The following is a 72,089-nucleotide window of genomic DNA, read 5'->3' as shown; positions in this document are numbered from 1 at the left end:
ACTTCCCAAACAATAACTCTTGGGGATTGCGATAAACAAGTACTTTTACTTTGAGTTTTTAAGATTATTTTGATGCCATTTTAGTAATAATAATAATTGGTTAAATGTATATAGCGCCTTTCAAGAGACCCAAGGCCGCTTTACACGGTGAACAAACAAACAAACAAAAGGGGCCAAATAATAAAGTAAAAAAAAATTAAATAAATAGCTGTAGGAGTGGAAGCAGGCGGACTGTGATGGGTTTGGGATTGAGTATTTTTACAAATAAGTATTGCTAATTTTACTTAAGTATAACATCTGAGTACTTCTTCCACCACTGCTCAACACATGCACACATTATACCACCATCGTGTGATTTCCATGCTCCTGGGGCCGTGCTTTCAAGCCTCAGTGGCTGTAATTGAGTCCAATCATGGAAGGAGAGCCCCACTTCGACATGAATCAGTCCATGACATTGTGGAAAGTGTGTTGGTTGGCTGAATAGACGGCTGTTTTCAGGGACACCGGGGGGGTTGTAACGGGCTCAGAGCGCTCGCTGTCCGTCTAGACGGCTGGTTGGGAAACACATGACCCAGTCAGAGTCTGCCGGGTCGCCTCAGCGCTGATCTGTGCTCCAGATTCACATGTGGAGCGATTTGTCAACTTGAGTGAGATCCATTTAGAAAAGAGGAAACATTTTCCGCAGAGTGCTCCAGCAATCAATGGCATTCATACAAAGGAGTGCAAACAAACTACTAAAAACCATATGTTGCTGTTGTTTTTACAACTAGGGACTTATTGGTAATGATTTGACTTTAATTTGTTTTACTTCTCATCCAATTACAATCCTAGCCCTTACCCAGAACATGTTCATTCAAACTCAATTATCTTAAGTACTTATTTGCAAGAGTAAACACAGTCAGCATGAGCTCTGTAAAAGTCATCCACTACAGTTATTCAGAACGTTGTTTTAACTCCCTTGTTTTTCTTATAAGAGATATTTGACACGATTTAGATACAAAATCCCACCTGGGGGGCTATTCATTGTTGTCAGCCAGTTGTCAGAGCCACTCTCAATGTGTCATTTCCTTGATTGAATGTTGGTATCCATGCTGAGAGAAAGGTCCACATTCATCTTTCTTTTTCTGATCAATATTGAATATATGAGCCAAAAACTTGACGTTGCTTCGTAACTTTTTGTTCTGCTCATAGGTTTTCTGTCAAGGGACTTTATTTGACTTTGAGAGAACAGGTGCACTTCCCCTTTAAAACATCTTTGTGGATATTCCTGTACTTACTCCTTCTGTAAAGTAAGTCAGTTTCAAAAAGGGGAATGTTTACTTGTAAATCAACTGTATTAACGTTATGTACATTTTCATTTGGAGTACATGTGTCTTCTGCCAAAGTACAGTTGAGTACCATCTAACTTGTTGAGTTGATGCCACAGAAAGTTAAAGATTTAGGTTTTGTACTACAAAGGTTTACTTTCTCATGAATTATTTGCAAAGGACCCTAAGTGATAAAACTAATAAAGATGTTTATGTTTTGCCGCTCTGAATACATTTTGTTTATCTGGAAAATCAACATTGGCCTGCTAGTCAATTCTTCCTAACCTAACTACGAACCATCCTGAAGTACAACATCAGTTATGTTTTATCATAACTGCTGTCATAATGCTAAAAAAGCCCCCCAAAAAACGACATAAGAGTCAAATAAATGGTAGTATGGTAGGGTTAAGAGTGGTTTTAAATAAGCACTGGTAACACACTTGAAAAATAAATCTGATCTAATATCTAAATACATTTCGTGCCAAGAGATTTCGCGAGAAGGAGCCATGGATCTCTTCCTGTCGTCTTTGAAACTGTCACGATCACAGGTACAGATCAGAACCCAATAGCACGACTCAGATACAACCAGTGTAGCAATGTTCAGTTTATTCAGGTCGGGGACAGGCAGGATCAAAACCAGGAAATCCGTCAGACAGGCAACCAAAACCAGACAGGGAGCAGGCAGGACTCGAGATCCGTAAACAGGCAGGCAGGGATCAAAAACCGGGCAGGACAACAATCTAGGCTAGAGCACAACACTCACTGGAGAGCTTGGCGGAAACGACAAGACAATCTGGCAAAGGACAAGTGATAGTGAGGTGGTATAAACACTGTGGAGTGATGAGGGAATGAGTAACAGGTGAGGGGAAGGGCTGGGGAGACCAGGTGAGGGAAGTGAGCTGATTACAAGGGCCTGGAGGAAGGCGGGATCTGAAATGACAGGAGAGTTTAGATGAGCCACCAAACAAACAATAATAGAAATGTCTAACTTGTGACAGAAACAGCATTTTTACTAAATGAATAGTTAACGCTGTTGTCTGTAAAGCTCTCTTGATGCCTTGAGGAAGTTATGCAGCCGATAAAACTGTAGACAAGAGACACGCTGAGTTCTGCCGATCAAGCCTGAATGTGTCCTGACGATTACCTAACGCACAAAGAATGGCTGCGAGGCTCACAACCGGTGCCTAGAGAAAGCTATTGATACGTCTCACCTTTATCAGAGCAATACGACACTGTCAAAGTGATCACAGCTGGCAAAGTCCAAGATTTTCCTCAAGGATAAACCCTCTATTGTCTCAGATAACTCGTTTTTGTTCTGCCTATTCAGAGGTCAGAGGTCAAACCCAGCCTTCACCCCAGAGAGCTTTCAAATACTTTCTTCACCTCTCAAGAATGAAAGCTATGCAAGAGGAAGCGAACGTTAACCATCACAGCCCTGACAGCTGATGCAGAGCAGGTTTGTGCACATGTACAGACACCAGCTCCTCATATGTAAGACACTTTGTAAACACGAAAGGCATGCTGCGAAATGGGCTCGAGGAAAAAACAAAACCTGTAGATTCAGTTAAATCAACCTTAAATAAATGAATTAGGTTGTTTTGTGTTGAGTTCGTAAAGATTATAATAAATATGTGAAACATTTATTTTGAAACATGTCATTTGTTTTGTTTGAAGGGGCCTATTCTTCAAATGTTCATATTTGTATGTTGTGCCTCTATTGTGACATGTCTCCATAATTAATGTTCAAAGCGCTCTTTATTTTTCATACAATGTGTTGGAGCGCTAGCCAATAGCAGCGCGAAGGATATATAGTGACTATGTTCAGGAAGTAAATGAAGGAGTCCAATGGAGTCGTGTCAAGCAGGTGGGGACTGTGTGGGTGTAACTTGGGGATTTTAGCATTTACAGACCATTTCCATGCACAGAAACCTATATGACACTACAGGAAAGAGACATCTCAAAAAGCACAATAGGGCCTCTTTAATAAAGTTCTCAAAGGGTCAATTTTTTGCATTCCTAGGGGTATGACAGGAGTTTTTAAGTTTGCATTTAAACAGTTTTACCATTCTGAATTTATAAAAACATCCATCCAAAAGTCACACTGACATTGACTCCTAGCTGTCAAGAAAAGATGAACGACAACATCCACTTTCTCTGTGCTTGTTGTAGGTCAGAGTTCGAGCATCCTTGTTAACTTTCCTTTCTTTTGGCCTTTGTTTTCCTGATATTTTTTGTATGGAAGGAAAGACCAGAGTGCAATAACAACATTCCCGTGAAGACATTCTTTCAACAAGTATCGACCGGCACACCAAAAACCACACAGACAGAGTCAGACCCAGACGCTGACTTTTTAAGGGAAGCTGTGTTGAAACAAGCCGATCATTTTGATGGGATCACATCCTCAACATTTAATTGTAATTATGAGAAATGAAAACTCATGTTGTGAAGGACATGAACCACGAAGATGTCTAAAATAATTACACCATGTTTCCCTCATGGGTTGAGGGTGAGTGAGTTTAATCTATGTCTTCTTATCTGTGGCTACATTTCTCTTTATATGTTTACAAATGTTTGCTGAATGAATAATGTATGTTTACTTTGACTCATTGTATGTTAGTTTCCTGCAGCTATCCATCAAAGGACTCTCCATGGAAATGTTCCCTCACTCAATCGGGAGAAGTGTTGATTTTGGCACTTCTAAAAGGAGGTCAAAGGTCAGACGTCAAATGGTGAAAGTCGGGCGAGGGCTGAGATCAGACGTTACCATTCGCTCGTGGAAGTTGTGAGAGAGTGTGAAAGGATGAAGGAAAGTTTGTCTTTCCTCTTCCGATTGTGCTCCAGTCAGGAGAAGAACAAATAGATGATCAAATCGAAGGATGGATGTATTTGTGAGTAATGAAAGCAAGAAGGGTGTAACTGATACTTCCACATAATGCTAACTTTATCTAACCCTGAAGTACAATTTCCAAAGTAAGCATTACAACAGTGTACATATACTTACATTTCCAGTTGGTATCTCTTATAAAAGTAAAATGTTATCGTATTTCTAAAAGCTTCAATGTATCCTTATCCTTACTGCAGTGAGTGAAATCTGAATATACAGATTCACAGATAATGTGTGACAAATCAGGGACTTAAGGTTCACTTTATTCAACCCAGAATAATTAGTACAATTTCCACAGAACAATTTCAACAGCAAGCATTACAACAGTGTACATATACTTAGTATCCAGTTGGTATTGTATATAAAAGTAAAATGTTATCGTATTTCTTAAGACCTTCACTGTATCCTTACAGCAGTTAATGAGATATAACTGTAGAGACCCACTGATAATGTGTGAAAAATCAGGTGCCAAGATTTGATGGTGCCTGAAGGAAAAAAACAACCTTTGCCAAGGAGCCACTGTAAAAAAAAAAAGGTTAGTGCATTGCCTATTTACTGCTTCAAATGTTTTCAGGAACATATTTTAATGAACAGTTCAGCTGTTAAAGGAAAAAGTTTGTGGTCCGGTTGCCATGCTGGAATGTCAACAAGTAGACCTTCAAAAACATAATCACGTAATCACTGCACCGGTCTATTTGCTTCGTTTTTAAGAACCAGAGGTTGCTTTCTGTTACAAATTAATCGTTTTCTGTAACTAAATTGAAGTTAGTGGCTTAGACTTTTCTTTTTGTCGCTGCTTTTAATTGAACTATTCATATCTTAGACTGCACTGTAACTTTGATCCATGTATTTTTTTCTTTTAATGTTTCTTTTATTATCTTTTCTTTTTAATGACTGATTTTAAATGCCATTTTCTTAATCTCTTTCATTTTTTGTAAAGCACTTTGAATTGCCTTGTGTTGAAAAGTGCTATATAAATAAACTTGCCTTGCCTTGCCTTGCTTATTCAATGGCATTTTTGCATTTGTACGCTCACAGATTTCATGGTCTGTGAAGTCCAAAATATTAAGGCCCGGACACACCAAGCCGATTTTGGCCGACGATGAGCGTCGACACGCCCTACTCAGATTGGTGTGTCCGGCACCGTCGTGTCTTTTCAGCCGTGCCGATGCCTTTTCGGCCGAAAACCGGTCGGCCAAAGGCAGTCGGCAAAATAAATCACTCTGATTGGCTGTTCAGCTAGCGAATCAGTGCGAGAGAAGAGAAACGGAAGTGAGGGACCCAAACAAACGATTAAGAAGGCAAATCTGAGATTTCATTTAACTCCAGCTCTCGACTCAGGTTCAGGAAAGCCCCGTGAGCTTCTCGCTGTAGAGTGAACATGGAACGCACACGCTAATTGTTGTTTGTATGTATCACGCAGTCTGTCTTCCGGTTGTTGCCTCTTTTGAATGAAGTCGAATACACACTACCGCCGCCTGCTGGTAAGGAGAGTTATTGCCACTCACGCATGCGCAGTGCGTACGTGCTTCTTGGCCGTCGGCTGAAGTCTTTGCGGTGTGTTCCAGTGCGACACATGGCCAAGACGCAGAGACGCGAGGCGACGCAACAGTCGGGTCCGTCTGTGTCAGTTCTTTGTTGTCAGATTGGTGTGTCCGGGCCTTAAGAGAGAGAGAGCTATAAATAAACTGAACTGTCCGAAAGAGGCATAAAATGCAGATTTAACCAAACTTGTTTACAAAGCTCGTCATTGGCCTTAAGGTTTGGTATGTTTTGTTCTTATTGTTTAAGCTAAGGTAAGGGGCTAGGGACTGAATAAGGGAAACACATTGGTCCCCAAGGACTCTTTTTGGACCCTGAGTCTGTAATAAAGTTTTCATTCATTCATTCATGGCAAGACAACATTGTATTTGTGTGTGTGTGTGTGTGTGTGTGTGTGTGTGTGTGTGTGTGTGTGTGTGTGTGTGTGTGTGTGTGTGTGAGTCCTGGCTCCAGGAGGGTGGAATGAGCTCCCCATTGACATCAGGACGGCAGATAGCTTGCACATCTTCCGGCGCAAACTGAAAACTAATCTCTTTCGACTCCACTTCGAGCGATAGAACTATTAACGAAGCACTTTTATACTAATAAAGGACTGGCTTACCTAAAGCCAGTTGAGTAGCACTTGAAATGTTTGGCTCTATGAAACCTGATGTACTTATATGATTCTGTTTTCTTCAAGGTTGTGTCTTCCTGGTTGAATGTACTTATTGTAAGTCGCTTTGGATAAAAGCGTCAGCTAAATGCAATGTAGTGTGTGTGTGTGTGTGTGTGTGTGTGTGTGTGTGTGTGTGTGTGTGTGTGTGTGTGTGTGTGTGTGTGTGTGTGTGTGTGTGTGTGTGTGTGTGTGTGTGTGTGTGGTACAAGGACGACATACAGAAAAAGGAGAGTAAAACCAGAGGAGGGGAGTTACAGAGCAATGATCTAGGACAGATCTGTAAATATCACTCTCTCATTACCACACGTCCTGATGCGCGCGCACACTCACTCACTCACTCACTCATTCTACAGATACTGTAAGTAAAACAGCTTGGACTCGGACCAGATGCAGCTATTCACTGATCTGTGGGAGGGTTGATGGGCACGTAAAGGGAGAGAGTGTGTATGTGTGTGTTCCTGCATTTGTCTATAGTGTAAATCTAACCTAATCTATAAACTGAGTTTGTTAGTTTAGGTCCAAACCAGAGCTTGACGATCTCTGGTCTGCTTTCACATGTTGTTTACTACAGTTTCCATTGGTGGTACGTTCACTTCCTTATCTGTAATAACTGTTTACTACTGTTGGCAGGAGATGTTGTGATGCCCATTCTTTCAAACATAGGCAAAACAACCAGCCAGGTAATAATGAAAGAAGCAGCACTGTCTGTACTAGCAGCAAAGAAGAGAACAACAAGTCTGCCTCTTCCACTACACACCAGGACAGGTGTTTTGTCTACTCATACACACCTGTGAAGCACATGACCTTTTGTTTTAACAATGCCATGAATTACACTAATAATTTAGTTATGACATGAACATGACGATTTGTATCCCTATTATGATTTACTGTAACTTACCACCTACTTAAAGGTGGGGTAGGTCATTTTGGAGAAACCAGCTCGAGTGCGCTAGAATTTGAAAATACACAACCGGAAAAAATCTGCCACTTCCTCACAGAGCCCCTCCCCCAACACACACGAACGCGCACATGACCAATGAGGGCACGAGATAAGTTTGTGCCCAGATGGAAGGCTGACAGGCAGGTAGGCCATCCAGTTACTTTAGCCGGGCCGGCTCAGATGATTGGTCGTGCTTTTTACAGCGCCACGGCTTCCACAGATGATATTTCGTTATGGATTTTTTCTCAAAGCACTTTAGATATTCATTGCTATCGGGATGTTAAGAGCATTCCATGGAATATAACAAAAAGTGTATTTCGAGCCGGTTTCTCAAACTTACCTACCCCACCGTTAAGGTGTAGGTTAAAGGTACTTAAAAGGTTCTTTATTGAGTTCAATCACAGTTTGGTGCAAATATACTACCCTAAATAGTTTTTGAAATAACATTGATGATAACATATTTTCTAATTTCAAACAATCATTATTCTGACTGTCTTCATGCTAGGGTTTAATCTTTTACTGATAATATGGTATTTAAGGACAACTTCAGGTCAGAAAAATCCCTTTTTTAATGAGATTATAAGATCTGCAAATTCTCAAAGATGTCATGATAGCTTGCAGTACACGCAGGCACTAGCTAGTTAGCTGGCTTGCTGGCAATTATTTGAAAGCTAGCTTAGTTGCTAACCAAACAATCAATTAGCACAGTTCATTTAAGAACATTAACTTCTGTCTCAAGCCTGACTGCAGGCCATGTTGCACCTGTGTTGCAGAGCAGGGTTGTATTAAAACGGCAATAATATAACAACAGGATGAATTACCGTTGCCTCAAAGGAAAGCACCGTGAAGATGGTTTGCTATTGGTCAACGGTGCAAATCCAATTGTCAACAAAGGAGTTCGCCAATGAAAATGCAAAAGCTGTGCAGGGATTAACTTTGCTCACGTATTGGAATCCACTGAATTCAACAGGTTTATTAAAGTTAATAGTTTTTGTCACGGAAAGCAGATCAAGAAGACCGGAAAATACCTTTTACTTTAGGCTCGGTTCAGACGAGGCAAAACAGAACAGGATTTCTTAATAGACCAAACACAAGAATCTGACAATGACAAGGAGAACATCAGGTGGTTGTAAGGCTGATGGTAAACAGGTGAAACTTAAAAGACCAAAAAAGGCGGGAACACAGACATGACACAGATTGAAAAACAAAACGAAATTAAGCAGGAAATAGTATGAATTCTGCTGTTATCAATGCTGGTGAAACTAAATGTTACGTTTGCTCAGCTTGAGGATTCATGTTCTAGATACCAATGTGAATAGACTTCTTGGAAGACGTTCAGAAAGAGCATGCCAAGTATTTAGGCAAACCACTTTCAGATGAGACTTTGGCTGCCATTCTGAGAGCTTTTTCGCAGCCTTGTTTCTGGCGAGATGGTCTGAATAGGAATTTAAAAAGAAATGCAGCAACTTAAAGGTCACCTATTATGCAAAATCCTCTTCTTCATGTCTCTTCTACATCAACATGTGTCCCCTCTTCTTCATGTCTCTTCTACATCAACATGTGTCCCCTCTTCTTCATGTCTCTTCTACATCAACATGTGTCCCCTCTTCTCCATGTCTCTTCTATATCAACATGTGTCCCCTCTTCTTCATGTCTCTTCTACATCAACATGTGTCCCCTCTTCTTCATGTCTCTTCTACATCAACATGTGTCCCCTCTTCTTCATGTCTCTTCTACATCAACATGTGTCCCCTCTTCTCCATGTCTCTTCTATATCAACATGTGTCCCCTCTTCTTCATGTCTCTTCTAAATCAACATGTGTCCCCTCTTCTTCATGTCTCTTCTACATCAACATGTGTCCCCTCTTCTTCATGTCTCTTCTACATCAACATGTGTCCCCTCTGTGGAAAGAGACTCTGAAAGTTTCAGGAACAAAGATTCTCTCTCTTTTTGATCCATTTCTATAAAAAACTGTCTGAAAATGAGCTGATCAGATTGTGGCCACCTAATGATGTCACAACGATTGTTTGTCTTGTGTAACCATTAGCCAATCAGCAACCAAGGTACCCCCCCCCCCGCCCCTTATCACCTGAATCTCCTCCGAGAGCACCATTGTGTTCTTTTTAACCAAATCCCTCTCAGAGGGGCGTGGGGAGGGGCTCCTTATTTTCATCTAATGGCCCTGACACACCAAGCAGTCACCAGAGAACTCGCTGACGCCGACTGTTGCGTCACCATGTTCTCCTGCGTCTTGGCCATGTGTCGCACTGGAACCAAGCCCCCTGGAAGTGTGCCGGACTCAGATGAAAATATTCGTGCTGGCCAAACGGCGGTACTACACTTCCGTTTGGTTGCCAGGCCCGGAAACACTTTTTCCCATTGACTTACATGGGGAAAGAGTGGTCTGTAAATCGTTGGATCATTTTTTTTCTAAATAAACTACCCAGTATGAACACTTGTATAGCCCTTATTAAAAACATTCGTTCCTCAAGTTGTAAAAATGTGCTAATAACGTTATTCTGAGAGTTATTTTCCTCGGCATTATGAACGCGCATCTAACCCACGGGACCGCGCTGCCCGGCACCTTCATGTTACGTGTTCAGCATGGAGGGTGGGGGCTGGAGCTATTGGAGCTACAACGAGCCGTTAAAGGCAGAGTGAAATTCAGTGAATACCATAGGTGAATACACGTAGTTTACAGAGATGCTGTATGAGAAACCAATGTGAGTTGCGTTTATCTTTACCCATGGATGCACAATAAGAACGGACCCATATCGTCTTACTGCCATCCCACGGAGCTGTAATAATGGATATATTGCACATGTTTGCTGTAATTCATTATTACATGGGCTGTATGATTAAATCTTGTACCGTAAATGTTGTATTCAATAAAGTTAATATTACCGACGTTAGATTAACATCCCTGTAGCTTCTTATTGCACTGTATATATATATATATATATATATATATATATATATATGTATATATATATATATATATATACATATATATATATATATATATATATATAGTGCAATAATTATTTCATGCTAAATGAAGCTCTGTTGCTTGGATATCACTAGATCCTGTTACAGCGTAATATAAGTGCATAACGATTGATGTGTACATTAGCATAATTACTAGCTAGCCGCTAATCGTTAATATCAAATCCATCATAATAACAAATCATTACCATGCTGTCATGAACGCGCGGTGCTGTTACGTGTACGGAAATTGACTTGATGTGAACGAGCATTTTGGTTAAAGTTGCGCATGCTCTATGAGCGCACATACGGGTACTTCTCAGGCATGCTGGGTAATCTGTGACGTTTCGCTCTCTCAAAAGTTGGGCCATTTTATCCATAGATATATAAACACTAGATGACTCACCCGCGCTGCTGGCCAATGGAGACCGACGTTGCCACATGGCGGCCATCTTGCCACAGGCAGCTCGCTCATTCATAACATTATGTCTATGGTGCACTATTGAAATAATCGTAGATTGCTCTATTTTCAACCAATTTTCAAACGGTTTGGTTCGTTATAAACATCAAAGATGTAGTTATGATACTGCATACTTATAATTATAATCATTAACTTTTTTTTTCAACATGTCTTGTTGTCTCCTGTATCATCATAGCCATGATAATAACGTTTATAATAAACGAAACCGTTTGTAAATCAGTCAAGATTTCAGCGAGTTAAGAGTATTTTTGTGCAGATCACTCACCTTACAACAGCTGTAGCAGTAGTTGTTGACTGTGGCAAGATGGCCGCCGGTGAGCTACGCTGGCGACTCCCCCTTGAGCCATCTAGTGTTTATATATATCTATGATTTTAGATATCTCATAGGAATGATGAATGAGGCCCCGCCTCCCACGCTGTATCCAGTTCTTATTATACATCCATGACTGGAACACACCGCAAAGACTTCAGCCGAGCACGTACGAACTGCGCATGCGTGAGTGGCAATAACTCTCCTTACCAGCAGGCGGCGGTAGTGTGTATTCGTCATTCAAAAGAGGCAACAACTGGAAGACAGAGAAGAAGAACAGACTACGTGATATAAACAAACAACAAATAGCGTGTGCGTTCCATTTTCACTCTCGTCCATCGAAAACATGTTTCGTGCGGTACTGGAGCTATCAGCCATTGGAGTGTTGCTTGTGGAAGACATTCTCAAGCAACCGTTTCGCTTCTCATGCACTGTTTCGCTAGCTGAACACCAATCAGAGTGATGTATTTGTCCGACTGCCTGTGGCCGACGCACGGCCGATTCAACATGTTGAATCGGCCGTGCGTCACCCAATAAGGTGTGTCACGGCCGACGGTGCGGGACACACCAAATTGAGTTTGGGCGACAGGACACGCTTCGTCGTCCGACTAACGAAAACGGCCGATTTCGGCCTGGTGTGTCAGGGCCATAAAGTAAAAGACCGAGAATCAGCACTTTGGAAACAGGGCTGAAACAGAGGGGATTATGGGATGCTGCAATGATCTGTTTGGTGTTTCAGCCAATCAGAGACAGGCTCTGTATATATCTGAGAGCTACAGTATAATATATTGATGAAAAACAGTATGATAGAGGAATGGTAATGACAGATGTATCGTCCATTTACCGTCCATCACCCCAACCTCTAGACCTTAAAGGGAGTATTCAGGGACCCCACCCTCTATCTTCTTCTTCTCCTCCTCCACCTCCCTGCCTCTGTTCTCCTGTGTGAAAGTGTATCAAAACAAGCCTAGATCCTCACAGGGAGAAAAAAATACATGAGTGAGTATAAAAAAAGAATCAGCAGTCAATTCTTATGACCATACAAGGCAGCCTCGCATTCCTGCCTGGACATTTACAGGCCTCTTAAACTCGCTCGCCAAAACTCTAGGGAGGGATTCTTATCTAGCTGCAGTAGAAGAGACATGTATTCATCCTCTTTCAACTGTAATGGAAGGAGTTATGGGAGTATGGTGGAAGGAGGGATGAGTGTATGTAAAAGGATAATGGGAAGAAATCAGGGGGGGAGAGAAATGTATGAGAGTGTCAGTATGGAATGAGAAGTTTCCTCTTGACTCTGATTATTATTGGATTCAGTAGAAACATGCTGTGCTGTAGATGAAATGAATCTTATTTTGTGTGAATAAAAACGACTGTCTCTAGAGTCTGCAGACTACCCACAACTTCTGCTAACGGCAAGGGTCCACACAAGGGGAGTTTGGCATAAAGAGGGATTTAGAAAGGATTTGAACACATAAAAAGTGATTAAACTGGCATTACAGAATATTTATTAGGTGTTTGTCCTACCCATAAAGTTTGATATCATCAAGATTTATCTTAAGGGGCCCTATTATGTTTTTTTGTTTTTTCCCTGTAGTGTGTTATATAGGTTTTTGTGCATGTAAATTCTCCATTGGACTCCTTTGTTTACTTCCGGAACACAGTGACATCACTATATAACACTCACTTCTATTGGCTAGAGCTCCATCACATTGTACGTGATAGACTAAGTGGTTGACCAATCACAACAGAGCAGCCAGCTAACCAATCAGAGCAGACTGGGCTCTGGTTTCAGACAGAGGGTGAAAAGAGGTGCTGCAGCACAGGCAGTATGAGGAAAATAAAGAGCTTTTTGAACATTAACGCATGGAGACATGTAGAGACACTAGATACTGATATACACCTGAACATCAGCAGGAGAGGACTCTTTAAAGTAGAGACACTACATACTGATATACACCTGAACATCAGCAGGAGAGGACTCTTTAAAGTAGAGACACTACATACTGATATACACCTGAACAGCAGCAGGAGAGGACTCTTTAAAGTAGAGACACTACATACTGATATACACCTGAACATCAGCAGGAGAGGACTCTTTAAAGTAGAGACAATACATACTGATATCCACCTGAACATCAGCAGGAGAGGACTCTTTAAAGTAGAGACACTATACTGATATACACCTGAACATCAGCAGGAGAGGACTCTTTAAAGTAGAGACACGACATACTGATATACACCTGAACATCAGCAGGAGAGGACTCTTTAAAGTAGAGACACTACATACTGATATACACCTGAACATCAGCAGGAGAGGACTCTTTAAAGTAGATACACTACATACTAATACACCTGAACATCAGCAGGAGAGCACTCTTTAAAGTAGAGACACTACATACTGATATACACCTGAACATCAGCAGGAGAGGACTCTTTAAAGTAGAGATACTACATACTGATATACACCTGAACAGCAGCAGGAGAGGACTCTTTAAAGTAGAGACACTACATACTGATATACACCTGAACATCAGCAGGAGAGGACTCTTTAAAGTAGAGACAATACATACTGATATCCACCTGAACATCAGCAGGAGAGGACTCTTTAAGTAGAGACACTACATACTGATATCACCTGAAACATCAGCAGGAGAGGACTCTTTAAAGTAGAGACACTACAATACTGATATACACCTGAACATCAGCAGGAGAGGACTCTTTAAAGTAGAGACACTACATACTGATATACAACCTGAACATCAGCAGGAGAGGCACTCTTTAAAGTAGAGACACTACATACTGATATACACCTGAACATCAGCAGGAGAGCACTCTTTAAAGTAGAGACACTACATACTGATATACACCTGAACATCAGCAGGAGAGGACTCTTTAAAGTAGAGACACTACATACTGATATACACCTGAACATCAGCAGGAGAGGACTCTTTAAAGTAGAGACACTACATACTGATATACACCTGAACATCAGCAGGAGAGGACTCTTTAAAGTAGAGACACTACATACTGATATACACCTGAACATCAATCAGAGAGGACTCTTTTAAAGTAGAGACACGACATACTGATATACACCTGAACATCAGCAGGAGAGGACTCTTTAAAGTAGGAGACACTACATACTGATATACACCTGAACATCAGCAGGAGAGGACTCTTTAAAGTAGAGACACTACATACTGATATACACCTGAACATCAGCAGGAGAGGACTCTTTAAGTAGACACTACATACTGATATATACCTGAACATCAGCAGGAGAGGACTCTTTAAGTAGAGACACTACATACTGATATACACCTGAACATCAGCAGGAGAGGACTCTTTAAAGTAGAGACACTACATACTGATATACACCTGAACATCAGCAGGAGAGGACTCTTTAAAGTAGAGACACTACATACTGATATACACCCTGAACATCAGCAGGAGAGGACTCTTTAAAGTAGAGACACTACATACTGATATACACCTGAACATCAGCAGGAGAGGACTCTTTAAAGTAGAGACACTACATACTGATATACACCTGAACATCAGCAGGAGAGGACTCTTTAAAGTAGAGACACTACATACTGATATACACCTGAACATCAGCAGGAGAGGACTCTTTAAAGTAGAGACACTACATACTGATATACACCTGAACATCAGCAGGAGAGGACTCCCTGATCAAAGCATCATCATAATATTTCTTATATTTAAAACCAGCATATACTTCTGCACCTTCCATTAAAATAACTTGTTTATATTAATCAACAGGGACCTCATTTTTCTGTGCGTGTTTTAGTTATCGGCTTTTTTTGTAATGATGTCAAAAAAGTTATGATTTCATATATCCATGTCAGTAGGTTAATTTGTGTTAGCTTAGAGAAAGACATTGGTATGTCTGCTGAAACTCCCCCACACACCTCTTCAGTATCACTGCTGTTCCATGTCATGAGTTAAGATTAGTGTGTGTGTGTGTGTGTGTGTGTGTGTGTGTGTGTGTGTGTGTGTGTGTGTGTGTGTGTGTGTGTGTGTGGGTGTATGATTTTTCCATTGCTCTGTTCTGCTCTGCCTGGCACAGCAGTGGAATCCCCTCATTAGAAACAGATGTAAAAAAAAGACAGCCGGTGATACTGACACACACACACACACACACACACACACACACACACACACACACACACACACACACACACACACACACACACACACACACACACACAGGCATGTATGCACCCACCGTAAGCTTCTTGATGAAACACACACAGTCACGCACATGCTTACTTCTGACCATACATGTCTACTTACACCTCGTCTCATTATTATGTGTGTGTGACATCTCTTTCACTTTCCTGCTGCACCTGTTGTTGGAAGACACATCATTCCTTGTTGCACCCTTCTCAGTAAATGTATATATTTTTCTCTAAAAACCCCTTAGCTGCCTCTAGTTCTAGCATTTATGTAAATGTGAAATTGAGAATGTGTTTCACTCAACAACTAATCAATGTATACTATATTCACTATATGCTTTAGTTTTACTATTAAGTTAAATTCGAGCCTTCTTATTACACTTGCTGACCAGCTAGTTAACAGCGCCGCTTCTAGACATTTTTGTTCAGTATGAATTCAACGTGCACAAAAGAAACATAGTTGGTGTTTGTTTTAGAAATAGCATTTGTGTCAATGACTCTTCTTCTTCTTCTTTCGTGTAACGTCAGAGGTCCAACTGGGTGTCGTGTAGCCATGCCCGTATCTCTGGTCCTGAGTCGAAGAGGCTGGCTTCCGAGGGTGGTCTATATAAAGGGCAGGTGGTGAATATGTGTTCGGCAGTCTGTTCAGGGTCACCGCACTCGCACTGTCTGCCTGGCCCCACTTCTTCATTGATGTTTTGAAGCGACCGACCCCAGTTTGAGGCGGTTTAGTGTGGTCCATTGCCGGCGTGGTAGGTCGTCTCCTCCTATGGCGCCATCTCCTGGGTCCCAGATGTAGCGATGGATGCGGGAGGACCCGGCTATCTCCCACTCCTGCTTCCAAGCATCCGCCAACCATGCATCTCTGGAGAGGTCCTCAGAGGTGGAATTGAGAATCTCTTGTGCTGCCTTGTTGTAGGGGAGGCGGGACTTGAGCCTAGAGCTGCTGCTGTCGTTGTAGTGTTATGCAGGATGTGCCAGTCATGGGCTTTCCTGGCCAGGGCGAGGGTAGCAGCCTCCCCAGCTATTCCCGCGAGGACTGGCAAGAGGGACACAGGGGTAGGCTTCAGGCATCCAGTTATAATCCGGAGGGCGTTGTTGATGACCACGTCAACCTTACTTGCGTGAGGGCTGCTGCTCCAGCCTGGGACGCAGTATTCCGCTGCAGAGAAGACCAGGGCTTGGGTCGATAATCGCAGCGTCTTAGCGCAGGCTCCCCAGGTTGTTCCAGCGAGGCGGCGGATCAGCGCGACCCTTGATGTTACCTTGGCTTTGACTTCTTCAAGGTGTTGTCTAAGGTTGTTGACAGTGTGAGATCCAGACGCACACCGAGGTACTTTGGGGCTTGCTGGACCTCCGGACGTTTGTTATTGACGCACACCTCAAGTTCCCTCCTAGCTTCTCTGGTATTCCGCTGCTACTGTCTTTCCGATATTGAGCTGTCGACGCCACCTTTGAAAGGATGCTACCAGGGTGCCCATGTCGTCGTTCAATGACTCGCTAACGATCATATCAATTACATTATTGAAGAAAAATCTAAACAAATTCCTTTTAACTTTGCCCCAAAAATACCCATGAACATAAATGCAAATGAGGTGAAAACATTTGTGTTGGTCTCTTGGTGGCAGCAAAATCAATTGTTAACACAACAGATACAGCAGTGGCGAACCGTGTCTATCACAACTGGAGCTTCTGTAGACACACACACCCCCCGCCGGCCCGCCCCCCCCTCCGCGGCATTATAATGTCCGTCTTTTCACTGAATTGTCGTCTTGAAAAGGGTACAACAATTCCGCAACAACTTCACCTGTTGCACTTTCCATTTCCACGTTAAAAACAATAAAACGGCATGAATTGCTTCGTCGCACTCATCTAGAGATCCTCTGTCTCGAGCCAGTTAACTAGCGGGCCTTCTAGAGTACCCTGGAACCGAGGGGAACTCTGAAAGAATACGCCCATTGGCTACAAATCAATATATGATTGGTTGATCAAACTGTCAGTCCAAACGTACGCTCTCATTCGGTGCAACGGCCAGGGCATCCTATCAAGGATGTAGAATACCTGGTTGAAGGATATTCTACCCGGAGTCCCAGAACAAGATCTGATTGGTTGCTTTCTTTTCTAACACAACACCACTGAAATGCGTAGTGCATGGTCCGAGAAGGACAAACAAATCAACGTAACACTGTAATATTACAGATCAACAACACGGATACCATTCTCATTTATTCATTTTATTAAAAAAAATTACATTTTATTTATATAATTAAATGGATTTTTTGTTTGTTTTATCTGAGTGTTCCAGGGTATTCTCTGAATACCTTGAAGGCCCTGACGGTTCGCCACTGAGATACAGTATTATCACCTTTTAATAATAAGGTGCACTTGTAAGCAAACTGTTGCTTACTTTACCACATCGGCATGTGTATTACAGTTGCAGGTAATGGTGAAACCGAAACAGCGTAATAGTCGTGGCTGAAAGAAAGCTATTGTTCATGAAAAGGAAAATAGAGGAAATAAGGAACACGGCATGTTCAGACATGTTAAATGGTCATTCTGACATTTTATGTGGAATTAATTAACTTGGATGCGGGAGGGCCCGGCTATCTCCCACTCCTGCTTCCAAGCATCCGCCAACCATGCATCTCTGGAGAGGTCCTCAGAGGTGGAATTGAGAATCTCTTGTGCTGCCTATTCTGCGTTAATTGCTCAAATCAGACCATTAAGTTAAAGACTAGCTCACAAAACCTCACTGTTGCATCTTAAAGAATATGAGTACATTTGATCAGTACTTAAAGTTTTAAGTAATAAGTAATGCAATTGTTTTGTCCTTGCTTGTGAGATTTTCATTTCTGTCTTGCACACTCCTCGGTTTACTTATTGTAGATCCTTATGCAACAAAAACAAAACGTTTAGAACAACCAAATAAAGCGATGTTTATATATGGGTCACATATATAAACATTAAGTTGCTCAATTAAACTTGACACTATGTTAGTGGACAAAAAGGATACTAAATGTGTGAATGGTTTGAATGACTCATGCACTTAGAGTAATGATGCATTCGGGGCCGGATACTAACCCCTTTGTTCTCTAAATGCTGTTGTTGTTATCCAAGGGTTGATTACACATTCCTCAACGATACTTTTTCCAAACAACCTGGAAGACACACTGTTACAGTTGTGGAAAAAATATTCATAATGCTCTACAATTAAAGCCTTTAAAACATCATTTTGTTGCGTGCCCTGTAATCCAGACACCTCGTAGTATCACCATCATCATCATGCCATCTTTCATACTGTAACCTTGAGCGGTGCGCTAAGTGCCTCTGTGAGAATTCAGCTGCAGATTTTTCCAGCATTGAAAAGAGGAAGAGTGTGGTTGACAATGGCAGGAAAGGGAAACTTGTAAAGAGAAGTGTGTTGGTAGCCAAGATGTTAGCGGTGAGGACAGTGCAGTGGAAATCATTTGCACAAAGGCTTATTCTAGATTACATAAAACATTTGGATGCCATGCAAATATACTGCAAATGAAGCTAGTAGTAGTACTTTTATTATGTCTTATTATATCCATGATTCTTTGTTGCTGTAATTATGCTGTTTCGGCAGGTATCATTTCCTTAATTTGAATATAAATCTAGATTACAATCTTCAAAATACTGGGTAAAATGCATTCATATGACTTTATTAGAAGGACAAGACCCATCAGCTATGTCAACATCCTCAACATGTTATAATTATTTCTACAGTGACCTGTTCAACTCTCTCTTTCCAGGATCACTTTAACTGTGCTTTACAAGTAGAAGTTCTGACTAAACTTCTTTACTCAAGTCAAAGTAAAGAGGCTTTGAAATGTACTTCAGTAAAAAGTACCCATAACTAGCAGCTGTTTTAAAGAGTACCTGACCTCCCTTTATATTAATAGAACAATAATGTCATTGTTAGCTAATGAATGTTTCCATGCTGAACAACGGCAACATGACAACGTTTCCATTGGTCCCTCTTCTTTAGAGAAGACCAGGAAATGATGGATACACGGATCGTGTTCAAATCAATAGGCACGCAATGACTCTAAAGAATAATGATCACGCCACAAAACACACATTCAGACTAAAGGAACCAGCTGTTTGGAAAATGAGAGAAGTAGAAAGTACAAGTATTTGAGTTCAACATGAGAGAAGTAGAAAGTACAGGTATTTGAGTTCAACATGTAAGAAGCAGAAAGTACAGGTATTTGTGTTCAACATGTAAGAAGTAGAAAGTACAGGTATTTGAGTTCAACATGTAAGAAGTAGAAAGTACAGGTATTTGTGTTCAACATGTAAGAAGTAGAAAGTACAGGTATTTGTGTTCAACATGTAAGAAGTAGAAAGTACAGGTATTTGTGTTCAACATGTAAGAAGGAGAAAGTACAGGTATTTGTGTTCAAAATGTAAGAAGTAGAAAGTACAGGTATTTGTGTTCAACATGTAAGAAGTAGAAAGTACAGGTATTTGGGTTCAAAATGTAAAAAGTAGAAAGTACAGGTATTTGTGTTCAACATGTAAGAAGTAGAAAGTACAGGTATTTGTGTTCAACATGTGAGAAGTAGAAAGTACAGGTATTTGTGTTCAACATGTAAGAAGTAGAAAGTACAGGTATTTGTGTTCAACATGTAAGAAGTAGAAAGTACAGGTATTTGTGTTCAACATGTAAGAAGTAGAAAGTACAGGTATTTGGGTTCAACATGTAAGAAGTAGAAAGTACAGGTATTTGTGTTCAACATGTAAGAAGTAGAAAGTACAGGTATTTGTGTTCAACATGTAAGAAGTAGGAAGTACAGATATTTGTGTTCAACATGTAAGAAGTAGAAAGTACAGGTATTTGTGTTCAACATGTAAGAAGTAGAAAGTACAGGTATTTGGGTTCAACATGTAAGAAGTAGAAAGTACAGGTATTTGTGTTCAACATGTAAGAAGTAGAAAGTACAGGTATTTGTGTTCAACATGTAAGAAGTAGAAAGTACAGGTATTTGTGTTCAACATGTAAGAAGTAGAAAGTACAGGTGTTTGGGTTCAACATGTAAGAAGTAGAAAGTACAGGTATTTGTGTTCAACATGTAAGAAGTAGAAAGTACAGGTATTTGAGTTCAACATGTAAGAAGTAGAAAGTACAGGTATTTGAGTTCAACATGTAAGAAGTAGAAAGTACAGGTGTTTGGGTTCAACATGTAAGAAGTAGAAAGTACAGGTATTTGGGTTCAACATGTAAGAAGTAGAAAGTACAGGTATTTGTGTTCAACATGTAAGAAGTAGAAAGTACAGGTATTTGAGTTCAACATGTGAGAAGTAGAAAGTACAGGTATTTGAGTTCAACATGTAAGAAGTAGAAAGTACAGGTGTTTGGGTTCAACATGTAAGAAGTAGAAAGTACAGGTATTTGTGTTCAACATGTAAGAAGTAGAAAGTACAGGTATTTGTGTTCAACATGTAAGAAGTAGAAAGTACAGGTATTTGTGTTCAACATGTAAGAAGTAGAAAGTACAGGTATTTGGGTTCAACATGTAAGAAGTAGAAAGTACAGGTATTTGTGTTCAACATGTAAGAAGTAGAAAGTACAGGTATTTGGGTTCAAAATGTAAGAAGTCAAAGTAAAAAGTCGTCAGAAAAATAATAGGCTCATAGGGGGAGGGGGGGGGGCAGGAGCTCCAACAAGGCGTGTAGGACAGAGAGTGAATACACATAATTTACAGAGATGCTGGATGAGAAACCATGATGAGTTTGGAACATTGAACAATGTAAATCTATTCTAGTAGACCTCAACAATGGAATTATGATTAGTAGAAATGGCCATGACATGGGACCTTTAAGTACAGTAACGAAGTATTTGTACTCCACTACTTCCATCCTCTGCTTGACTTGATGGATGGCTAACCTTATCTCAACATGAGATAGTCCTGCGTTAGGGGTTTGATTCCGTGTGGTAAAAACAATGCAAGGTGGTCTGTATTCATATTTCAGATGACTCTAAACGTGGCTTGTACTGCCAGGATGTTTAACTGAAGCAAATATTGCCACCTGTGAGACGGAGTCATTGACTGGTGAACTTATCACGAACTGCAAACAGTAACCAGGAGACGTAGAGTCAACATGACGAAGGTTCAAGTCAATAAAATACTGCTCTACCCAGAGAGAGTGCAACACACTTTTACAAGCAACACAAGGCGTTTTTGCAAAACAGACTAATGCAAAGATAGAAGGAGTACTATAACTTTTCCTCAAGTACAAGTAAAATTACTTTGATACAAGTAACTAGTGATAGTAGTGATAGTGATTTTGCTTTCCTACAGACCAAGGGTGTCCAAACTACGGCCCGTGGGCCAGATGTGGCCCGCCCACCATTTTGAATCGGCACTCAGCTAATTAAAAAAGTATAATGAAATATGGCTCATAAATGAAACTTGTGCTTGTTATGATGTACTTCTTAAATATATATATACAAATATATTAGAGTATTCATGTGTTAATAAGACCACTTTCCAAATAAATTCAGTCAATTAAAATTGAAAACATTTTCTAACAAATCTGAGTTGATGAGAAAAAGCCCAATAACTTATTTACATAACGAGCCTTAAATATACCCTTCCTTTTTTCTCTTATTATAAGCAATCTGAGGCTCCTGTTTTAAGAAATTAGCTGCCAACAAAATTAATTAAACCGTATGGAGAGAGAGAGAGAGCTGTGGTGTAGGCTGTTCTTTTCAAGTATCAAGCATACGTTTTGTACATTTGATTGATTTTGCTTTTGATATCTTAACTGATATGGCAATATACCTCACCTCTAGTGAGGGGCCCAGCCCTTCGTATATTTGTCTGTGTTTGGCCTTCGGAGGAAAAAGTTTGGACACCCCTGCTATTGACGCCTCTCTGCTGCCTGTGAATATATGACTACAATTCAAAACTAATACAATAATTATATTTATGTTTATGGAAACTTTGGTGGGTGCAGCAAGCATTTTTAAGCCATTGCAGCTAAATGTCTCCTTATCTCAGCTTTGCCTTTATCAACATTTGGTAAATGGGTACAGATTGTAATCTCCAAACTGGGATCACAATGTTCTGTTGGCTCAGGGTTATTTCAGTCTGAAGAAGAAAGGGAAAATCTGGATGCCATGTGATCCAAACCAACAGATCTCTGGCCCCTCTCTGGCCCCTGTGTTTGGGAGAGATCAGGGACGCAAACGTTACCCAAGGAAGATGTGAACGCAGAAAGTAAGTAATGGTGATGAAGGGGGAAAGAAGTGAGTACAATGAAATGATGTAATTCAAATCAAAGCTCTTCTGTAATGACCAGACCATGTTAGGGTTAGGGTTTGGAAAGAAATGAAGATGAAAAGGACAGATGCAAGGAATGAATATACAAAGGATGGTGAAGGATTTCAAAGGGAGAAAATGGAGAGTGAATTGCAGACAAAGAAGAAATGCAGGAAAGGAACATTTCAACTGGAGGATTTGGACGAAGACTAAACTTGTGGTATAAATGGTGGATTTACCACTTTAGTAAGACACTAAATCTTGATTGGCAGTTCTTTGACGAGTCCTTGGTGAGACTTGAAGAAAGACTGTGAATTCTGATGTTGCATTACAAATGTCTTTGAGACATAAACCAAGACTTTCTGCGGGACGAAATCAGTTACACCTGGGTGGGTTAAAGAGACAGACTCAAACTTGTGACACACACACACACACATTACATGTTTGACACTTTTATCCAAAGTGACTTACATACTCAATACTGTTTGCAATCCCCACAGGAGCAATTTGGGGTGAAGAGACTCAGGGACACAACGACATGCTGACTGCAGAGGGGTTTGAACCTGTGACCCCTTAATCCCAACACCAAGGGTCTATCCACTGCGCCACACGCCTCCACACACACCCACACACACCCACACCCCACACACACACACACACACACACACACACACACACACCACACACACACACACACACACACACACACACACACACACACACACACACACACACACACACACACACACACACACACACACACACACACACACACCCACACACACACACCCACACACACACACACACACACACACACACACACACACACACACACACACACACTCACACACACACACCTTTCTGACTGTCTCGTAGAACATGATCGCTCCTGTTGGCTGGATCACAGTCTGTAATACCAGGCCTTCTCTATAATGACATTCCATACAAATGAATTGCTCCTGCTCACCCCCTCTCTGCAGGAATGTGGGTGGTGAGTTATCGAGAGCTGGCATTCGTACCAGTTGTGTTGAGATGCCTGTTGTGGCTGAAGATTTCATCGCCATGCGACAGGATTTCAGCCTACAGTAGGTCTGCGTTTAACCAGGGTTAATGGATCCTAAGGAACGAGACACATCTGGAAAATGATTAACATTTTTAATCTAAACAATAACGTTTCTTATGAGAAGGTTAATATTTGGAGTTCGTCCTTAATACATATAATACTCAAAGACGAAGGGCTGAATGTTGAATGAAGATCTTTCAATGTGTTCTGTACATTCTGGAGTGCATCACAGTCTGACTGAAAGCTACTTCACTTCAATTTCTCTGTCCTTGCATACCTGAATCAACTTTTTTCATTTAATCCGACATCATAGTGATTTGATAAAAGAAAAGAAACTCCCTTCCACTTTTCTCTTTGCATGCCTGAACTGATCTAAGATGTTTCTTATGTCAAAGTTATGTTACCAAGGTGCTCTGACTCTCTGTCTCTGTTCTTTAATCCCTCTAGTAGCTGAAGCATATTCTTAAATTAAGTGTAATAACTGGTTTTGATTCAGCAGCCTGGACTTGATCTGAAGAATGTGAGGTGAGATCATCTTCAGGTGTTTGCACCTTGCCAAAAAACGGTTTGAAAACAGTTTGAAGACATTTCTGTAAAGCTTAAATCTCCCCTTTGTGAAGCTTGGCAATGTTTGTTTTGAATGTGGAATGTGCTCACTGCTCCTAGTGGCCGTTTGTTAAAAAACACCCACTATGTTTTCAACCCTCCGGGCCAAAGGTAGCAGCCATAGATGAGAGTAACAAATGCGTCACTTCCGGGCAAAAATAACGTCTCCGCCCACTTTTGGGGGAAAACAAAGCTGTCAGTTGAACGGCGGTCAATACAAATTCTGAAGTTTTTGCCAATCCGATCAGAAATTTAAGAAAACCGGAGATTTTTGGATCTTCAAAGAGCCCGATTCCAATGGCCAGACAGGCAAACAATTGCATTAAGCCATTAGAAATCGACGATCGGGCTCGATATATGGTTAAATATAGCAGTAGGCTATCCATTTTCATAGATGAGAGTAACATCGACGTCACTTTACGGCCCCGCCCACTTTTGGGGGAAACAACGCTGTCATTTGAATGGCGATCGAGCCTGAAGCCACAGAGCTCTTCTATTACTGTCCTTTCTTCTTAGAGGAAGTACAGAAACACTGAACTCTGGATTATTTTTAATGTTTGAGGTGCAATAAACGACACAGCAGCTTTTTGGCATGATACAACTATTAAGTTCCGCCTCGCTCATGAGAGTAACAGCTGGAGAAATTACAGCCTCGCCTACTGATTTTAATTTAACCATATATCAAGACCGATTGTCGATTAACAATGATCAAATGTAATTGTTTGCCTGTCTGACCATCGTAATCGAGCTCTTTGAAGATCCAAAAATCGACGGTTTTCAAAAAATGTTGATTGGATTGGCAAAAACTTCAGAATTTGTATTGACCGCCGTTCAAATGACAGCGTTGTTTTCCCCCAAAAGTGGGCGGGGCCGTAATTTTTGCCCGGAAGTGACGTAGGTGTTACTCTCATCTATGAGACAATTTGTTTGGCGCACCATATGAGGCAAAGAAGCCGCAATAGAAAACTATGACAACTTCTTTGGCAAGAACCGAAAAGATGATATAAGGCATGGAACCTTTACTTGCGCAGAAGCAAACTGAAGAAAAAAAGTGTTTTCCTCTTAAAGGTCCCATGTCATGGTCATTTCCACTGATCATAATTCCATTGTTGAGGTCTACTAGAATAGATTTATATTGTGCAATTTTCCAAAATCACATTGTTTCTCAGAGCATCTCAGTAAACTACGTGTATTCACTGAATTTCACTCTCTGCCTTTAACGGCTCGTTGTAGCTCCAATAGCTCCAGCCCCCACCCTCCCTGTGAGCACAGTGTGCTCTGATTGGTTGGGAGCTCCGTGGAGGTGTGGTTTCCTTGTTTAGCGATACACAGCGAAACACAGCCAAACTCACCCTGAGCACACACAAAGTCACAGCCGAAGTAAAAACAATAAGTGTGGCTTGATATTGAGTAAGAAAAGGGTTGATAAACGCTGTGAGAATGGGTCCGCGATCCCAACTGTCTGTTATCAGCCTGCAGCCAGGGAGGAGAGATCAGCAGAGCTGCCTGCACTGAGTGTGTGAGGAAGTCCGTGGATTGGTCAATTTGGACCAATCAGCGGGGGCTTAACGTAACGGCTCTGCGGACGTAACGTAATGGCTCCACGGATTGGTCCATTTGGTTCCGGGTAACGCATGACATCATGAGTTACTCGGAAGAATCAATGGAAAGTGACGTATCTCCAACGAGGCGTTTTGGGGAGGTATTTTCTGTGTTGGGGTTTTACTCGCTACAGGGTGTACTTTGAGGGTTTTGACTCTGCAGACCGTTTACATGCAGCAAAACCTTCATAACACACAAGGGGACGGGTAATAACCGGAAAAGCATGACATGGGACCTTTAAGAAATACAGCTGAAGCGCTTGAAGACACACTCAACAACTTCTCTGGCAGTATTACTCTTTTATGATAAGCATATTGAGATATGATTCCAAGTAATACTCACCCTATAGCCTCTACCGTAACAGCCCGTCCATGCGGCGGCGTGCGTTGAAGCTTCAACGCTTCTGCCCATTCACTTTGAATGGGGTGACGTCACGCTTTGCCGAACTGCATTGTGGTTCCGTCGCTTCGCTTTGCTCGCTTTAAAAGTAGAGCAATGTTCTACTTTTGAAGCTATGGCAGAAGCGTCAGCCAATCAAATCATATGCCAGTACAAGCTCTAGCCAATCAAACCGCGTGCTTGTGTGTCCGGGGCGGGACATTCATGTGATTGGTTGTTGGTCGAGTTTCAGACACGCCCACCGGCAAGCTTCAACGCACGCCGCCATGTGGACGCTGCGTAAAAATGTGTATGAACAGTTTTTAGACACTAAACATGTGATTGGTCAATCAGCAATCTTTGTTACAGGACAAAATGGTACAATTCAAAGATTGGCATATTGAACTTTTTAAAATACATAAGTGTATGAATATAAAACAGTTTCTGTTCCGAAGCTGATCAACAGTAAATTGTGTTGCAATCCCGGCATACGATCATGAAACTTCTCCGGTGTGATCAGTCTCTGTTTGATGTGGTGTCTCCGCAGAGATTACTGTATCTTAAAGCAATTGAAACAGAAAACTCAAATAATCAATTACTAAATCGCATCTTGATTTAATCTCTCATATCTCTTCGTGTGATTCTGACTCACTGGAAACAGTTTGCATTGATGCTGCACTACTGTACATTCATGCATTCATGACTTGGAATTATGTCGTGGATTTGTATGGTTTATGAGGTTTCTAAAGAACCCTATAAAGACTCTATTGGACCTGTTTTTAGGCAACTATACTCATAGAATGTACTTATGTTAAAATAGTTGCAGGAATGGCTCTGTGAACAGCAAAGCATGGGATAACCCAAAGAGCAACAACTGCAAACCACACTGCAAAACATCCTAAATTGTATTTAGGGAACAGGCGAACATTTTATACAAAATGTAAGAAAGTAAGACTGGTCAAGTTATAGTTCGTAACCAAGGCATTTTTGCAAAAATCTTCACTGTTTTGGGTGTCCGTAAAACATGCTTAAAAACACTAAAAACGGATAGCCCTTCTTTGGCTACTTTGGGTGCTACCAACCTCCTTCACTTGGTACAAATATATCCTAGTAGAATCACCCAACATAACAGCATGGCAACATCACATGACTCAGTAAGACGCATTTGCGCTAAATGTGAACTCATTTCAAGTCTTATCCCATGGAAGTCTTTGAAGGGGTCGAAATCTACTGTAAACTCTACATTGCGATTGTTCTTGAAAATCTTGTAACAGCCATTTGCAACCAGAATGCGAGGTCTCTTGAATTAGGTTGCACGATGAAGAACATTGGCAAATGGTCTAGCTTTTCATATTTCAATGACATCTGTAAAACAATGTAAGTCATTATTCTTGGAATTTGTTTTTGCCTGGAACCCAAACAGTACCATGTAGGTGGAGCGAACTGCGTCAGACATCATTGACTTTCCCACAGTATGACTGGCATCATGTTCTCCTTTTCTTAACTACTTAAGTACCAAGGAGTTACTCATGTCCAATACAATTGCTGTAGTAACTCTACAGACTGTGGAAAGCGGAGCATGCTGCTGTTGCCCATCCTCCATTATCTGCTACACATCAGCCTCCCCCCGCAGTACCAGAACAACCATCAATCATTTTTGTAGTATTGGTGAGGTAAACCACAAGCCAATCAACACCTCAGCATCTCAGCTGCATTTTTCCGTTAGTAAGCATGGAGCTAAGGAGCAAAACAAGCTCCACTTTACTGAGCAGACGGTGGAATGTGTGCTGGAGTCGAGGCAGGACTCATGTAGACTTTACCACGATGCAAATTCAAGAGGGATGAATCACAATGCAACTCCTGCATGAAACAAATCACATGCAAATTCCAACAAGCACACAATACTACAGGAAGGCCTCACCCTTCTGCTTCCACAGTCTCAAACTCTGTTCTCATGTGGGATAACAGTTTGTGTATTAAAAACAAAAGCTCTAATTCTTAGATCTCTTTAGAACATTTGGTAAAACAATACATTTCCGACATGTACACATTTGAAAAAAGGCCAGAGGTGGATGTTTTAAAGGTCACCGATTATGCAAAATCCATCTTTCCATGTCTCTTCTACATCAACATGTGTCCCCTCTTCTTCATGTCTCTTCTTCATCAACATGTGTCCCCTCTTCTCCATGTCTCTTCTACATCAACATGTGTCCCCTCTTCTTCATGTCTCTTCTACATCAACATGTTTCCCCTCTTCTTCATGTCTCTTCTACATCAACATGTGTCCCCTCTTCTTCATGTCTCTTCTACGTCAACATGTGTCCCCTCTTCTTCATGTCTCTTCTTCATCAACATGTGTCCCCTCTTCTCCATGTCTCTTCTACATCAACATGTGTCCCCTCTTCTTCATGTCTCTTCTACATCAACATGTTTCCCCTCTTCTTCATGTCTCTTCTACATCAACATGTGTCCCCTCTTCTTCATGTCTCTTCTACGTCAACATGTGTCCCCTCTTCTTCATGTCTCTTCTACATCAACATGTGTCCCCTCTTCTTCATGTCTCTTCTACATCAACATGTGTCCCCTCTTCTTCATGTCTCTTCTACATCAACATGTGTCCCCTCTGTGGAAAGAGACTCTGAAAGTTTCAGGAACAAAGATTCTCTCTCTTTTTGATCCATTTCTATAAAAACCTGTCTGAAAATGAGCTGATCAGATTTTAGCCACTTTATGATGTCATAACGATTGTTTGTCTTGTGTAACCATTAGCCAATCAGCAACCAAGGTAAACCCCCCCCCCCGACAGAGAATCAGCACTTTGGAAACAGGGCTGAAACAGAGGGGATTATGGGTAATGCTGCAATGATCTGTTTGGTGTTTCAGCCAATCAGAGACAGGCTCTGTATATATCTGAGAGCTATAATATATTGATGAAAAACAGTATCATAGGGGACCTTTAAAGGAGGTTATGATCCTGGAGCTGGTCGGGCGATTAGGTCACCTCATGTTTGGGGAGTTGTGCTTCACAGTTGGGGGAAATAGCAGCACAGAATTGGGCCAGCTGCCATTTAAGACAATAGGGCTTCTCAGAGATGGAGCTTCCTTGAATTGTGCAGTGTTTCCACTCAGCGAATGAACATACAAACCCCACAGAGGTGGTTTTTCCATCATGGCCGACCTGCTGTATAGTTCCCATCAGAGGGTAACGGCTAACACGTCAGAGAGCACTCACCCTGAAGTGTACTCATAATAACAAGTGAAGGGATTCTTGGATGAGAAAGTCTTTTACCTACAGGATCTCCTGCCTGTCAGCCTTCCATCTGTGCACAAACTTATCTCGTGCCCTCATTGGTCATGTGCGCGTTCGTGTGTGTTGGAGGAGGGGCTCTGTAAGGAAGTGGCAGATTTTTTCAGGCTGTGTATTTTCAAATTCTAGCGCACTCGAGCTGGTTTCTCCAAAATTACCTACCCCATTTTTCCTGTTAAGCCCCAATGTCCCCGGCGGACTTTTTTTTTTTACAACACTGTGTCTCAGGGGATCTTAATATTTAAGAACCTATTAATGTGTTATACCAGATTAACTGGAATAATCTCAGCTAACTGACGATACAAACCATTTTTACCAAAACAAAACACAAGTCTCATAAGAAGCATCTAAATGACCCCTGAGCGAAAAATGCTAACGCACTTTGGCACAGAACTCAAGATAAAAGATACCCTTATTACTTATCGTAGCTGCACATACAGGATATCCGATTAAAGCTGAGGTTCCACAGATTATTTAGGTATATAGTATCATCACTGAGTGATCCGAACTTGCGACAGGGGAAGCAAACACAGACATCACAACACGTACCTTTACGGAGCTTTTACGGGAGATCGTCTCACCGTAGCTGTCAATCTGATCAAAAGACGTGTTCAATGGCATTAAAACGAGAAAAAACGCGGCTCAATCGGTTAATCCATAGGTTGATAATGTTTCTGGGTAATACTTTTTTTAATTTATAATCCATAATTCAATTTTTATGTAAAAATTGGAGAGTAAAAGTTAGCTGCTAATGGTAGCCACCAGAGTTATCGCAGCTTCCAGTCTTGGCTATGCGGCAGTCTCACACACACACACACATTACCAAATAAGGAGTATGTGGGAGTTCCCCTCGATTCCATTGGCTCTGACGGTTAGAAAGAGATGTCAATCAGCAAAATCGAGCAAGGGGGGCCAGAGATAGGTCAAATCCACCCAAATGACCCCAGAAGTGGATTTTTTTTGCTAAATCTCTCTAAAAAGATCAAATTTCACTTGTTTTGCATCAATCTTGATACAGGGTACTTATTATATGTTGTAGTTTGGATTCCTAAAGCTTTTAGTCTACTATCCCATCATTCACGGGTGGTTTTCACTATAAGTAATCTTTTTTTTTTGGACGGACACAATCATTTACATTTTTTTACTGTGTTCAATCTGAATTTACTTTAAAATAAAAACATCTATATTGATTCGGACACTTCTACATCCAACTCACAGGTGTAATCTTGCTTTGAGAAAAAAGATTATTAATTTAACCCTTTTAGAAGGGAAGATATGGTCATTTGTTCTGGGAATGTCATTTTCGAGCCTGAAACCTGAAAAACAGGCTCGGGGCTTTTAAGATAAATCTTGATGATACCAAACTGTATGGGTATGACAAACACCTTATACATATTCCAACTGATAATTAAAGCCTAACTGAAATGCATATTTAAACACTTTGTATGTGTTCTGTCTACATCCCTCTTTATGCCAAACTGCCTTTGTGTGAATGCAGGTTAGCTGGCCTGCTCTGTTGTGATTGGTCTACCGCTTAGAGATGTCCCGCCCCTTAGCCTATCACTTACAATAAAAAAGGGAATTACGTTTATTAGTAGTGGCATTTTAAATGTTCAGTGTGATTGGCATCTATAGGCACAAGTCTTGCATCATTCTCTGTTACTGAACAAAACAGTAATGGCCTGTTCACCAAACCATTGATTCAACAGTGTTTGTAAGGGAAACCTCTTATTTCTCAATGACCTGAATAAAGGCTCTTCACATCCACACAGGTGTTGTTGGTTACACTGATTACATCCCAGCTCAGGCTGAAGCATGATGGGGAAATACATGATGTCATCACAAACACAGATGTGGGGAAAGCACAGGTGTAATTACTAACATGACCACTGGCTGTATTCACCTTAAGGTCAGTCTGTTCCAGTGCGTTGCATGATGTAATGGTTCACTGGGATGAGTTAATGTTATTAGCTTCACCTGTGCTTTTTCCACTATGTCAAATAGGGGGATCACCTGTTTCCTTGGTACACTGCTGCTGAAATTAATCCAATCTCCACTGTAGCTGCACTTGAAAGTGTACAAATAAAAATAAAAAGTACCATCAGTCACAACTTTGGCAGCACCAAATCGGAGTAATAATGTAGATATTTTACATTTTAGCATTTTCCTCCATTCTTTTATGTCTTTTTCTTTATATCTCTACATATAACATATAAGTATATTGTTTGTTGCACTGTTGGATGATAATTTGAATTGTCATTACTCTGTAGCTATTGTGCATATGATAAAAGAAAACTAAAGTATGTTCATAAAAAGTATGTGTGTAAAATATTAGACCGAATTAGACACAGAAAAGCGTTTTGAGTGCAGTTTTCCTTGGCATTTTTATACAGAAACAGTGGAGCTTGGATTTGGTGATCTTTCATATTACTTAAGTTGCTAATCTTTACTGGCTCCATCAGGCAGAGTTCCCTATACAGACACCACGAGGTGTTTTCTGCAGCTGTTTGTTACAGGTGCAGAAAACACTGAGTGGCAGAGTTGGGAAAAGTAGTCAGATCTTGTACTTGAGTAAAAGTAGAAGTACCAGAGTGTAGGAATACTCTGTTACAGTAAAAGTCCTGCATTCAAAATATGACTCAAGTAAAAGTACAAAGTGTTTGCATCAAAATATAGTGAAAGTAGCGACAGTAAAAGTAGTCGTTGTGCAGATTGATCCATTTCAGAATAATATATATGATATGTTTTATAATGATTGATCATGAAAGTGTTCTCAAAGCTGGTAAAGGTGCAGCTAGTTTGAATGACTTTGTATACTGCAGGGTAGCTTGTGGATTTACTCCAGGTGGAACTAAAGTCTGATTCAAAGGGGACCTATCATGCAATGCACTTGTTGATGTCTTTTATACATAAAGATGTGTCCCCGGTGTGTCGGGGAACTCACGCAGCGTCAGAAAATAAAACCCTCTCTCTTTTCTCTAAAAACGGGGAACAACGGAGCTGATCCAGATTTGCGTCCGATATGACGTAATATCTGAAATGTGGACTCACGGCCCAATCAGAAACGTTGCTATCAGAAACAATGCCCGACTGTTTTGGACGTAATATGGTCGGTGTTTACATTAGCATCGCTAACACTCAGAGCTAACCTGTACTGGAGAGCATGTGTGTGAAGAAGCAGGAAGTAAAAAGGAACTCACCTTGTGGTATAACCAGCAAGAGAGAAAGCCTTTGAGCTCCAAACTGTTTCAGAGAGAATCCTTGATAATCCATGATATGGCGTTTCATCACGGCAGCATTTAGTTTAGACAGTAGCTGCCGGGTCCCGCATGAGCTCAGACCCTCCTTTTTAAAGCTTTATACCCAAATCAGCACTTTTGAAACAGGAAGTGAAATAGAGGGATATGAGGCATGCCTAGAATGATCTGTTTGGTGTTTGGAGGAAAACACTTCATATTTTTATATATCTGAGATATATGCTACTGCCTAAAAATAGCATGATTGGTCCACTTTAAGACTTGATTATATTTCACATCATTAATCCAAATCTGTAAAGTAACTAAAGGTATTATATACATGTAGTGGAGTAAAAGTATAACGTAGCATAACGTGTAAATACTCAAGTAAAGCACAAGTACATTGTACTCAGTACTCGAGTAAATGTACTAAGTTACTTCCCACCTCTGCTTAGCAGGAATGAAGCACAAGTGAAAACACATGTGGGGGGGCGGACCAAGGCTGTGAAGTGACTCCAATCGGCTGCTAAAACATAACTGTATTATTATATAGCAGTGATGGGTGATCCTCAGAGCATTGAAATGTGTCAAATGCCATTTATTGCATGATTGGAAAAGTACATGGCACAAAAGAACAAAAAATAAAGAAACTCACATCGTCTTTATTTATGGGAATGTCCAGTGATTTCCTGATGTCATTAAGTGTTTGGGTCCCATGTCATTATTCCTATACAACACATGTTCAGTGTTTGTATTCACCAGTGGATGATCTGGATGGAAATGTAAAACCAAACATATGTTCTGCTCTCATTGGTTTGTTCAGCCTTTTTCCCTTTTTATTTGTACTCTGATATATTTTTAGTTAACGAAGATCCAACAACCAAATGCAGTTCAACTTTTTTTTCAAGGATATATCTTGCAGTATAATTGGATTGAACTCGATCCACAGTGATGCCAGTTCATGGGACAAAAGCTAATGCAATCTAACATCCTTACAATACAAAATATCTCTGTGCACGTTCTTTATCCACATCAACATACACAAGCTGGACGGAGTTATAAATGCCTTTCATACACCTGTAGGAAAGCAATATGTTATACTGGTGGTGCATCATGGGAGGTTTTCATTTAGTGTCAATCCAAAATACTATTTAATACTGCAATATATACACACCCTATTGGATTATGTGTAAAAGAACATATGCTCTTATCAGTGTCGGATGTTTCATTTCCAAAATCTCTCAAGTTACATTTCCTCAGAGTTTTTAACATCAAATACCATTTTATTTCAGTTTGATCTGAAATACAGTGTTCAAGAAGCAAAGCAAACCTGGCAAATATTGCTCACCATATTACTGCATCGAGGAGAGATAGTATCAGTAGTTATTTTGTAGGAAGAACGCTCAAATGGTGGCAAATCAACAGTAGGTTCAATAGGAGCAGCACATTCAAAGACACAGGTTCAACATCAGAAAACTGACCAACACAAAATAAATCTCATCGGAATGAAAACAGTGCAAGAAAAGCAACAACAATGGAATAGTTGAGAGGAAATGGCTGACAGACCTTGAAGTTTATATGACGTCCTTGACCAGAAACAATGTCATTGGATAACTCACAGGAGCGCTTTTTAATTATAAGCTTTGTTTTCTGCTCTACCACTTCAAATACCTTGGTTTTATTTGCCTTTTCTCTACAGTACGTATTTAAACTGAATTAGCTGAGAAAAGGCAGATAACAAACTGGAAGGAAGACGTTTGGGTGATTTATCAATACTGTGATCTCCATGAACTGAAGGGTACGAGCACCCTAACGTCAAATGAACTCCTTATTACTACACGCCTCAATATTAGACGTATCAGGCACTGAATGGTAACACAACCAAAGTCCATTTGGAAACGTAGTTATCGTAAAGTTTGTAATTTTTATCATAAAATATGACGTCCTTGACGAGAAACAATGTAATTGGATAACTCAAGTGAACGCTTTTTAATTATAAGCTTTGTTTTGCTGTGTTTTATTTGCCTTTTCTCTACGTATTTATACTGAAGTTGTTGAAAATAACAAACTGGAAGGAAGACGTTTGGGTGATTTATCAATACTGTGATCTCCATGAACCGAAGGGTACGAGCACCCTAATGTAAAATGCATTACTATTATTATTATTATACGCCTCTATATCAGAGGTATCAGGCACTGAGTGGTAACACAACACCACACAATCTCTTCCCACGTGCAGCCATGTTTCTGCTCTGACTCCATCTGAACGCAGCCTGGTTTCACCAGTGGTTTTTGGGGAAGATGGAGGGCCGCTCTAAACCACGATTTTCTTCTTGCAGTCCACGGAGCAGAAGAGGAAGTTCTTCACGGCCATGAAGCGCTGGCCCACCAGACACTTGGAGCAGCCGGAGCACTTGAAGCACTGCGGGTCGGCGTGCCAGTGGAAGTCTCCGTAGGAAACCCTCTGGGCCTCGGGATCAACTAGGAGCTGGCAGGAGGAGCATTTCTGGGACAGAGGAGGGTGAGATGAGGTTAGGGGGACAGGTTGTCGTTTAGTTTAATATTTTTTATTCTCAATAGATTTTAGATAACAAAAATACACTTAGGACAAAACATTACACAAACCAAATTACAAAACAGGCAACAACAACTAAGTTAGTAGGAATCAAAGGATACAATTAAAGGCAACAGTTGAGCTGTAACCACATGTGAGTGTTGTTATAGCTGTTAGCCACATAACGTCGATATCTTTACGTTTTTGCCAAATGTTACTATATTTTGAATTGTGGTAAAGGCAACAGCTTCCATAAACACAACAACATATTCTACTTTTATAAACAAACACCCAGAGAAAGTCGGTCTCACCACAGCGTAGCTCTTCATGTAGCACGGCTGGCACACGGGTTTATCGTTCTCCATCACGTACGTCTCTCCGGCGAGGATACAGTCGCACTCGAAGCAGCAGAAGTGCTTCAGATGCCAGTTCTGACCCTCAGCCTGCGTGTACTCATTACTGAAGATCAGCTGTGGACAGACACAGGAAATAGGGATTCAAAAAGTGCTATGAACCTTAAAAACTAAAAATGAATACATCCAAATCTCACGATAATTGTGCTGCAAGGAAATTCTACTAAACAAATACCTTCTAAAGACAAGGCAAGTTTATTTATACAGTGTGAGTTATGAATAGTTAGGTGAGACTTCTAGCAGAATGTAATTTGGCCTTAAAATATACCGTGCTTTATGAACCGGCAGAATTATTTTAAATTAAATTCTTTGACAGACAGGACATTGGTGTAAAGGTCCTACAACTTGAATGGTTTGATCCATTTTGAAAGTGTTAGTAAGGACTGGAGCAGCTCTGTACCACCTGCAGGGGTCTAACTGAAGCTTTAGTGGGTCCTGCTAAGTATAAATATATTTGAAAGGTCCCCTATGATACTGTTTTTCATCTATATATTATAGGTCTCAGATATATACAGAGCCTGTCTCTGATTGGCTGAAACACCATCCCAGCATTACCCATAATCCCCTCTGTTTCAGCCCTGTTTCCAAAGTGCTGATTCTCTGTCTGTTACTTTAGATGAAAATAAGGAGCCCCTCCCCACGCCCCTCTGAGAGAGATTTGGTTATAAAGAACTCAATGGTGCTCTAGGAGGAGATTCAGGTGATAAGGGGGGGGGGGGGGGGTTACCTTGGTTGGTGATTGGCTAATGGTTACACAAGACAAAACATCGTTATGACATCATAAAGTGGCTAAAATCTGATCAGCTCATTTTCAGACAGGTTTTTATAGAAATGGATCAAAAAGAGAGAAAATCTTTGATCCTGAAACTTTCAGAGTCTCTTTCCACAGAGGGGACACATGTTGATGTAGAAGAGACATGGAGAAGAGGGGACACATGTTGATGTAGAAGAGACATGAAGAAGAGGGGACACATGTTGATGTAGAAGAGACATGAAGAAGAGGGGACACATAGTTGATTGTTAGAAGAGGACATGAAGAAGAGGGGACACATGTTGATGTAGAAGAGACATGGAGAAGAGGGGACACATGTTGATGTTAGAAGAGACATGGAAGAAAGTAGGGGACACATGTTGAATGTAGAAGAGACATGAAGAAAGAGGGGACACATGTTGATGTAGAAGGACATGAAGAAGAGAGGGACACATGTTGATGTAAAGAAGAGACATGGAAGAAGAGGGGACACATGTTGATGTAGAAGAGACATGGAAAGAGGGGACACATGTTGATGTAGAAGAGACATGAAGAAGAGGGGACACATGTTGATGTAGAAGAGACATGAAGAAGAGGGGACACATGTTGATGTAGAAGAGACATGAGAAGAGGGGACACATGTTGATGTAGAAGAGACATGAAGAAGAGGGGACACATGTTGATGTAGAAGAGACATGAGAAGAGGGACACATGTTGATGTAGAAGAACATGAAGAAGAGGGGACACATGTTGATGTAGAAGAGACATGAAGAAGAGGGACACATGTTGATGTAGAAGAGACATGAAGAAGAGGGGACACATGTTGATGTAGAAGAGACATGAAGAAGAGGGGACACATGTTGATGTAGAAGAGACATGAAGAAGAGGGACACATGTTGATGTAGAAGAGACATGGAGAAGAGGGGACACATGTTGATGTAGAAAACATGAAGAAGAGGGGACACATGTTGATGTAGAAGAGACATGGATGAAGAGGGGACACATGTTGATGTAGAAGAGACATGAAGAAGAGGGGACACATGTTGATGTAGAAGAGACATGAGGAAGAGGGGACACATTTGATGTAGAAGAGACATGAGGAAGAGGGGGACACATGTTGATGTAGAAGAGACATGAGAAGAGGGGACACATGTTGATGTAGAAGAGACATGAGGAAGAGGGGACACCATGTTGATGTAGAAGAGACATGAGGAAGAGGGGACCACAATGTTGATGTAGAAGAGACATGAGGAAAGAGGGGACACATGTTGATGTAGAAGAGACATAGAGGAAGAGGGGACACATGTTGATGTAGAAGAGCATGAGGAAGAGGGGACACATGTTGATGTAGAAGAGACATGAAGAAGAGGGGACACAATGTTGATGTAGAAGAGACAATGAAGAAGAGGGGACAACATGTTGAGGTAGAAGAAGACATGAGGAAGAGGGGACAAATGTTGATGTAGAAGAGACATGAGGAGAGGGGACACATGTTGATGTAGAAGAGACATGAAGAAGAGGGGGACACATGTTGATGTAGAATAGACATGAGGGAAGAGGGGACACTGTTGATGTAGAAGAGACATGAGGAAGAGGGGACACATGTTGATGTATAAGAGACATGAAGAAGAGGGGACACATGTTGATGTAGAAGAGACATGAGGAAGAGGGGACACATGTGATGTAGAAGAGACATGAAGAAGAGGGGACACATGTTGATGTAGAAGAGACATGAAGAAGAGGGGACACATGTTGATGTAGAATAGACATGAGGAAGAGGGGACACATGTTGATGTAGAATAGACATGAGGAAGAGGGGACACATGTTGATGTAGAAGAGACATGAGGAAGAGGGGACACATGTTGATGTAGAAGAGACATGAGGAAGAGGGGACACATGTTGATGTAGAAGAGACATGAGGAAGAGGGGACACATGTTGATGTAGAATAGACATGAGGAAGAGGGGACACATGTTGATGTGGAAGAGACATGAGGAAGAGGGGACACATGTTGATGTAGAAGAGACATGGAGAAGAGGGGACACATGTTGATGTAGAAGAGACATGAAGAAGAGGGGACACATGTTGATGTAGAAGAGACATGAAGAAGAGGGGACACATGTTGATGTAGAAGAGACATGAAGAAGAGGGGACACATGTTTATGTAGAAGAGACATGAAGAAGAGGGGACACATGTTGATGTAGAAGACATGAAGAAGAGGGGACACATGTTGATGTAGAATAGACATGAAGAAGAGGGGACACATGTTGATGTAGAAGAGACATGAAGAAGAGGGGACACATGTTGATGTAGAAGAGACATGAAGAAGAGGGACACATGTTGATGTAGAAGAGACATGAGAAGAGGGGACACATGTTGATGTAGAAGAGACATGAAGAAGAGGGGACACATGTTGATGTAGAAGAGACATGGAAGAAGAGGGGGGACACATGTTGATGTAGAAGGAGACATGAAGAAGAGGGGACACATGTTGATGTAGAAGAGACATGAAGAAGAGGGGACACATGTTGATGTAGAAGAGACATGAAGAAAGAGGGGACACATGTTGATGTAGAAGATACATGGAGAAGAGGGGACACATGTTGATGTAGAAGAGACATGAAGAAGAGGGGACACATGTTGATGTAGAAGAGACATGGAGAAGAGGGGACACATGTTGATTAGAAGAGACATGAAGAAGAGGGGACCATGTTGATGTAGAAGAGACATAGAAGAAGAGGGGACACATGTTGATGTAGAAGAGACATAAAGAAGAGGACACATGTTGATGTAGAAGAACATGAGGAAGAGGGGACACATGTTGATGTAGAAGAGACATGAGGAAGAGGGGACACATGTTGATGTAGAATAGACATGAGGAAGAGGGGACACATGTTGATGTGGAAGAGACATGAGGAAAGAGGGGACACAATGTTGATGTAGAAGAGACAAGGGAGAAGAGGGGACACATGTTGATGTAGAAGAGACATGAAGAAGAGGGGACACATGTTGATGTAGAAGAGACATGAAGAAGAGGGGACACATGTTGATGTAGAAGAGACATGAAGAAGAGGGGACACATGTTGATGTAGAAGAGACATGAAGAAGAGGGGACACATGTTGATGTAGAAGAGACATGAAGAAGAGGGGACACATGTTGATGTAGAAAGAGACATGAAGAAGAGGGGACACATGTTGATGTAGAATAGACATGAAGAAGAGGGGGACACATGTTGATGTAGAGAGACATGAAGAAGAGGGGACACAATGTTTGATGTAGAGAGACATGAAGAAGAGGGGACACATGTTTGATGTAGAATAGACATGAAGAAGAGGGGACACTTTTGATGTAGAAGAGACATGAAGAAGAGGGGGACCAGTTTGATGTAGAAGAGACATGAAGAAGAGGGGACACAGGTTGATGTAGAGGAGACATGAAGAAGAGGGGGACACATGTTGATGTAGAAGAGACATGAAGAAGAGGGACACGTGTTGAGTGTAGAAGAGACATGAAGAAGAGGGGACACATGTTTGATGTAGAAGAGACATGAAGAAGAGAGGACTCATGTTGATGTAGAAGAGACATGAAGAAGAGGGGACACATGTTGATGTAGAAGATACATGGAGAAGAGGGGACACATGTTGATGTAGAAGATACATGAAGAAGAGGGGACACATGTTGATGTAGAAGAGACATGAAGAAGAGGGGACACATGTTGATGTAGAAGAGACATGAAGAAGAGGGGACACATGTTGATGTATACACGATGTGAAAAAGTGGATTTTGCATAATAGGTGACCTTTAACGAGTAACAATGTCCTCCCCACCTCATCACAGCCTCCACAGCGCGGCTTCTCGCTGTCTCCGTAGTGGCGTCCGCAGTACAGCTTGCCTTTCTTCCAGAAGTAGATCATGTCCACCAGCAGCTCGCTGCAGTTACAGCAGACGAAGCAGGCGGGGTGCCACATCTTATCGTATCCGGCGCGCTCTGCGTACACCGCCGGCTCGCCAACTCGCATCGGCTGCTGGCAGTGATTGCACGACTACAGAGGAGAGAAGAAGAAGAAGAGAATTTGAGTTAATTAATAACATGGTGCTTCACCAGATGACAGTAAATAAAGTTGAATCATTGAGTATCTCGTTGGTTTATGAAAGCCCAACATTTAAGGATTAAGTATTGCTCAATTGTTTATCATATTTTTGATATTATTAATACATTAAGTTGTTTTCGTTACCTTTACTTGTACCTTAAAATTGGGCTGTTTTTGTTTTACTTTTTCATAACCAAAAGGCCTAAGTCATGTAATAATGAAATAAAAACAATATTTATTAGCGCTGTTATTAGTTCCAAATTGATGTTGTTAAAGTGAATGTTAAAGATTTTTGATACATTAGTTGAACTAAAGGACTGATGTTGATTGATTAATAATCAATTACTGCTGTTGTTACTGTTGCATTGTGGGAGGAGCCTGTGACCTAAGATTTTCATTGTCATAACTTCACAGTAGCTATGTACGTATGACAAATAAAAGCCTTGAACCTTGAAATGACTTCAATTAAATGACTTGATTCATAATTATTTAAACTGCAAATTAGGAGTTTGTATTTGACACACAATGCCTGTTTAATATGGAGCAACACTATCCGGAAAATTGCATGTACATAAAATAACACCGTGTTAGACAGTAACATCCTGTCCCCAAAATACTTCTTTCATCCCCTTTAATCATTACAAAGGATTTGTATGTACTTCCTGTACACAAAGGCCAGTGTCCTTCACTTTGAGTCCATTTCAAAGTCATGAAGGCCTCGTTTGATCTGACATATCACATTTTATAAGGGAGCATTTGAAGTATCTGCACTCTATGAATGAAAAGGGCCCATTTTACTGCTTAAAAAGGGGCGGATGTCCCCATTATTATAATACAGAAGCCCACAGTGACCCTGGTGAGATTCATCAAGATAGCATGGCAGCTGGTGGAGCTAAGGGGAAGTTAGAGATAAGTAAATACATGGTTGTGTTCAAGGAGAGAAGAGAGTGTTCCTGAGATTGTGCAGTCACGTATAATGTGAGGAATTAATAAGGAGGAGGATAAAGAAAGTAGAGAAATATCTTAAATCATAAGACTGCACACAGCAGGATCTAACAGGCGGCACATGGTGATGTTAAAACACCTCTGCTCGTGACTCATGACCCAGAGTAAGAGCTGGTCTTACAGCTCCACCTGGTGTTGAGTTCAGGAACATCTTTGGGGTAATTCATAGTGGCAGTAATGCACTGTGCAAACATCAGGTTTACTGTCCGTAATTAAAACCTGGTTGTAAAGACATCTCAAAAGTATGTATTGGACCTAGAGTGCAACTATGCATCGTCAATTTGGTAAAAACAAAATAGTTTATTTGAGATATTTCTATTTATTAATTGTATTTTTTTTTTTCATGCATATATATATATATATATATATATAATGCTATATGTGATGTTTTTAAAGTTTTTTTTGCTGATTGTAAATATATATATGTTTTGTTTTCCTGACAAAGCAGACGTCTAATTCAAATACATACAAATATTCAGTTAAAATAACAGTCATTACATTTAATCTGGTACTTATTATTTCCAAATGCTACGTCACAATAAAGCGTGTTTGCAACCAAGTGCAAAAAGTTCCCTATTACCTACAATTGTTATTATTATTAATTTTATTTCGTGGATCCACTTCAGCACAGCGCCCCTAGAGTAAGGAAGGATTGACTGCTTCCTACTGAACTGTAGCCTCAAAATCAGATAGTGTGTCCTTGCAACTTATTTTCATTGGTTAACTCATTAGGCGCTTTTACACCGGGGCTGAAGTGGAATAGTTCATTAGCTTAGGAACCTTCCTAACGGAGTGAAATGACCCGGAAGTCCCTCAGTGGCAGCCATGATAAGTGCCGTTCCAATTCTCTAGATGATAGGAAAGGAGGTTTCAAACTTCCTTTATAACCTCCTTTAGCTTAGGAACCACTGGACCTCCCTCACCGAAAGGAGAGGAGAAAATGCTGCCCCACAATGCAATGCAGCCGCAACATTTGCCGTCACTCAACAGTCGGCCGTTCACGGAAACAACCGATTATGACCGAGAAATGATATCATGAAAGTTACGTTAAGCATTTTAAAACGTATGTGGTAAGTTGCCAAAGTGCTTTATTCTGAACGTGCATCAGTATTATAATCAAAGAGAGAAATATGAACGTTAGTTTTTACTGAAATGATCAAATAAAGTCAACATCTCTCAGTCTTTACTGAGCTGTGTGGGGTTTGTTCAACTTTTAAAAGATGTTTGAATGGTGATATACACAGTGATAGATGTTAAGGACTAACGTTTATACTAAATACATTTGTATTGATTTTAAGATCTTTTCATCAATCATACGTATTGGGATCATTTGTATTAATGTGGACCGGAGGGAGAGGGTGACGAGCATAAGTTTCACTTTCCTTTTTTATTTCAACTCCAACTTTGGTCCTGAAGAATATGTTTCTCTGTTGTCCACGTTCATAAAGCATAAAGCAACAGCATCAGAGCACAGAGTCTCTAGATGAGTCCCTCGTTCTTATTGAACATCCATGTTGTAGTCCGCTGTATAGAAAACTGTAGTTTCCATAGTTTGCCCACAGCAGCAGACGCACATTCATGACGTCCGCTGGTGCATCATAAACACGTCGGATAGTGAAAGTGCATTCGGATTCACTAAAGTACCGCGGTCTCTTCTCTTAAGTCCTTTTGAATTCTCCTATCCACTATCCCTTAACGTTTCACTCAGAGGTCAAGGAATAGACGCTAGGGTTAGACGTTAGGAGCTGATTTTTGGATTATCCGACCGCAACGCAAGTACTTTGCCGTACTTCTTCTTCTGCTTTGGGTTAACTGGCAGGCCGCAAACAACTTCACGGCGTATACTGCCACCCGAAGTCCCCGGAGTTGGGGACTGGCTTCAGTAGAAGCTGCTGGAAGCAGGGCCGTCCCTCCCTACAGGCCGATCATGCAGACTGCGTGGGGCCTCACCTTGCGGAGGGGGCCTCACTTATGCGGCGCAATTAGTGTGGTATGGCTCCACTAGCACCCCTCCCCCTGTCGACACTCGTAAGACAGAGGGCCTCATCATATAACTTTGCGTGGGGCCTCCAGTTGGCCAGGGACGGCCCTGGCTGGAAGTCTTCCCAGCAGCTTCTACTGAAGCCTTCCGAGTAAATCGCCAGAAACGACAACACCTCCTCATCTCCACCGCTCCCATGTTTCCTTTTGTGTTGCCATAAATTAGTCTCTCTCCGTTTGTGCGCTGGGCTAATGCTAATAATGCTAATGCTAATAATGCTAATGCGGGGAAAATAAAATGACGGCTTGATAAAACTTGTTGGGAGTTTTACGGGGCGTGGTTTGCAATCCACCCAGCCAATCAGAAATAAGAACCTTTTTCTCCCATGAAAGTACCTGCTCTTTAGCAAGGGGGTAAAAAGGTTCTCATGAACTAAGTTCTAGTTCCGGATCTTTTTGGTGTGAACGCACATTTTCGGAACTATACTGGGAAAAGTACTCCGGTGTGAAAGCGCCTATTGTTCAATAAACAGGAATGATGTGGTAGTAAAGAAGAATAATAATGGTTCTCTCTCTCTTTGGTTGTTATCAATATTAAGCCATTTGAGTCCATTCAGTTCAATAATGGCACTTAGCTAGTGTTTCACTAAAGTGGCACACAGACAATATGTAGTGAAGCCTGTCGAGTTAAACTGTATCATGTTAAGACGATACGACCATATTCAGGAATCAGTACAAAATATAAAGTTGGGCAACTATTATTTCTGAACAAGCTGTAAAGGGAAGGTTGAAAAAGAACGATGGGGGGAAAGTTTTTTTAGGCACTTTTTTAGAAGTTGTAGAATCTGGAGGTATTATTTTTAAATACGTTATAATAATTTCAACCAATTATCTGTCCTTAATGTATACAGTTTTATTTAAAGTAGCAACGTGTTTGATGATAAATAAATGATCGACTTACGAAGGCCTGCTGTGGGAGTCCAGCCTGCTGAGATCCAGGAGCGCCCATCGCTCCTGAGCCGGGCCCTGGGAGGGCACCAGCGACACCAGAACCAGGAACACCGGCAACACCAGCATATCCAGGAGCACCGGGAGCACCAGCAGAACCGGGAGCACCAGCAGAACCAGGAGCACCAGGAACGCCAGCATATCCAGCATAACCAGGAACACCGGGAAACACCAGAAACCTCAGCATAACCAAGAACAGCGGCAGAACCAGGAACACCAGCAATACCAGCAGAACCGGGAACACCAGCATATCCAGCATAACCAGCAACACCGGCAGAACCAGGAAGACCAGCAGAACCAGGAACACCAGCAACACCAGCAGAACCGGGAGCACCACGAAGACCAGGAGCACCAGCATAACCAGGAACACCAGCAGAACCGGGAGCACCAGCAGAACCAGGAACACCAGCATAACCAGCAGAACCAGGAACACCAGCAGAACCAGGAGCACCAGCAACACCAGCAGAACCAGGAACACCAGCATAACCAGCAGAACCAGGAACAACAGGAGCACCAGCAGAACCAGGAACACCAGCATAACCAGCAGAACCAGGAGCACCAGCATAACCAGCAGAACCAGGAACACCAGGAGCACCAGCAGAACCAGGAACACCAGCATAACCAGCAGAACCAGGAACAACAGGAGCACCAGCAGAACCAGGAACACCAGCATAACCAGCAGAACCAGGAGCACCAGCATAACCAGCAGAACCAGGAACACCAGGAGCACCAGCAGAACCAGGAACACCAGCATAACCAGCATAACCAGGAGCACCAGCATAACCAGCAGAACCAGGAGCAGCAGCTCCTCTACCTCCTGCTCCAGCTCCAAAACCAGCACCAACTCCAGGACCTGCATTCCCTGGCCCATAACCAGCTGCAGCACCATAACCAGCTCCAGGACCTCCAGCTCCGGCCCCCACTCCTCCCGGTCCATACCCGGCCCCTCCAGCACCGTGAGCCCCTCCAGCTCCTCCCCCGGCCCGAACCAGAGCCATCTCCTCGGGCAGGATGACGTCTGCCACGCCCAACGCCTCGTCCTTGTACTTTCTGACGAACTGCTGCATCTGCTTGACCTCGGCGGGGCTCAACTCGTGGCACTGGGCCGGGTCCTGGTCGTGTTCTGGCAGCTGGCGGGCCATCTGCTGCCGGCGATACACGGCTCCCTCGGTACCGGCCACCGGACGCTTCTCTGCGGGAAGCAGCTCGATGTACCGCGCCGCCTAGAAGAGAGAGAGGGGGAAGAAATGGGAAGAATCAGAGACTGTGTGAAGGCCAGAGGGGTGAAGGGCTCAGACAGGAAGTTAAGGACCAATCAGAAAGAGACAGAGGGGAAATACTTGAACAACAACGTGTTTAAAACAGAGGTTTGTGGTGAGAAAATGTGCAAAACAAGAGTACTGCAGATTCAGTAGGACAAACAGATACACAGATATAACAGGACTTCCAGACGGACAGTATTGCAATATTGCAAGCCATATCGCAATTGCACATTTCTTTCAAAATCTTGCAGCCCTATTTACTTTCTTCGATATTTTTCTTAAGATATTTAAAATGGCACTGTCGTATACATTAAATATGTAATCAATTTAGGCATCCCTCCCATCAAAAAAAAGAAGAAATTACAATATAAATATTCATAACTCATATTCGAAAACCTGAATAATTTCAAACATTCGATTAATCATTCCCATCCCGTCACTTCAGCCCACAGTTTGAACTCTTACCAGGTACTTATTGGCAACAGGTGGAGCCCACTCGTAGGTGACGGACATCATGGGCACGTCTCTGGGCACCGTGTTGGCTGAGGCGAGGCTGACGGTGACGGGCACTCTGTTGGCCTTCAGGGGCGTGAGGCTGGCTGCTGGAGGACGAACACCCCCTGATGAACCTGCAGCGCCCCTTGCTGGACCTGCAGAGCCCCCTGCTGGACCTGCAGCGCCCCCTGCTGGACCTGCAGCGCCCCCTGCTGGACCTGCAGCGCCCCCTGCTGGACCTGCAGCGCCCCCTGCTGGCTGCACAGAACCAGCGGTGGCAGGCGGACGCACCACAGAAGAAGAGGAGGCGCTGGGCGGCACGATGTACGCGGTGCCGCTGCTGGGCATGGAGATGGTCACCATGTTGCCGCGGTAGCTGGGGACGCCGTCCGTCTTCAGCTTGGCGATCAGGCCGGTGTACTTGGTGTCCTCGAACAGCTTCCCCACCTTCTTGTTCTCCTCAGAGATCATCTGCACGTTGTGCTCCGTCAGCCCACATTTACAGTTCCTGCAGATTTTCCTACGGAGAAAAAGTGTAAAATGTTAACGATTTTTTAAATGTTGACTAATATGTTCAGTCATTTTTAGTGTGAGAGAAAGGATAATAATAATTGAAATGTTTTATAGCGCCTTTCAAGAGACCCAAGGACGCTTTACAATGGGAAACAAAACAACAAAAATAATAATAGTCACAAGGATACACAGGTTAGAACAAATACATTTAATCATTTAATATGTAAATTAACACAGGTTACAAAGTATACAAGCGCATACAACAACAATCACAAATACACAAACAGACGCATACAACAAAGTAATAGTTACTACCCAGATCATGAAGTTGTATTCTTGAATTGAAGCCTGGTTAATTGTAGAAACCTAATGTTACCTATTATTTTGCTTTGTATGTGTGGAATAAGCCTCTAACCCCTTAGGCTCACTTAACTGTGTCTTTTAAACAAACATGTTTTTCTTATATATTTTTTCTAACTTTAGAAACAACAATCTGTCTCAACGTTGCTACATTATTAACACCAATGCAACACGCTTAGTGTTACATTAATATTGAAATATCTGCCCTTCTCACAAGCCTCAACACACCTACCTCATATTTGCAGAGTAACGATGACATCATTTATGACTGCTCAGCATGCTTCAGCTTGAGCAGGAACACAGACTTCTCTCTGCACTGAGATGCTTTTAAACCCAGTTTGTTTGTGAGAAGAAACCGACACAATGACAGCGTTTACGTTCATGGAAACAATCTGGAAAATATATTTAAACACTGAGGATAACATATTAACTGATAAAGACTAATTATTTTATTTAAGTCCTTTACCGTTTTATTCTAGCGATGTTAAAGCAGCCCTGTGAAGGTTGTATACACTTAAGTGCTGCTATATTCACAACTACTATTATATATATTACACCACGTGATGATCAGTGGAATATTGAGACACCACTGTGTTCCTGTGCTTCCTCGTGTACGATATATTCAAAGTAGGCAACCAGTCATGACAACAGCTGTACTATAGGAATACAAATCCAAAGGGGATGTTCAATGGTAGTTTATTCGTGTGAAATTATGACTAAGCAGCAGTTTTACAGTTTTGGAGATGAGGAAAGCCTTTGTGTCGCTGTTGGTCTGTAACGGCTTCACATTCCTGTCTGAGTGTCCCACAGTGTGCTGGGGGGGGCATCAGGGCACATGTCTCTGCCTTCAGGGAAACTAACCAAGTGTGGTCAGAGAGAACAGTAAGCCATGAGCCACTGGTGCTAATAATTGAACGTATTGTGACAGAGGAAGCCAGACAGAGGACTCTGGGTAGTCTGGCTGCAAGTAGTACACAGTCCAAGGTTTTATTTTTTTAAACAACTAACTGTCTACTGCCTTCAGATTATTATTGGAAATCTTTTTTTAATTGATTATGGTGGGATTATTTTAAAAGGATTTGTACCAAACAAGTGTTTTTATTAAGTATGTAGAATAGCAAACCTTATTTTTCTTTGTTTTTATTCTGTTGTTTACTTTATTATATATATACATATATATTTATTTTGTTGTTTAGTTTCAACCATTTTACTCACACTTTGAGTTTTGTTTACTCAAATGAAAAGTGCGCCTGTAAATACAATTGATTATAATTATTATGACTTCTTGCAGCGTCACAACACCCTCAATTTTGCACTCGTCCATATTGCGATTTTAATAACATTAGGCGCTTTCACACCGGAGTACTTTTCCCAGGAATAGTTCCGATAGTTCCTGGGATTTTGCGTTCACACCAAAAAGATCTGGAACTAGAACTTTTTTTTGCGAACCTTTTCACCCCTTTTGAGTGCCTCCTAGAGAGGTGGGACTATCCTGCGGAGAAAAATGTTCCAATTTCTGATTGGCTGGGGGAATTGCAAACCACGCCCCGTATAACTCTGAAAAGGTTTTGTGAAGCCGCCATTTTATTTGCTCACATTAGCATTATTAGCATTAGCCCCGCGCACCAACGGAGAGAGAATAACTTATGGCAACACAAAGGAAAACATGGGAGCGGTGGAGATGAGGAGGTGTCGGCGTTCTGGCGATTTACTCGGAAGGCTTCAGTAGAAGCTGCTGGGAAGACTGCCACATGGTTCAGTGCTTTTCTCCACAGGACCCTTTTCACCAAAGCTGCTGCCAGGGCTGCACAATTAATCAGTATTTCATTGACTAGTGCAATATCAAAAACCAGAAAGCGCATCATTTGGGAAAGGCCAAATATGTGAAAATATCTGAATGAAGTGTTGAAGTCCTGACCTACTACAGTACTCAACAGACTTGATCAAAAATCTAATATTCTCACTTCTTTTATTGATCAATTTTTATATTGTATTCTCTTTAATACCTCATCATATTGCAACTGCATTATAAGATAAGATAAGATAAGATGGACCTTTATTGATCCCTGTGGGGAAATTCAGGATACATTTTTGTTGAGAAAAGACAAGAAGAAGTAGAAACAAAGGAGAGCTGCTAAACAGGCTGCCAGGACTAATGACCAGTCAGTCAATATAACCTCAATTAGTCTATTTTCCAAATGAAGCCGCCCTGGAAGCTGCTCGTGTTAAATTGGGATAGAGAGTGATGAGCCACCGTCACATGTATATTTCATGCTGCTTGAGAACAGCTGCACTAACCTCCAGAAATGCAGCTCGAAGCCTTCACACTTGTCCTTGCATTTCAAACAGGAAGCTCCAGCACCAAACTCGTGGCCGAGGGTCATCTGTGAACAGAGAACATGAGGGAGATTAGGAGCCATCACAGATGAGACTGCTTCACTACACAAAAGGAAATACTGAGCTTCCATTCGAGCAGCTGGGATTATGAAAATACAAACTTCAAGAAGCTGCAAAGTAGAACAACTTCAGATTTAGAAGCATGATGTTAGAAAAGCACGATCATGTGTGTTTTACCAGGGAAAGCACAGGTGAAACTAGGGCTGCTCGATTATGGCAAAAAGCATAATCACGATTATTTTGGTCAATAATTGAAATCACGATTATTAAATACGATTATTCATTGACTTTGAAAACATCCATTTATTGAACTTTAAAACTAATTAAAATAATAATTTGAACGGTATCTTTTTAACTGTTGATTACCCTGAACGTATAATTCAACTGAAAAAACAATAAATAAAAGATACATTTATATTTAAATAATATCAAAATAATAAATACCAATAAACAACATCAACAAATATTAAAATACGATTAATTGCACAGCCTAGGTGAAACCATTGCTCTGTTTATGGGTTGGATTTTGGATTCTTGGAGAAAATGAAGTGAACAAAAAAACGTTCTGGACAAACACCACCAGACTTAGAGACAGTTTCATCCCTCAGGCCATAAGACCATAACGGCCCGTCCACACTACAGCTTCAAAAAAAGCTTGGAGCTGGGCGTGTCTGAAGCTCGACCAACAACCAATCACATGAATCTCCCGCCCCGACACACAAGCAGCGGTTTGATTGGCTAGAGCTTATACTGGCATATGATTTGATTGGCTGACGCTTCCACCGAAAGCTTCAGAAGCTTCAAAAGTTGAACATTGCTCAACTTTTGAAGCCTGAAACGCCAGGAAAGCTCCGCTCTGCTTCCCACAATGCAGTTCGGCGAAAAGTGACGTCACCCCATTCAAAGTGAATGGGCAGACGCGTTGGAAACCGTTTTTGAAGCTGTCGAAGCTGTAGTGTGGACGGGCCGTCAAACACCTGAGCTCTATAAAGTGCTTCCATAAACATTTGTCTGTTTGCATCCAATTTATTTATCTAATCATATTTCATTTACTTAGACTGTTCTTGCACTATTTTATTTGTATTTACTTACACATCTTACAACATTTTATTGCACCATTTTATTTCTGTTCTCTCTTGCACTATTTGTATCGGTTTTATGTCCTATATATATTCATGTTGCACTGTTGGAGGAGCCTGTGACTTAAGTTTTTCATTGCCATATCTACACTGTAGCTAATGTGCCAATGACAATAAAGCTTTGAATCTTGAATTGTATCTTTTTGCCTGGACATTGGATCATTATTCCCTGCGTCAGATTTGCTCTCTGTTGCCTCAGCGGCAGTTTTAGTTTGAGTTATTTCTATATGTTGACCGCTACACAAAGAAATCGACATAGTAAATTAATGTGGAGGGAACATTGAAATGGTAGAAAAAGTCAAATGACATCTGACAGGGACTAGCAGAAAAATAAAAGTCACAAGATCCAGAGACGTTTTAGTAAAAATAGCCAAAAGTGAAAGAAAAACGAAATTAAAAGTCACTTATCATTTGGGCTGGGAGGATTTGTGATGAAAGCAAAAATGCCATTAGAGACATTTTTAAATTTCTCTTCAATTCCTATGAATGGAGTCAGTTTTATGATCCAGTTTCTATCTTCTGTCCTGCATTATTTCCCCAGTCTTCAGAGGCAAGAAACGTCCGTCCACCTTAAGCCCTTACGGCTGTTTACGACCATATATGGACTTCTATTCAAAGCTGTTGAAAGCCTCATGGGACCCCAGCAGGCAGCGCTTTGTCGGAGACGTTTTGACCCAAAAGACTCGTCTCACTACTGAGGAATGCAGACCGTGACTCCTGCTTCTAACGGCAGCGTCCATATTTCAGGCTCCATGGCACCTCCTTTCCTCCTGTGGGGGCCGAGCAGGATAATGGAGGCTAGCAGCTACATTTGTTATGGTAACTGAAGTCGTAGAGAATGTAAAAAAAAGCTTAATTTATTCTAGTCTTTAAGTAAAATGGAAAAATGGCAACGTGGCCTGAAAACAACAAACAAACAAAAGACGTAGAAGTAAATCAAGTGTTTATCGGACCTCAAGAAACCATCATTATCTACTTTAATATTCAGCCATCTATTCATTTCTTATGGTTGACACGCAGTAAGTGATATCCTTTAATATAAAAGTATATCACTTCTATATGGAATGAAAGATAATAAATTCACTGACCTTCCCTTACAGTATGCTGTTATAAGTGGAATCAGCTTCAAATGTCCTTAATAATATTCCTATTTATGCAATTTGTTTAAGTGATTAAACAGAAGTGAAGCAGCTACCCTTATTTCCAAACCTTTTCTTGACAGTTTTCTATCACACACTTGGGATATTTTCTATTTATGATCCTGGTCTGATGCTAACGTTTTCTAGCGAATCAAAACAAGACATCCTATTTTTGATTTATTGTATAAAATGGGCTAAATAGAGTCATTAAAGGTAGGGTAGTTAAGAACGGAGAAAGCAGCTCGAGTGCGCTAGAATTTGAAAATACACAACCGGAAAAAATATGTCTCTTCCTTCAGACTTCCTCACAGAGCCCCTCCTCCAACACACGAACGCGCACATGACCAATGAGGGCACGAGATCAGTTTGTGCCCAGATGGAAGGCTGACAGGCAGGTAGGCCATCCAGTTACTTTAGCCGGGCCGGCTCAGATGATTAGTCGTGCTTTTTACAGCGCCACGGCTTCCACTGATGAAATTTGTTAATGGATTTATTGTCAAAGCATTTCATGTATTCATTGCTATCGGGATGTTAAGAGCATTCCATGGAATATAACAAAGTGTTTCTGAAGTGAATTACCTACCCCACCTTTAAACCTGGACATTTGTGATAAAAGATTTTTGTGAACAAGATTAGAAATGAAAACTTTAGGTGCTAGGAAGACTTTGATTCGTGTTGCAACAAATGTTAAAGTCTTGAACTCCATCTTGTTTGCAAAGTCTGTCATTAGCCATCTTCAGAGAAAGTACTGTGTTCATTTGACTACAGATAAAAACCTCACATTCAAAAGGAAGTATTTGGATTTCAAGCCAGCCGAGCTAAGTGTTCACTCGTACTGGAAGTCTAAATATTTGTCTCGGGTCTGAAGACGCCTGCCCATGTTTGGCTGAGGTCTCTCAGGGTGTGTGTTTCCTTGGAACTCAGTTTCACAAACTGCATTAGAAGCCGATATTAATCAGTGACTTTGTATCGTGACTAATAGGATGAATGATTACAGTGACTCTGCAAAGACGTTGTTCAGACACACAGCTCCGGTCTCATGAGTCACTTTCCTGCAGAAGGCCTGATCTGCTGGAAACACTTTGGAGACGTTTTCATTTATGTCAGCAGGCCACCTGAACTCCGACCACAACACCTAATTTCTACAATAACAAAAGGAAGCCAAATCACCCATTTTGGAACTTTTACTTTTCTAACTAGTGTCATTTGAGTTGCCTTGCATCTATGCAATGCCTACATCGTTTTATTTCAAGCAGAGTATCGTGGTATCAATCCAGCCCAACAATTTAATAACCGTTGTTTCTATATTTTAAATAGCACGTCCTTAGTTTGGTTTTATTTTAATACTCATAAACGTAGAATTAAATTATCTAAACAATGAGAGCTACATTATCTCTACAATCTCTCAAGGTCGTCCTCAGACGAGCCCTCCATCGTCGCTTCCAGTCATCCCGGTTCTCCATACATCTGGCCAGTTCATTGGTACTTTGTGCTCCTGCGTCGTTCTTGAGTACGTCCACGTATGTTTGTGCGGGACGTCCTCGTGACAATACATAGATTCAATAGATTTGACTTACTAATACATGACATCGTCTTTTATAATAACACAATAGGGCTGTCCCGAATACCATTTTTCGGCTCCGGATATTCGGTAGTAATCAGCAGCGAATATTGTTGATAATAGACATACGTTGATATTGGAGATTTCAATCAATTTAATTTGAAAAGAAACCGGAAGAAAACGAATAACGAAATTGAAAAACGAATAATACTCCAACGAACGAATATTCGGGTACAGCCCTACAACACAAACTCCTCTAACCATAAATGCCTTTTTTTAGACCCTTAAATGTTGTTTTGGAGACAATTTGGTGATGATTTTAAATGTTTCATGTTAGACTTTTTGTGACTGTTTGCAAAAAAAGGTCCTACAGTCCAACAGTTACCCAAAGCAAACACAATTAGATCACCCTTCGCTCATTTTACCTCAAAATTAAGCATATGGCAACCTTAAGTGTTGAGAGTTGAAAATTATTTCAAATTAGGTTAAAAAATGTGAGGAAATGTACCAAAAAGCACTTCAATCTAACAGAGTGTTTTGGAGTTACAGTGCGCTCCTTGTCACAACTCATTACCTCATTCAAGCAGCATGAGCCTAATTGAGCCTAATATTACCTAAACACAGATGGCGCTTGTCTGGTTACAGTTTGACAGTAATTGCACCCCACAACACTTCTACCCTCAGGGTCATCCAGGTGATCAGACTCACTCTCCAGCAGCAGATTCATGTATATAGTAAACACGCAATGTATGGGCTCTTATTGGGGTTGACTTGATTAAGTTAAAGGCAGGCTTCACTGACCGGCATCCAAGTATTCAGATCCTTTACTTAAGTACAAGTACCAATCATTTATTATAACAATTCTCCCTTATAGTAAAACTCCTCCTCGTTCAAATTATCAGTCAAGTAGAAGTAAAGAAGTATTATCAGCAAAATGTACTTAAATGAACAAAAGTAAACTCACTCAGCAGAGAAATTCATTACGTTTATCATATATTTTTTACTTAAGGTATGATATTACTAGACGTTTAATATTGTTGCATGAAGTAGTGTTTTATTGCTGTAGACAAACAAAGGTCTGATACACTTTAAAGAGTCCTCTCCTGCTGATGTTCAGGTGTATATCAGTGTGTAGTGTCTCTACTTTAAAGAGTCCTCTCCTGCTGATGTTCAGGTGTATATCAGTATGTCGTGTCTCTACTTTAAAGAGTCCTCTCCTGCTGATGTCCAGGTGTATATCAGTATGTAGTGTCTCTACTTTAAAGAGTCCTCTCCTGCTGATGTTCAGGTGTATATCAGTATGTAGTGTCTCTACTTTAAAGAGTCCTCTCCTGCTGATGTTCAGGTGTATATCAGTATGTAGTGTCTCTACTTTAAAGAGTCCTCTCCTGCTGATGTTCAGGTGTATATCAGTATGTATTGTCTCTACTTTAAAGAGTCCTCTCCTGCTGATGTTCAGGTGTATATCATTATGTAGTGTCTCTACTTTAAAGAGTCCTCTCCTGCTGATGTTCAGGTGTATATCAGTATGTAGTGTCTCTACTTTAAAGAGTCCTCTCCTGCTGATGTTCAGGTGTATATCAGTATGTAGTGTCTCTACTTTAAAGAGTCCTCTCCTGCTGATGTCCAGGTGTATATCAGTATGTAGTGTCTCTACTTTAAAGAGTCCTCTCCTGCTGATGTTCAGGTGTATATCAGTATGTAGTGTCTCTACTTTAAAGAGTCCTCTCCTGCTGATGGTCAGGTGTATATCAGTATGTAGTGTCTCTACTTTAAAGAGTCCACTCCTGCTGATGTTCAGGTGTATATCAGTATGTAGGTCTCTACTTTAAAGAGTCCTCTCCTGCTGATGTCCAGGTGTATATCAGTATGTAGTGTCTCTACTTTAAAGAGTCCTCTCCTGCTCATGTTCAGGTGCATATCAGTATGTAGTGTCTCTACTTTAAAGAGTCGTCTCCTGCTGATGTTCAGGTGTATATCAGTATGTAGTGTATCTACTTTAAAGAGTCCTCTCCTGCTGATGTTCAGGTGTATATCAGTATGTAATGTCTCTACTTTAAAGAGTCCTCTCCTGCTGATGTCCAGGTGTATATCAGTATGTAGTGTCTCTACTTTAAAGAGTCCTCTCCTGCTCATGTTCAGGTGCATATCAGTATGTAGTGTCTCTACTTTAAAGAGTCGTCTCCTGCTGATGTTCAGGTGTATATCAGTATGTAGTGTATCTACTTTAAAGAGTCCTCTCCTGCTGATGTTCAGGTGTATATCAGTATGTAATGTCTCTACTTTAAAGAGTCCTCTCCTGCTGATGTTCAGGTGTATATCAGTATGTCGTGTCTCTACTTTAAAGAGTCCTCTCCTGCTGATGTCCAGGTGTATATCAGTATGTAGTGTCTCTACTTTAAAGAGTCCTCTCCTGCTGATGTTCAGGTGTATATCAGTATGTAGTGTCTCTACTTTAAAGAGTCCTCTCCTGCTGATGTTCAGGTGTATATCAGTATGTAGTCTCTACTTTAAAGAGTCCTCTCCTGCTGATGTTCAGGTGTATATCAGTATGTAGTCTCTACTTTAAAGAGTCCTCTCCTGCTGATGTTCAGGTGTATATCAGTATGTATTGTCTCTACTTTAAAGAGTCCTCTCCTGCTGATGTTCAGGTGTATATCATTATGTAGTGTCTCTACTTTAAAGAGTCCTCTCCTGCTGATGTTCAGGTGTATATCAGTATGTAGTGTCTCTACTTTAAAGAGTCCTCTCCTGCTGATGTTCAGGTGTATATCAGTATGTAGTGTCTCTACTTTAAAGAGTCCTCTCCTGCTGATGTCCAGGTGTATATCAGTATGTAGTGTCTCTACTTTAAGAGTCCTCTCCTGCTGATGTTCAGGTGTATATCAGTATGTAGTGTCTCTACTTTAAAGAGTCCTCTCCTGCTGATGGTCAGGTGTATATCAGTATGTAGTGTCTCTACTTTAAAGAGTCCACTCCTGCTGATGTTCAGGTGTATATCAGTATGTAGTCTCTACTTTAAAGAGTCCTCTCCTGCTGATGTCCAGGTGTATATCAGTATGTAGTGTCTCTACTTTAAAGAGTCCTCTCCTGCTCATGTTCAGGTGCATATCAGTATGTAGTGTCTCTACTTTAAAGAGTCGTCTCCTGCTGATGTTCAGGTGTATATCAGTATGTAGTGTATCTACTTTAAAGAGTCCTCTCCTGCTGATGTTCAGGTGTATATCAGTATGTAATGTCTCTACTTTAAAGAGTCCTCTCCTGCTGATGTCCAGGTGTATATCAGTATGTAGTGTCTCTACTTTAAAGAGTCCTCTCCTGCTGATGTCCAGGTGTATATCAGTATGTAGTGTCTCTACTTTAAAGAGTCCTCTCCTGCTGATGTCCAGGTGTATATCAGTATGTAGTGTCTCTACTTTAAAGAGTCCTCTCCTGCTGATGTGCAGGTGTATATCAGTATGTAGTGTCTCTACTTTAAAGAGTCCTCTCCTGCTGATGTGCAGGTGTATATCAGTATGTAGTGTCTCTACTTTAAAGAGTCCTCTCCTGCTGATGTTCAGGTGTATATCATTATGTAGTGGCTCTACTTTAAAGAGTCCTCTCCTGCTGATGTTCAGGTGTATATCAGTATGTAGTGTCTCTACTTTAAAGAGTCCTCTCCTGCTGATGTCCAGGTGTATATCAGTATGTAGTGTCTCTACTTTAAAGAGTCCTCTCCTGCTCATGTTCAGGTGCATATCAGTATGTAGTGTCTCTACTTTAAAGAGTCGTCTCCTGCTGATGTTCAGGTGTATATCAGTATGTAGTGTATCTACTTTAAAGAGTCCTCTCCTGCTGATGTTCAGGTGTATATCAGTATGTAATGTCTCTACTTTAAAGAGTCCTCTCCTGCTGATGTCCAGGTGTATATCAGTATGTAGTGTCTCTACTTTAAAGAGTCCTCTCCTGCTGATGTTCAGGTGTATATCAGTATGTAGTGTCTCTACTTTAAAGAGTCCTCTCCTGCTGATGTGCAGGTGTATATCAGTATGTAGTGTCTCTACTTTAAAGAGTCCTCTCCTGCTGATGTTCAGGTGTATATCATTATGTAGTGTCTCTACTTTAAAGAGTCCTCTCCTGCTGATGTTCAGGTGTATATCAGTATGTAGTGTCTCTACTTTAAAGAGTCCTCTCCTGCTGATGTTCAGGTGTATATCAGTATGTAGTGTCTCTACTTTAAAGAGTCCTCTCCTGCTGATGTTCAGGTGTATATCATTATGTAGTGTCTCTACTTTAAAGAGTCCTCTCCTGCTGATGTTCAGGTGTATATCAGTATGTAGTGTCTCTACTTTAAAGAGTCCTCTCCTGCTGATGTTCAGGTGTATATCAGTATGTAGTGTCTCTACTTTAAAGAGTCCTCTCCTGCTGATGTTCAGGTGTATATCAGTATGTAGTGTCTCTACTTTAAAGAGTCCTCTCCTGCTGATGTTCAGGTGTATATCAGTATGTAGTGTCTCTACTTTAAAGAGTCCTCTCCTGCTGATGTTCAGGTGTATATCAGTATGTAGTGTCTCTACTTTAAAGAGTCCTCTCCTGCTGATGTTCAGGTGTATATCAGTATGTAGTGTCTCTACTTTAAAGAGTCCTCTCCTGCTGATGTTCAGGTGTATATCAGTATGTAGTGTCTCTACTTTAAAGAGTCCTCTCCTGCTGATGTCCAGGTGTATATCAGTATGTAGTGTCTCTACTTTAAAGAGTCCTCTCCTGCTGATGTTCAGGTGTATATCAGTATGTAGTGTCTCTACTTTAAAGAGTCCTCTCCTGCTGATGTTCAGGTGTATATCAGTATGTAGTGTCTCTACTTTAAAGAGTCCTCTCCTGCTGATGTTCAGGTGTATATCAGTATGTAGTGTCTCTACTGTGACATGTCTCCATGCTTTAATGTTCAAAAAGCTCTTTATTGTTCTCATACTGCCTGTGCTGCAGCACCTCTTTTCACCCTCTGTCTGAAACCAGAGCCCAGTCTGCTCTGATTGGTTAGCTGGCTTGGCTCTGTTGTGATTGGCCAACCGCTTAGAAATGTCCCGCCCCTTAGCCTATCATGTACAATGTGTTGGAGCGCTAGCCAATAGGAGCATTGCAAAGTGATGTCATTATGTTACAGAAGAAAAAAAAGGAATCAAATGGATGCTTTTGGGCAAAGGGGGAGTGTGTGGGAGGAACCTATAGTAAACCTTTAGTAATGCATCGTGTTAAGGGTTTATCCTAAAGTAAGAAATATAACAAGGAATATGAATATATTTTGGCTTTATTTGAGAGTTCCTTCACTTTGTTGTTTAGTGCTCCTGCCCCTGACAATAAATGACCGCCTAAAAAATATCAAATAAGTCACAATGGCCGGTTAAAGCCTTAAATGACACACATTGTGAGTGGCAAACTATATATTAGTGTCATGCCACACATGCAGAGTAGGCCTCACTGTGTGCTTCACCCACTTTTAATTGACAGTTTGGCTCTAGACGTAACACACACACACACACACACACACACACACACACACACACACCACACACACACACACACACACACACACACACACACACCACACACACACACACACACACACACACACACACACACACACACACACACACACACACACCACACACACACACACACACACACACACACACACACCCACACACACACACACACCACACACACACACACACACACACACACACACACACACACACACAACACACACACACACACACACACAACACACACACACACACACACACACACACACACACACACAACACACACACACACACACAACACACACACACTCTCAGTAATGCTTATAAGATTTGAATACATGTATTTCTATTCATAAACCTGAGCTTTTAAGCAAATTAATATACAATTAGACGAATATTTAATGGGATTTGTTCATGCATGGTAGGAGTACAGGTTATCTAGTCTGCAATGTGGAAATGTGAAAGTGTTGGTTTTAACTTACTATATTTGCAACATGCTACAGAGTTTGGATGTTCATGCATTTAAGATCAGATATTTGATCTTGGGCATGTTGCATGCTTTGGATTGTTTGCATACTTCTGATTAAGTCTGCTTTGTCTGTTATGACCATGGATTTTCTGTGGTTTACCGAGACTGTGACATCAGTGTAGCCACGGAAGATAGTTTGTGTGTTTCATTCCCATGCATCAAGGTTATTTTCATGTATGTAATTGTTTTGTCCTGCACAGTGTAGAGTCTTGTTGTGATGAGAGGGATACGAGAAAAAACGTAAAAAAACGTGCTCCTGGAGAATAGCTACAGCATTGATATCACAATTTAATCGGAGCTGATCACAACCTCAGCGTCAGGCCGTTGTGTCCTTGGGCAAGACACTTTACCCGCATTTGCTCCTGTGGGTAATGTCCGCAGTAATGACTCTTACATGTCTAATATGTGTAATGTGTACTTGTAAAGCGCTTTGAGCACCTGTAAAAGCGCTCTAATAAAAAATATAATGCATTATTATTATTATTACAACCTGTCATGAGTGATCCAGTCATCTCGATGAGCGGTCGGGCTGTGAATACACGACTTGTGTTTTACTTTTAGGCTGTCTGAAGGTATGGACAGCTATCAAAGCTACTATACATCACATTAAGAACGATGTATAAGTGAAAGTCGGACACAAATATATAATTTAAATGATTTATTCAAGTTTGCAATATTTTGAACTGGCATCCACACAGTCACCTACTTTGTAATGTTCGATACCTCCCTATAAGCGTCACGATATCCACCTCTCACCCACAACCTCACATACGAGTACTGAATGTGCATCAAAGTGATCTTAGGAAGGCAGATATAGCAAAATATGAACGTAAAGGACAAACGAGGCGATCGACATGGTAAGTCCACAATGGGTCCTTTGCACACGCCCCGGATTCCTATGACGAAAATAATAGAATGTCGCCAGTTGTCATGACTCAAGTTATACTGCAACACCGGTCTTGAGCAATGCGCACTGATACCAAAACACTTCACTTTTGTATAAAATGCAAGATTTTCGTGTACAACATCCATGCCGAAGTGTGCCATAGCTTCAACTGTTTTGATGAATAAGATTTAAAATGTCTAAAAGCGTATGAGATTTGTTAAAACGCATTGTGACACACAGTAGTCCACATTTCCAATGCAGTTTGGTGTGAAGTTTGTTCAAGTGGGAAAAGTACTTCCCCTAAAAAGGGAAGTAGGTTTGCTAAGAAAGAACTTAAGTTTTGCTAACCAGTCAACCAGCTATTGTGTATCTTATAAAGATGGAGTGGATTCGTGTTGTTTGGAGTATTTAAATGTGAGTTTAATCAGGGGAAAATGCAAAGGCTTGTCTGTGGAAAAAGTTCTAAATGAAAGAGGAAAACTAACGTAGAAAGTCTCTCTGTGATACTGTCACTTTTCTCGCCACCTGCCCGGGTTCGGCACACCTTTTCAGGGCGTTCCCCGGTCAGAGAGAGATACGGAGAACACCGGGGGGAATCTTACCTTCTTCACTTCCTTCTCTATCTCCATGTTTGTGTCTTTTCTTCCAGTAGTCCACTCGGTCCAGAAGAGGAGCCCAGACGAGCCAAAACGAAAACAAATGTCAAAATCTTAACCTGAGAGAAAAGGGAGCAGAAATCATGAAGCGCCCGGTTCACTCTCCGGTTTTCCTCGGAGGTCCTGCTGCTCCGCACGGGTGTCAAGTAAACTACTTTAACAACATGGCTTCCGGTCAAAGCTTTCAACATAAAACTCGTGTTCGGATTGTTTACATCCGGGTACCTACAGTCAATGTAATGACACATGTGGCGGTGTAACAGCCGTAGCACACTATGTTTATATCGTATGAATATATGTGCTAATTTGTAATAATACATATAATACATATATAATTACATTTTTGGTAACTTTTGTACTTATTTTTGTTTGGAAGAGAAATACTTTAAATTCAAAAAGCAGTTTAAAAGGACACATTGCGCCCATGTTTATGACACAAAAAGTTGCAAAATTCAAAAAATGCAATGAATAGAACTACTAAATTCCACTTAAAAAAAATTATACATGTTTATTATATGAAATTAATGATTATATATAAAGTCAAATCTTGTTTTTTTTGTAATAAAAGAACAAAATTAATGATTTGGGTAGACAACGAACACTAACTGTAGTTATTTATTCCGCAGCCTCCGCTCGAGCTCCACCAGGCTGAGGAACAGCTTCCTCCTCCAGGCGGTCAGGAATGGATGCTGAACTCTCGCCCCTCCCCCTCTCTCCCCCTCCCTGACCTCTCCACCCTGCCTCCCACCTTTCCCCCCTGCCCCAAATGGTCCTGGACTTTAACCCCCCCCCCCCACACACACACACACACATTCCTGCATGAGCCCTGAAGTGAGGACCGGGTCAACCCCTCCTGTTACATTCAGGGTCAAATTGACCCGTTTGAAAGTTTGAAAATCTACGAAAAATACTTTCAAGTATTTTTTTTTTATGAAACTTCTTCTACTTACCTTAATTAGTGTAATACACAAGTCAAATAAAAATGGTTCATGTCATGCATTTCGAACCCCCCCTACATGTCTAAATCACAGAGATGGTATTCGGGTCAATCTGACCCGGCAGTGAAAGCGGATGCTAAAAGGGGTCACACACACACACACACACACACACACACACACACACACACACACACACACACACACACACACACACACACACACACACACACACACACACACACACACACACACATCAGTGAAAGTGGATGCTAAAAGGGGTCAGAAATACACACACACACACACACACCAGTGAAAGTGGATGCTAAAAGGGGTCAGAAATACACACACACACACACACACACACCAGTGAAAGTGGATGCTAAAAGGGGTCAGAAATACACACACACACACACACACACACACACACACACACACGGGAAAGTGGAGGCTAGAAGGGGTCAGAGGGTTCAAATGCGATATACAGTATATATATATATATATCGTAATTTTCCACACACAAAAAGACAGAGAGGCAGACAGACAGATATACACAAATACACACACAAATACACACCGCACTTGTTAGTGAAAGTGGGGGTCAGAGGGTTCAAGTCTCAAATGTGTAATGGGTAAGCTCCTCCCACACTGGGATACATTATACTCTGCACTTAAAGTACAGTATACTCACAATACTATCAGACAAAATGAGCAACGCAAGTGAAGAGAGGACAGCCCTGGGCTATATGGAATACATCCTTGAGGAGGATCACGACAGCGAGATAGAGGAGAACGTTTACGAGGATGAAGACTACCTTGAGGTAAACGATGAAGATGAAGATTATGATCAATCAAATAAGGAAAACTGATATTCGCCCAGATGCGACATTCATGTCCAGACATTGTGAAATTCAGTGGTCCTCATCCCCTAATGGACGCCAGGCAACACTATCGGCAGCAAACATAATGAAGGCAGTGCCAGGGCCCACCAGTCTCTCGTGTCACAGACATCAAGTCTGCTTTTGAGCTGGTAATTTCGAACACAGTGCTGAAGATCGTTCTGGATATGACCAATCTGGAAGGGAGACGTGTGTATGGGGAGGAGTGGAAGGAGCTGGACGAAATGCATTTACATGCGTATTTGGGTCTCCTCATCCTGGCTGGGTTCTACAAATCCAAGGATGAATCGACAGCCAGCCTGTGGGACGCAGACACAGGCAGGAATATATTTCGAGCCACAATGTCTCTGGGGACTTTCCACATTTTCTCAAGAGTGATCCGATTTGATAATCGTGACACAAGAGCTGGCAGACGTGAGAGAGACAAGCTGAGAGCTATAAGGACAGTGTGGGACAAGTGGGTAGAGCGGCTTCCACTTCTCTACAACCCAGGACCTAATGTCACAGTGGATGAAAGGCTGGTGATCAAGAACAGGGTCCCTCAATCCTCCAAGTTTGTGTTCACAGACACCACAACCCTACACACACACACACACACACACACGCACACACACACACGCACACACACACACACACACACACACACACACACTCTTAATTGCTGTTACAATAAAATACTTTCAATACAAATCCTTATGACTCATTTGGCTTGATTCTAAGTGAACGGGTCAATTTGACCCTGAACAGAAGAGGTGTCTCGTCTCTATTTATCAACATCAACCAATTTTAAAACAAGTTGGAACATTTTAAAATTAATTTAAAACATGTTATGTTATGCAAAACTAATGTATTTTATATCAAGGCTTTTCCAATGTAAAAAAGAAAATAGAAAAATGTGTTTGAATGTATATTTTTGGGGAAAACGAGTGACTTAGTCTAATGGAATCATGATCTGTGAGGGGTGAATAACACAATTGCACTAAATATTGATTTCATTGATAGTAATAAAAGGTACAAACTATGTAAAAAAAAAATCTGGATTTTGGCCATTTTTGGATAATTAAACATGCACTGGGTCAAATTGACCCACGAATATTATTGCTGTTACAAAAAACGAATATAACAGGAGGGTTAACATGGGGAGTGAGGACCACCCTTTCTGCTATACTTAGAGAGAAGTTCATTCTGTATTCAGCACGAGGTGGCCCCCTGAATTAAGTTACCACCTCGGCTTCTTTTTAAAAACAAAGGAAAAATACAACTTTTCAAGCCAGTTTGGTATCGAAGTGAGGACCTGGTTTTTGGGCGTTGTTGAGTTTTGATAGTACCCATTTTTATATTTTGGCCCACTGTGTATTTGAGTTTGACCCCCCTGCTCTACAAGCTCTTGTTACAGACATAAAATAAAACATTTGAGCAGATATATAGCAGTTGTATTTGAAGCCATGAGTTACATTTCTGTTTCCAATAAAACCATATGTTTAATTGAAGATGATTTGGCAAAAATATATATATAATAAACAGTTGTTGTAAACATTGTCCAACTTGAAAGTTAACACAGTTGTGCTTTGAACAAAACAAGTATACATAACTTTTACACATTAAAAAATACAAATGATAGATAATGTAATGACTATTTGAAAGGTCTTGGATTATGTTTTTGTTTTTGTCTGCAGGGAATAAGTCTTCAAGGTTTTCAACACTGCTATATTACTTACTAAAATTAAAACTGACATCAAGACCGATATCAAAAACCATGTGTTTGCTGTAAGAAGCAAACTAGTTACTATAATAAGAGCAAAAACACTATGAAGTGTCATTAACGCCCATTTGTTTGAGTCTGCTACCTTTGTCAGTTATGACAAAATGACAAAGCTCTAGATATGTTGTACGACAGCTGTCTGAGAGTTTATATTCTGTATTACAGATGTCCATACCACACTGAATAAACCACACGTTACAGTCATTTTCAGTGTTGCTAAAAAAGCCACACAATACAACTTTTCAAGCCAGTTTGGTATCGAAGTGAGGACCTGGTTTTTGGGCGTTGTTGAGTTTTGATACTTAATGGGGAACACCATAGAAGACTAGTTCAACTAGCTTCTGTGTAAAGCTTGAAGTTATTCTTAGCTGCAATTTCATTTTCAAGTAAGTAAAAAGGGTTTGAACAGTTTGAGATTCATAGAGAACATAATGCATACAATTAATGTTCAGACCATCGATTCGTCTGCTGTACAAAAAATAGCTTTTTATGAAATACCTACATTAAATAATCTAATGAATATCAGTATCAACAAAACAACTTCCAACAAAACTGCAATGAATGCCATATCTGGTACCAGTATTATATTTATTAATGTACGTGCGGGTTGGAGAAGTGCTCCACCTGTTGGCCCATATTGAAATGAGCATTTACTGTGTTGTTCTCAGACAGGGGGGCATCGTTTATTTTACTGCTCAAAACACAACTAATGTTATAGTTATTTGATCTTTTTGATTAGGGTTGTTCGTCTTTACTTGACAGTTAATAACTACAAAACTACAAAAGATTTGATCATATTTGATTTTCTCACGGATTTCATAATATGAATATTCTGATTGTGTGCTGATATGTCAACTATGGTTAATACATTTGCTAATAAACTAGTTTCATTGAGGGAGGGTTGTTCAAAGTGTGTTTCACACAAGTCAACAGGGTTTCTACTTCTGTTCATAACCACAATATTCTTGGGACGTTGTCATACAGATAAACACACTACCTGCTGGAAAGGACCTTCCAGTTTGGCATGAAACCTCAAACACCATTGTTCTCAAGAAAAGCTGACCAATAAGGAAGTTCAGTTTTCACTTTTTTATGTATTAATCTCCTGTTTCTTTATTAAATGTTGGAAATTCGCTATTTTACAGCATAAATGTCACACATTCCTCTGGAATTACAATATGTGCAACTATATAACGTTACTGCGGCAGATTTGCAGACTTCAGATCTTATCAAGGCTGAAGATTACACTTTGAATTCATTCCAAGTAGTAGTGCAGAATGTCAGCAGGCCAATAAAACTTCTGACAGGCACAAACAAGTTCCAAGTGTGACACAGGAAGTGTGAGACTGTGAGACAAAGAGAGAGAGATTTAGACCAAGGCACTAAAGTTGTGTAAACAGGATTAGTGAGAAAACAAAGGTGTTCTGTGTTTACCAAGATCACGATACATCCTCTTCTGTGTAAAGCCCTGTTAGAATAGACAAGCGGATTGAATACAAGGCCTAAGACCTAGAGCAAAAGGGCTAACAGGTCATCAGAAGTGCAGTAGGTCAAATGGTGAATATAACGCTTCAATTATTATAATGATATTTTGGGGCAAAAATCTAACAGAAAATGTGCTGGTGTTTTTCATACTTCAATCATCAGTATAATTTTAGTAGAGTTTACAGCTCATTTAAGATAGGTAATTCATCATAGTAAATATGAACTGTCATTGTTGTGGAAGATAAACCATTGCCCCCCTGGTAAAACTGTTTTTGTAAACTGTAAGGACATACTGATTCTCTCATTTGTATACACTGAAATATCAGTTAGTACCCTGCTCTCAGGTCTTGGTGGTCTGATTTGAATATCAGCAGGTGCATACGCATGAACCTAATTATAAATGATAATTTAGTTCTTATTAACTAACAGAAATTAATGTGTGCCTGTTACTATTGTAGATCAGAGCCCAGAAGAGGGCCAGGCCAAAAGTGTCCCACAGAAGGTCACACAGAAAAAGAAAGCAATAGTACGGTGGCCCTGAAGTGCAAGACACCACAGCATTTAACAAAATGCCACAGCATTTCAGAAAACACCACAACATTTGACATTGGACGGAAAGGGTATTCCTTAGGGAGAACACTTCTTGTTTGTGATTGGACAGAGCCAGCCATAGAAGCACTGCTGTGATTGGTTGTTTTTGCTGCCAGTCAAGAAATTACGCTTCGTGATTGGCCCAACACATCAGCCGTTAGCTGTTAGCACACACTCAGAGCTCACAGCTCCTCATATCTGTTCAGAAACTGGACACAAGTTCAACATATACAAAACACAGACTGTCTATGTCATTTCGAATACAGTCGCTGCTTTATTTATGTCTGTATGACGTTGTGAGTGTGGACGGAGCAGCTACAGGTTCGTTTAGCCTGATGGATCCGATTCCGATAGGATTTACATGGAGATACGGCCCGCCCCCTCTCCAGCGTCTTGTTTGAATGACAGGAGTAAACACAGAATTAATGCCTTATTAATTCATGGTTTTTAAGGGGCTTATCTCCATGTAAATACTATGGTAGACCACCCAATATTCGCATCGCTCTAATCGCTCGAGTTTCACCGCGGCTGTCAGCTGTATTTGCTCCTGTCATTCAAACAAGAGGCGCTGGAGAGGGGGCGGGGCGTATCTCCATGTAAATCCTATGGGAGATACCAACTACAACAAAATGAACATATTTGACCATGATTTAATTGTAATACACGTTTCAAAGTGATGCCGAAGTAACTACATACTGATAACGGTGAGTAAAAACCATGAATTAACGCTTTGACAAGTCTGCAGATAAGACGGCAGGCGAAAAGCTTTTAAAATGCGTGTTTTCTGAATGGAATCGGATCCATCAGGCTAAACTAACCTGTTGCTGCTCCGTCCACACTCACAACAACGTCATACAGACATAAATAAAGCAGCGACTGTATTCGCCATGACACAGACAGTCTGTGGTTTGTACATGTTTAACTTTTGTCCAGTTTCTGAACAGATATGAGGAGCTGTGAGCTCTGAGTGTGTGCTAACGGCTGATGTGTTGGGACATATTTCGCTGTGGTGTTGACCAATCACGAAGCGTCATTTCTTGACTGGCAGCAAAAACAACCAACCACAGCAGTGCTTCTCTGGCTGGCTCTGTCCAATCACAAACAAGAAGTGTTCTCTCTAAAGGAATACCCTTTCCGTCCAATGTGAAATGCTGTGGTGTTTTGTGAAATGCTGTGGCGTTTTCTGAAATGCTGTAGTGGTTTCTGAAATGCTGTGGTGTCTTGCACTTCAGGGCCACCGTACAATTGAGAGAAAAAAGGCTACGTTTAAAAAAGTCACAAAAGCCTACCCTTTTAAAGCTTATTTTTCTGTCTGACGAAGATTAACCTCTTATTGTCACTTCCACAGTTATTTTAATGTAAAAGGACCACTTACTTCCGGACAGCTGTATACTTACACAGACACAAAACAATATTAATATGTGCTCCTGAATTATTTTTATTGCTCTATAAATACAAAATTTAAATACATTTAACATATTTCAACAGCACTTTTTGCACAATACAGCAGGGTTGTTAGGTTACTACAATAATTCCCTCTCATATACTAGTGTTGTTGCTCACAATTGTGACCTCTGTATTAGCAATTAGCTGTTGGCTCCTGGTGGTTGGATTTGAATGACAGCAGTTGAACACACATAACCCTTATAGTACCTGAGGTCTCTTTGACCAAAATAAACTAATATTTGTCTTTTGCTGTTATAGGCAAGGCAAGTTTATTTATATAGCACTTTTCAACACAAGGCAATTCAAAGTTATAGATCAGAGCCCAGGAAAAGGCCAGGCTAAAACTCTCCAAAAGAAGAAGCATGCAAGAGGAAGAAATAAGGAGGGAGAGAAAGACAGTGGTAATTAAATTACATTTTACATTATATTATATTCTAATATAATAAACATCATCACTTTATGATTCAATCCTCAAAGAAATGTTTGTGAAATGGTCATAATTAGCATAAATATTGTTATTGTAAGTTACGTTAAAAAAAAGCGTGTTTTGTTTAATCACAGTGACCTTAGCCTTTGATCTCCAAAATCTAATCTGTAAATCGCTGAGTCCAAGTTCAAAAAAGTAAATGTAATGTAAATTATACAGAGTCACTTAAGGCATTCCAAAAATATCACAAAAATACGTAAGAGTTAAGGTCACACATTTATCACAAAATCTTCTAATTCACCATTGAGTCAAAGATTTGTGCCATAAGCATATTCTGTTGTTTCCCATGTTTCATTGAATTACAGGTTGTAATTGTCGTCTATCTATAGTAGCACCCAGAATTCAAAACTAGCGGCCCTGGATTGCAGGTGAAAGGACTGCGATACAAAATCATCTCCAAAGATTCTTGGATGAACGGCGAGTTCCAGGAAAGGATGACTGCGTTCAATGCATCGAAAAAGAGAGTGCTTTAAACAGAAGGTCCTGGAAGGACGTGAAAAACTATGTTCACAACCGAGTTGTGACACTAAATCGGATATCGGCGTCAAAGATGCTCAATTTCTAATCTTACTATATTCCGAAGGGCACTTATTCTTCTTTTTGTGGTGTTCCCTATCCTGTATTGTGTTCTTCAGGCGTTTGACATGTTAATGGCCTGCAAAGCCTCCAGAGGTAGTTTATTTCCTTTTTTAACTTTAACATAAATTCACATTTCACATTGTACAATCATCGTAGAGTCGGATTACATGTAGTGATGGATCTATACAGGGTTAAACGCGTGTTTGAATAGGAGACACACAATTAACACTTTCGCCACGGACTCGGACAGTCTCCGTGTGTTATCTGCATGTACCGTTGCCTTCTTGCTGTGTTGTGTAATATTAAAGCATGCACTCGTGCACAAACGGTTTTCCTTCTGCAGTTTGTGCACGAGTGCACGCTTTAATATTGTAGTAAGATTACACAACACAGCAAGAAGGCAACGGGACATGCAGATAACACACGGAGACTGTCCGAGTCCGTGGCGAAAGTGTTAATTGTGTGTCTCCTATTCAAACACGCGTTTAACCCTGTATAGATCCATCACTACTTGTAATCCGACTGTACGATGATTGTACAATGTGAAATGTGAACTTATGTTAAAGTTAAAAAAGGAAATAAGGACAATTGCTTTCTTTTTCTGTGTGACCTTCTGTGGGACACTTTTGGCCTGGCCCTCTTCTGGGCTCTGATCTACAATAGTAACAGGCACACATTAATTTCTGTTAGTTAATAAGAACTAAATTATCATGTATAATTAGGTTCATGCGTATGCACCTGCTGATATTCAAATCAGACCACCAAGACCTGAGAGCAGGGTACTAACTGATATTTCAGTGTATACAAATGAGAGAATCAGTATGTCCTTACAGTTTACAAAAACAGTTTTACCAGGGGGGCAATGGTTTATCTTCCACAACAATGACAGTTCATATTTACTATGATGAATTACCTATCTTAAATGAGCTGTAAACTCTACTAAAATTATACTGATGATTGAAGTATGAAAAACACCAGCACATTTTCTGTTAGATTTTTGCCCCAAAATATCATTATAATAATTGAAGCGTTATATCCACCATTTGACCTACTGCACTTCTGATGACCTGTTAGCCCTTTTGCTCTAGGTCTTAGGCCTTGTATTCAATCCGCTTGTCTATTCTAACAGGGCTTTACACAGAAGAGGATGTATCGTGATCTTGGTAAACACAGAACACCTTTGTTTTCTCACTAATCCCGTTTACACAACTTTAGTGCCTTGGTCTAAATCTCTCTCTCTTTGTCTCACAGTCTCACACTTCCTGTGTCACACTTGGAACTTGTTTGTGCCTGTCAGAAGTTTTATTGGCCTGCTGACATTCTGCACTATACTACTTGGAATGAATTCAAAGTGTAATCTTCAGCCTTGATAAGATCTGAAGTCTGCAAATCTGCCGCAGTAACGTTATATAGTTGCACATATTGTAATTCCAGAGGAATGTGTGACATTTATGCTGTAAAATAGCGAATTTCCAACATTTAATAAAGAAACGGGATTAATACATAAAAAAGTGAAAACTGAACTTCCTTATTGGTCAGCTTTTCTTGAGAACAATGGTGTTTGAGGTTTCATGCCAAACTGGAAGGTCCTTTCCAGCAGGTAGTCTAGTGTGTTTATCTGTATGACAACGTCCCAAGAATATTGTGGTTATGAACAGAAGTAGAAACTCTGTTGACTTGTGTGAAACACACTTTGAACAACCCTCCCTCAATGAAACTAGTTTATTAGCAAATGTATTAACCATAGTTGACATATCAGCACACAATCAGAATATTCATATTATGAAATCCGTGAGAAAATCAAATATGATCAAATCTTTTGTAGTTTTGTAGTTATTAACTGTCAAGTAAAGACGAACAACCCTAATCAAAAGATCAAATAACTATAACATTAGTTGTGTTTTGAGCAGTAAAATAAACGATGCCCCCCTGTCTGAGAACAACACAGTAAATGCTCATTTCAATATGGGCCAACAGGTGGAGCACTTCCCCAACCCGCACGTACATTAATAAATATAATACTGGTACCAGATATGGCATTCATTGCAGTTTTGTTGGAAGTTGGTTTGTTGATACTGATATTCATTAGATTATTTAATGTAGGTATTTCATAAAAAGCTATCTGTATTTTTGTACAGCAGACGAATCGATGGTCTGAACATTAATTGTATGCATTATGTTCTCTATGAATCTCAAACTGTTCAAACCCTTTTTACTTACTTAAAAATGAAATTGCAGCTAAGAATAACTTCAAGCTTTACACAGAAGCTAGTTTTCTTCTATGGTGTTCCCCATTAAGTATCAAAACTCAACAACGCCCAAAAACCAGGTCCTCACTTCGATACCAAACTGGCTTGAAAAGTTGTATTGTGTGGCTTTTTTAGCAACACTTAAAATGACTGTAACGTGTGGTCTATTCAGTGTGGTATGGAGTGGACATCTGTAATACAGAATATAAACTCTCAGACAGCTGTCGTACAACATATCTAGAGCTTTGTCATTTTGTCATAACTGACAAAGGTAGCAGACTCAAACAAATGGGCGTTAATGACACTTCATAGTGTTTTTGCTCTTATTATAGTAATCAATCAATCAATCAATCAATCAATCAATCAATCAATGTTTATTTATATAGCCCAATATCACAAATGTTACATTTGTCTCAGTGGACTTTACAGTTTGTACAAAATATCAGTATGACAATACGACACCCTCTGTCCTTAGACCCTCACATCGTACAAGGAAAAACTTCCGGAGAAAACCCACAGTTTAAAGGGAACATGGGAGAAACCTCAGGGAGAGCAACATAGGAGGGATCCCTCTCCCAGGACGGACAGACGTGCAATAGATGCCGTGT

The 72,089-nt window shown here is 40.8% G+C and overlaps 1 protein-coding gene across 3 annotated transcripts; it reads right to left on the bottom strand.

Annotated features, from left to right (window-relative positions):
• Nucleotides 1–33,365: 33,365 nt before the first annotated feature.
• Nucleotides 33,366–61,188, bottom strand: tes (testis derived transcript (3 LIM domains)). Of its 3 annotated transcripts, XM_034200537.1 has the most exons (8): nucleotides 60,995–61,188; nucleotides 49,518–49,603; nucleotides 46,317–46,866; nucleotides 45,158–45,812; nucleotides 44,543–44,595; nucleotides 40,333–40,548; nucleotides 35,651–35,809; nucleotides 33,366–35,291 (listed from the first exon to the last, which is right to left on the bottom strand). In XM_034200537.1, exons 1-8 carry the CDS (start codon nucleotides 61,019–61,021, stop codon nucleotides 35,100–35,102), a joined length of 1,938 nt encoding a protein of 645 aa, XP_034056428.1. In that variant the 5' UTR covers nucleotides 61,022–61,188; the 3' UTR covers nucleotides 33,366–35,099. The 3 variants fall into 3 exon arrangements, 1 of the variants encoding a protein (XP_034056428.1); XR_004567476.1 differs by lacking the exon at nucleotides 33,366–35,291 and having other exon boundaries at nucleotides 44,543–45,812; nucleotides 46,317–46,501; nucleotides 46,544–46,866; XR_004567475.1 differs by lacking the exon at nucleotides 33,366–35,291 and having other exon boundaries at nucleotides 44,543–45,812.
• Between the last annotated feature and the right edge of the window lie 10,901 nt (nucleotides 61,189–72,089).

Source organism: Gymnodraco acuticeps, unplaced genomic scaffold, assembly GCF_902827175.1.
Source record: "Gymnodraco acuticeps unplaced genomic scaffold, fGymAcu1.1, whole genome shotgun sequence".
Taxonomy (NCBI): domain Eukaryota; kingdom Metazoa; phylum Chordata; class Actinopteri; order Perciformes; family Bathydraconidae; genus Gymnodraco; species Gymnodraco acuticeps.
The sequence above is the reverse complement of the archived record's forward strand: the minus strand, read 5'-3'. Positions and strand labels throughout refer to the sequence as shown.

Coding starts and splice junctions, on each gene's coding strand:
- tes (XM_034200537.1), bottom strand. CDS start 61,021: ATGGAGATAGAGAAGGAAGTGAAGAAG. Junction 49,604..60,994: donor TAGAGAAGGAAGTGAAGAAG/GTAAGATTCCCC, acceptor CTCTGTTCACAG/ATGACCCTCGGCCACGAGTT. Junction 44,596..45,157: donor TGGTGTTCCTGGTTCTGCTG/GTTATGCTGGTG, acceptor GGCCCGGCTCAG/GAGCGATGGGCGCTCCTGGA.